The sequence below is a fragment of the Xiphophorus hellerii genome, chromosome 8, assembly GCF_003331165.1.
Source record: "Xiphophorus hellerii strain 12219 chromosome 8, Xiphophorus_hellerii-4.1, whole genome shotgun sequence".
NCBI lineage: Eukaryota > Metazoa > Chordata > Actinopteri > Cyprinodontiformes > Poeciliidae > Xiphophorus > Xiphophorus hellerii.
The window spans coordinates 3,247,229-3,308,176 of NC_045679.1; the positions used below are offsets into that span (position 1 = coordinate 3,247,229).

At 39.6% G+C, this 60,948-nt stretch overlaps 3 protein-coding genes across 3 annotated transcripts in view; all 3 read right to left on the bottom strand.

The window, feature by feature from the left end:
- LOC116724487 (NLR family CARD domain-containing protein 3-like) overlaps positions 1 to 14,224 on the bottom strand; it is a 638,369-nt gene extending 624,145 nt beyond the window's left edge. The window contains exons 1-3 of the mRNA XM_032570221.1: positions 14,183 to 14,224; positions 13,907 to 14,026; positions 430 to 555 (exon numbers count right to left, since the gene is read on the bottom strand). Of these exons, the coding sequence (XP_032426112.1) occupies positions 430 to 479 (50 nt within the window). The 5' untranslated portion in view covers positions 480 to 555; positions 13,907 to 14,026; positions 14,183 to 14,224. The remainder of the gene's footprint in view (positions 1 to 429; positions 556 to 13,906; positions 14,027 to 14,182) is intronic.
- Positions 4,321 to 12,624, bottom strand: LOC116724898 (NLR family CARD domain-containing protein 3-like; the record flags this gene model as incomplete). Its single annotated transcript, XM_032570678.1, has 7 exons — positions 4,321 to 6,399; positions 6,549 to 6,595; positions 8,894 to 9,067; positions 9,353 to 9,526; positions 10,216 to 12,007; positions 12,139 to 12,364; positions 12,526 to 12,624. Coding segments are annotated over 7 exons (3,042 nt in total), but the record flags the coding sequence as incomplete, so codon positions are not given.
- A 13,002-nt stretch (positions 14,225 to 27,226) lies between the features above and the next one.
- On the bottom strand, positions 27,227 to 60,549 carry LOC116724476 (NACHT, LRR and PYD domains-containing protein 12-like). The gene is made up of 9 exons (XM_032570196.1): positions 60,513 to 60,549; positions 59,109 to 59,571; positions 57,175 to 58,966; positions 56,546 to 56,719; positions 55,892 to 56,065; positions 29,965 to 30,138; positions 29,608 to 29,781; positions 28,846 to 29,019; positions 27,227 to 27,284 (listed from the first exon to the last, which is right to left on the bottom strand). The coding sequence occupies exons 2-9, from the start codon at positions 59,482 to 59,484 to the stop codon at positions 27,227 to 27,229; spliced, it is 3,096 nt and encodes a 1,031-aa protein (XP_032426087.1). The 5' UTR covers positions 59,485 to 59,571; positions 60,513 to 60,549.
- Between the last annotated feature and the right edge of the window lie 399 nt (positions 60,550 to 60,948).

Here is a 60,948-nt window from a genome sequence, read left to right on the forward strand (position 1 = left end):
AAACCAGGACAAATCACCTAAAAAACAGTTTTTACCCGATGGCAATCATGGCACTAAATTCAAAGGCATAAGAACTTCTGCTCTTGACACCACTTTGTTATAAATGTAAATTCTGTTGCGACTCCTCCTGTTGCAACCATCTTCTGATGTCTATTATTTCTCATTTTGTACTATTTATTTCTTTATCTTTGTATATTATGTATATACACATAACCTGCATCTTAACTCGAGTAGAGCAAATCTCAATCTCGTTGTAATCTGTTGATTACAATGACAAATAAATCTTATCTTATCTTATCTTAAAAAGAAGATAACATAAAGTTCAGTTAAATGTTCGAATGACAACAGAACCCAACAGAACTTGACATTGTCAGACAGCCACAATGACAGATATAAACAGAACAGTTACAGCAGTTAGAAACAGCTCACCTCTCTGATGGTGGAGATCCAGGAGATTTAAAGTAAATGAATTCACCCATTGACTTGTCACTCTTAAAGGACACACAGCTGGGTTCTGGTTCTGGTTCTGGTTCTGGTTTGCGTCTCTGATGGATCCTGACAGAAACATGATGATTAAAACTTAATCAGCAAAGAGGAGCAGCAGCAGCTTCATCACCACGTCTGTTCTGGCCTGATATAGTGAACGCTGTGTGTAAAGGGCTGTGGACAGTTAGAGATGGTGACCTCACCTCTGACCTTTGCTCTGGCTCTCATCTTCCCCACACAGAGTGGTTTTAGAGGGAGGGATTCCCTCCTCTCTGTCCTCACACTGATCCATGCTGCTGAATTCACATCAGCTCACACACACTTTCTACCTTCACCTGCAGAGGAAACACACATCATTCATCTGCACATCAACTCTGATCATCCTTTACATCATTAGAGCTGGAAAACGATCAGCTGCTCCTCCTCTGATTGGCTCTTCTTCTCTGCTTCATATCAGTGTCAGGTGAATCCAGTCAGACAGCAGAGAGGCAGAGGAAGCTGCCATCAGCTGCTGCACTTCTACTATCAGTCCACTAGATGGAGACATGGAGCAACATTTACATTCACTGATTCAACCTGAACAACAGGAAGTATTTTAGTTAATTATTAATCTCTACAAGTGGTTTATATGCAGCATTGAATATTAACTTTTTAAAGGTCTGAATGAATTGAAGACATTTTAACATCAATATTTTTAAAATAATATAGTTTTTTCTAAAGGAAGAAACAAGACGCTGTTGGTTCTGACTTTAACTTTGAATACCAGAGTTTGATACCAGGAAATGGAAACATGAAGCAGTTTGTTCACAGAAGAAAATAAAGAAACATCAGCTGTTCATCATGTTTGATTCCATATCATCAATAATCTAATAATTCTGTAGATTAACCTTCAAAGAGAAGAAAGATGAAACTTTGAGCTGAAATCAGAAGTGAACATTTTCTCCAAACATCAGAAAGCAGGAAAATCAGGAAATTCTCCTGATGACAAAGTTTAAGTAGGAAAAATATCAAACTTACAGTTTGTTAAAATAATCCAAAGAGTTGATGAAGAATATCTGAACAACAAACGTAGACCCAACAGAACCACAGTAGAACCAGACTGACCTGAACAGGTGAGTTTAAATTGAAAGTGTTATGATGAGAAATGAGCCCAAACTGGTCTGACTGCTCAGACTGACTGGGAGTCAGAGGAAAGTTATTCTGTTGACATCGTTTGGATTTTGAAACAAACTCATGAGTTTCATACTTTCAGATTTTAGTGCGACACAAACATTTTCACTAAACTGATCTCAGAGCAGCTTCTGGTTCAGGAACAACGGATCTGGAACGTTGATTTTTGCTCTTTTCAGCATCTGGAAGATTCCAGCTCCACAGATCAAATGTTTGATCAAAACTGCAGCAGCAGATCAGGAAATTAACAGGGTGTACTTACTTTTGACCATGACTGTCTAGGTGATTCATGGTAAAAAGAATTAACAATATTTTCGTTCATTTAGCAGGTCATAGAGGAAAATATTCATTTTTTTAAAGTGGTAGTTTAACCATAATATTCATACATTCATAAATGTCAGATTTTTAAACTATTTTTTTTCTAACTGAATATTTATTTTCAAAACTAAAGACTTATTTTTGTATGAGAGAATATTCCTTCTCTCTGTATGTCACCAATAAAATGGCTAAAAAACATTTAATGTATCAACTGATTTTCCATAATTTTTAATGTATATAATATACAGTGTTTGTTGTCACCAACTGTGTGTGTAACGTGATTTGTGTGCTGAGGAGCGATCAGAAACAGCAGAGAACAGATTCAAGGTCAGGCAAATTAATAATATCTACATGTCCAAGTTTGATTGAGTTAATGGAATTATTCTACGGCAGCAGTGTGGCTATGCATGACATGTAGAAGATTAGTCTTTTTGCCCCCCATGCGCGAAATTTCCTTATGTAAACAATAACAGACATGGTGTCTATATTTGTAAATCTGCCCCCGAGGGTGCACGCCCCACACTTTGGGAAACACCGCATTAAACTGAGCCATGTCTGCTGTCGTCGTCAGCAGATAAAAGTAGATTCATTTTTGTTATAAAATTTATATTTAAAATTTTGCAGAGACGTTGAAATCAGGCAATTTCTGTCCAACATTGATCTCCAGTTTTCATTCTGGTCTGATTTTCTTCTCCAAGATAAAAAATGTTGTGCAGGTTCTGAGTTTCAGGTAGACGTTCTGAATGAAGCAGAAAATATTAAGATTTTCTCCTTTTGATTCTTCAAAGCATCGTCAGTAGACCTTCATCAACTGGCTTCAAAATGGGAATGTCTTAATGTAAATTAGGAATTTATGAAAGTCAGAGTTGAGATTGAAAAAAAATCTTTTATTGAAATTTAAACAGGAAAAGAACAGAATGAACAGCAAATGAATCAAATGCAGAAGAAAATGTGTTTATTGTTCACTAAAATACATGAAGTATAACTGTAGCAAATATACAAAAGGATCATTTAACATTTGAATCCAAGACGTATTTAAGAAAATAGAAGCTGACAGAAACAGAAAATGTCCAGTGATTAAAATCAAAATCAAATCAAATTTTATTTGTATAGCACATTTCAGCAGCAAGGCATTTCAAAGTGCTTTACATCATATCAAACACAGAAACACAATGCAACATAGAAAATCTTGTAAGATTAAGAAAATCTCCAGTAAAATCAAAGAAATCTAATGGAAGAATGACAGAGAAAAAGATCAAGAAATAAAACACAACATCCTGACATTAATTGTGAATCTTTGACTGGAAAAAGAAAAATATGTTATCCTGGATTAATCCTGGAATAATCTCAGCTTCAATCTTTTTAGGACTGGAAGAAGAAGGAATTTCTTAAGAATCGTGTGTTAGAGTGTCACCAAGAATCAGTTTGGATCCATGAAAACATGTTTCTCAATGAAACAAACAATAGAGAAGTATTTTTAAGCAGTAAGAGAGTTTCTCTAACAAGATAAGACTCCTTAAACAAGACTGGAAATCTCATTTCATTATTTGGGAGGATCATAAACAGGAACATTTCTTAACAGCAATTTTGGAGAAGTCCGCAAAATTACAGGAAAATGTAACGGAAAATGTGGTTTAAATTTTTTTTATTGTGTTCAAGCTGCATGACCAAAAAATAACTAGTAAGTAGCAATGTACTGTATATCAAATGTATTTTTCTCAGTAAACACACTGTTGAGACCCATAGAAGTCAAACTAAGACTCATATGTTTTAGATAAGAGTTTGATTCAGTGTCACTGATCTTGTCTCTTTAAAATACTGTTGTTAGTTTACAAATCACTGAACAGTTTAGCACCACAATACATGAAAGATCTGCTGTTGTTGTATCAACCTTCCAGACCTCTCAGGTCTTCTGGTTCTGGTCTGCTCTGCATCCCCAGAACCAAACGAGGAGAAGCAGCTTTCAGCATCTATGCACCACAAATTTGGAACAAACTTCCAGAAAACTGTAAAACAGCTGAAACACTGACTTCTTTTAAATCTCAACTAAAAACCCACCTGTTTAGGATTGTATTTGAAATGTAATCAATTACAAATTTATTGATGGAACTTCACTTAATGATTGATTCTATGTTGCTTTGTGTTTCTGTGTTTGTAATGATGTAAAGCACTTTGAAATGTCTTGCTGCTGAAATGTGCTATACAAATAAAATTTGATTGATTGATTGATTGATACACCTTTACAAAAATGTAAGGCTCTAAATAAAAACAAGTTTTAATGAGTAACTCCACTTAATAAAATTCCTCATAAATATTGATTTATTGCACTGGCTCTTTTTGGAAATATTAGTTTAATTATGCTAGTTTTAATTATGTTTAACTTTAGCGCATGTTAAAATATTAGACAAATCACGATTGTTTTGAGTAGGCCTCAATTTAGGTTACATTTAAATTCATGTTTTAATCAATACATAAATTAATCTTAGATATAATGATCACAGTTTGATTAAAATTAGTCTAATCAGTAGTTGTTTATATTATATCACATTCTTAAGAGTGTATAAGTCATATTCATCTGAAAAATGTTTTAGTTCATTATAACCAAAGAAGTTGAAAACTAATCGGAAAATATTGAGTGTAACAGATGTTTTGGTATTGAAACTGCTCATGTCGGTTTTATCAGAGTTTGAGGATATTATATGAAATGTGCTAATTTTTAGAGTCAAAATCTGCTGTTTGATGCCCTGTGTCAGAGGAGAGGTCAGCAGAACTCTTTGAAGTTCAGGAACCAGTTTGAAGCAGTTTGAATTGATGAAAAACACGGATAGCTGATAAACTTGGGTCCCGCTGTCTTGAGTAAAATGTTTCTGTATGAAATGAGCACATCTATTGTTTGTACCATGGGAAAGCGCACAGGGAGGATAGCTTAGATAGCAGATAGATTCATCCCTTGGCCTTGGTAACACCTGCATGGTCATTGCTCAAACAGCAACACATCATTACGGACTGTTTGAGACCACCTCTAAACTGTATGTTAGAACATATCAGACAGTAGAAACACACCTTGATATAAAAGTAATTGAGCTAAAACAGCTAGTCAGATCATTGGGGTGGAACTGACTTAACTGCCACACACAGTGCTCCCCGAAGGCGCATCATCGTATTTTGCATTTTTTCTCAGGCAATTCATGTTTCCTTTCTGGCTTGGTATGACTATGTTGAGCTGTTGATGTGATTATATGCATTTGGTTGTTTGAGTAAAATTCTAGTTGATTGTGAAGTTGAACAGTGATTGTTGACTTTGTGGCTTCACTTTTACACATGACATTAACGGACCTGGGGAAACAAGATAACGAGCAACAGGTAGCAAATATCTCGTTTCTCAAGTCTTAATACATATTATTTAAATTATAACTTAAGTTGCTTTAAGCTTTTTGGGGGGTTTGGGCCGTTTCCATGTCCTGGTGGTTTCCACGTGAAAACAAGGTGGTCTCTACATAAAAATATGTAGAAATTAAATGTCTGAAGTATCATAACTTAAACATAAGGTTCAGCTCCACAGTTTTTTTTAGAAAAATATTAAGATTTTATTTTGTGGTTTTAAAGGCTCTACGCTGAAGAGGGTAAGAAATAAAGGCATACTTTATTTTGTATTATTATCAGCTTCAATAGCCCCTCTGCTCTCGGCTCCCATACAGAGCTGTCTGATAGTGGTAACACTCGGCCCCTCTAGTTTCAAACTAGAGGGGCTCTCTAACTCTTACTTATTAAAGTAAGAGTTAGAGAGCTACCTATGATTGAAATATTGGCTACCTTAGACAGACTTCCGGACTTCCCTGAGACCCCTGGGATTTACGCAAATATCCTATAACTCTTTAGACTCTTTAGACTCAACTCAATACAGAAACACTGAGGAACCATACCAGAACCAGAACCCAAATCCAGGAATCAGAGGTTCAGTGAATGTGGTATTGAAGGTGTGGAGGAGGATCCTTGAATCAGAGGAAACTCTGTAGAAGGACAGAATGCCAGCAGGACAGTCCACATACACTGCTACTCTGTTAGAGACAGAGGAGGAGGAGAGACGAGTTCCTCTGTTATTGTGCCAGACACAGTAACCAACATCATCAGAGCATCTCAGACTCCAGGAATTATCATTATATCCAAATAAACAGTCTCTACTGTTTCCTTTCCTTGTGATTCTTCTGTAACTCACTGATATAAAAACTTCCCCACTCCACTCAACCTCCCAGTAACAGCAACCAGTCAGACCAGTTCTACACAGCAGCTGATGGCGGAAATCAAATCTGTCTGGATGATCAGGATATGACTGACGCTCCTCCACATATGTCACTTTCCTGTTGTCTTCAGACAGTTTGAGTTCTCTGTTCACTGTGTTTGTGTCGATGGTGAGTTGACAGGAATCTGATGGAGAGAACAAACACAATCCAGCTGCAGTTATTGATCATTTATTGACACTTTGATGATGACTCCTGAATGAGTGATGTGACAGTTTGAAGATGGTTGAATGTGAGCTGCTTTGTTGTCATGAATCAGATGAAAAACACACTTACACTTCCTCAGACCTGGTGTCAAGAATGGGACTCCAGCAGGCTCCACCCTGAAAGGAGGAGGGGGGTCAGACCATCAGTCTCTTTCAGCAGCAAACATGGACATTACATGTCTCTCAGACACACATTGTCCTCCACTGAGACAGGAAAAGTCCAACATTTGGATTGCAAACTGCAGTGGATGTAGGAAGGACAGTTGGTGCTGCTGCAGCACAACTCATTTCTCCAAACACAGGAAAAGCTCCAACAGAGAGGAGAAAGGAAATCCCTCAGTAACAACCTGAAGAAACTCACTGAAACCTAAAAGGACATCAGGAAACTAAGGAAACATTTCTGGAAGCTCAACCTGATTTAATAATCAGCATTAAAATACAATCAATCTAAACTCTGACACAACACCTGGATACCTGTTCCATCCACACTCCCACACACAGATGAAGGAATGAAACACTAAACAGCCCTGCTGCTGAAAACCTGCTGTGGCCTCACTGTACTATCCAGAAATACAAACATTAAAAAGGAGAAGCTGCATCACATTCAACAAAGAGTTCAACAAGAATCAAAGATTTGATCTCTGAGCTCAGACTCACAAACCAGGGAGAGGCTTCCCTCATCAAACACCTCCAACCTTTCAGCACTTCCTCTACCAACCAATACCACCAGGTGGCGCTGCTGCACACATTTACAATGAGACCAAGAAGAAGCAGCATCCTGAATCCAGCAGCTGCAGTCTTTTTTAAATCTTTCCCAGTAAATGTATCACAAATTTGGATTTGAACAAATTCTTGATCTTTCATTTCTAATTTAAACTATTAAATTCACTGCAGTCTTTCTTTCAGGAAAACAAGAGATTTTCATTCTTTACTGATTCCATTCATATGCGTGATCATTTTCCAGATGTTGCCCCTGGTGGAGATCAATTAACCAAATGGTTAGAATTACTAAATTTTCTAAATTTCTCTCTTTGCCTTAGGAATAGTTTTTTTTCCACTTCTTACATATCTTATACATCATCTTTTAAAAATCTCTCTGACCACCATGGAGCTGGTTTTGTTCTCATTTTTGCTTCTTGGGGCTGATTGGTCTGGATTGATCCATCATTATTTTAAAGTCCTTTCTATCTTCTGTAGATCATCATGAAATCTAATTACTGAACTCCTCAGGCTCCTCAGTGAATAATGTGACAGTTTGAAGACGGTTGAATCTCAATATATTGATAAATATATTCGGAGTTCCTATTTAGGGTCAAAAAAGACCCTCCACTCATTAATTTTCCTTGTGAGCCGTTCTTAGTCAGGAGAATATTTCAGAAAACTGGGTAATGATCTCGGCCTCCAGATGATTCATCAAATAAATCTCATTTCACAATCAGCTGAAATCTTCCTGGACACTAGTGCTAAATCAAGGACTGGTCCATTTCCTGGATCAACATCTGTTTTTGTCTCTTCCATCATCCAAACATGATCAGTTCTTTCCCTCTAAATATTCTTCTGCTGTTTCTCCATTTAAATTTGTTGTGATTCAATCCCATTGTATTCCATAAGCATTAAAGTTAATACATATTGGCGGTTATCGTGACCTTTAATGTGGATTAAATGATTCTAATCTAACTTATCTCGATTAGTTCCAGGACTTGTTACTCTGAATGTAGATTATTTTTTCTAGCTGTTGCTCATCCTGCTCCTGTTCCTTTCTTCCTGTCACTGAAACATTTTCACTTATTCTAAAATCTACATTTGCTCTCAACAATATCTGTTCAGTGCCAGTAATATCTGTTTTATGATGTCAGCCACTTGAATATTTTTAAATTTCCTGTCCATCAGCCAATCAGCTTCTTGTATTTTCTCAGTAGATCCATCAGTGGAAGCCCCGCCCAGCCCATGATGCTCCTGGTTTGTGAAGACAGAGAGACAAACTGAACTCTGATAGGAAACAGTTTCAAACTGATTTTCTCTCTCCAACCTCTTGGTTCCACATGGAGCTATATTTGGCCCCCTGCTGCTCTGACTACCATGTTATTGTGGTTCCAGTAGATGGGTCGGTTTCCCAGGTTTATTCAGCACCATGTGAAAGATTCCTACAGTTTTTCATGAGATGTAGTTTGTAAAGTTACACCTTAAAAATTAACAGCAATAATTTGAGTTATTTAGCCTGTCATAAGAGATAAAAAGGGGTTCAAAATGTCAAGTCATATTTTCACCATGTCATTCAATCATTTATAAATTACAGGGTTCCAATCTAATTACTTAGTTTCAAACTAAATGTTTCCCAGCAGACTGAATAAAGACATTTCTCCCTCTTCCTCCTCTATCAGACCTTCTCTGCTCCTGCAGCAGGTTCCTCCATACCTGAGAGCTTCCAGTCTCCAGTGTGGATCCTTCAGTCCAGCCGACAGCAGCTTCACTCCTGAGTCTCCTGGATGATTGTAGCTCAGGTCCAACTCTTTCAGATGGGAGGGGTTGGAGGTCAGAGCTGAGGCCAGAGAAGCACAGCCTTCCTCTGAGACCAAACAGCCTGATAAGCTGCAGACACACAATTCATCACATGATGAGAACATGAGAACATTGAGGTAGAACCCAAAGTCTGAACTGGTCATTTTCACGTGAGGAAAACACTCAAGAAACTGGGGCTTAATCTGTTAATTAAATAAGATATTAATAAAACTGTATTTCATTCTCTAGGTAATAAAAATCAACATTTATCTTTGTATGATGGATGAGTAAGTTTAACAAGCTATGTCACAGTCAGACATCTATTATTATTATACCTAATACAATCTGGTTTCACCAGGTTTGAGAACATTTTACCTGAGAGTTTCCAGGTTACAGTTTGGACTCTTCAGTCCAGCAGAGAGAAGCTTCACTCCTGAATCCTGCAGGTTGTTGTTACTCAGGTTCAGTTCTCTGAGACTGGAGGACTGGGAGCTGAGAACTGAGGACAGAGCTTCACAGCTTCTCTCTGAGAGGTTACAGTAACTCAATCTGAGGAAGTAGGGAGAAAAACATGTTTTTAAACAATTTATCAAAATTCAAGTTTTTTCCTGTCAACAATCCTCTTTGAGGACATATTGAAGGGACTCTCTTAATGTAAATGTGTTTATGTTCCTCTTTATTATGAACTGGTTTACTCTATAGTTCACAGGTGTCAAACTCCAGCACTGGAGGGCCACTGCCCTGCAACTTTTAGATGTGCCTCTGCTGCACCACACCTGAAAACAATAATTAGGTCATTAGCGAGGCTCTGGGAAACTTACAACACATGATGGAGGTAAATAAGCCATTTCATTCCAGTGTTTTGTACCTGTGGCACATCTCAAAACTGCAGGACAGTGGCCCTTGAGGACTGGAGTTTGACACCCTTGCTGTAGTTGGTTCTCCAAGCTTATAGGACTGAACTACAGGCAGTAAGAAGACTGTAACAATTTTTTAAAAAATGCAACATAAACTGACTTAATCTAGTTTCAGTTTTAAAGATCTGCTTCTTGAATATGTGACAACATGGCTATCTGCTGAAAGAAGCTGGTCTCTCTTCTACTTTTGGACAGCTATTGTGTAATATAGGGGAGACAATTCACCACGAATAAATTGAAACAACCTGGATCAATATCTACCTAAGCATTAGCAGATTTCTCTCCATAAAAAATGAATGCAGTAACAATCTGTGTCCTTACAGAGCTTTGTTGGAGGCTTTAACCACTGGCAGCAGCCTCAGAAGAACCTCCTCTGAAGCAGAGTATTTCTTCAGGTCAAACACATCCAGATCTTTTCCTGATGACAGTAAGATGAAACCCAGAGCTGACCACTGAGCAGGAGACAGTTTATCTGTGGAGAGACTTCCTGAACTCAGAGACTGTTGGATTTCCTCCACTAGAGAACGATCATTCAGTTCATTCAGACAGTGGAACAGATTGATGCTTTTCTCTGCAGACAGATTCTCGTTGATCTTCTCCTTGATGTACTGAACTGTTTTCTGATTTATTTGTGAGCTACTTCCTTTCATTGTCATTAGACCTTTTAGAAGTCTCTGATTGGTCTGCAGTGAAAGTCCCAATAGGAAGCGGAGAAACAAGTCCAGGTGTCCATTTGGACTCAGTAAAGCCTGGTCAACAGCTCTCTGAACGAGAAACTTCATGTTTGATTGGTAAAAAAATGATGAGAAAAATGATGTGTGTGTTTCTTCCATCAGGTTGACTCCAGAGTTGATGAAGCTCAGATGAACATGAAGAGCAGCCAGAAACTCCTGAACACTCAGATGGACGAAGCAGAACACCTTGTCCTGGTACAGACCTCTCTCCTCTTTAAAGATCTGTGTGAACACTCCTGAATACACTGAGGCTGCTCTGATATCGATGCCACACTCTGTCAGGTCTGATTCATAGAAGATCAGGTTTCCTTTCTGCAGCTCATCAAAAGCCAGTTTTCCCAGAGACTCAATCATCTTCCTGCTCTCTGGACTCCAGTGTGGATCTGTTTCAGCTCCTCCATCATACTTGACCTTCTTCACTTTGGTCTGAACAACCAGGAAGTAGATGTACATCTCAGTCAGGGTGCTGGGCAGCTTTTCTCTCTCTCTGGTGTCCAACACATCCTCCAGAACTGAAGCAGTGATCCAGCAGAAGACTGGGATGTGGCACATGATGTGGAGGCTTTGTGATGTCTGTATGTGGGAGATGATCCTGCTGGCCTGCTGCTTATCTCTGAATCTCTTCCTGAAGTACTCCTCCTTCTGTGGATCATTGAACCCTCTGACCTCATTCACCATGCCAACACATTGAGGAGGAATCTGAATGGCTGCTGCAGGTCGTGTGGTTATCCAGAGGAGAGAAGAAGGAAGCAGTTTCCCCCTGATGAGGTTTGTCAGCAGAACGTCCACTGAGGTGGACTCTGTAGCATCAGTCAGGATCTCCTTGTTGTGGAAGTCCAGAGGAAGTCGACTCTCATCCAGGCCATCAAAGATGAACAGAACCTGGAAGTGTTCAAAGCTGCAGATTTCTTTGGTTTCAGTAAAGAAATGATGAACAAGTTCCACCAAGCTGAACTTTTTCTCCTTCAGCACATTCAGCTCTCTGAAGGTGAATGGAAATATGAACTGGATGTTCTGGTGGGCTTTGTCTTCAGCCCAGTTCAGAGTGAACTTCTGTGTTAAAACTGTTTTCCCAATGCCAGCTACTCCTTTTGTCATCACTGTTCTGATTGGTTGATCTCTTCCAGATGGGACTTTAAAGATGTCTTCTTGTCTGATTGTTGTTTCTGGTCTATGTAGTTTCCTGGATGCTGTTTCTATCTGTCTGACCTCGTGTTCATCATTGACCTCTCCAGTCCTTCCCTCTGTGATGTAGAGCTCTGTGTAGATCTGGTTCAGAAGGGTTGGACTTCCTGCTTTAGCAATCCCCTCAAACACAGACTGGAACTTCTTCTTCAGACCAGATTTCAGTTGATGTTGACAAACTGCAGCAAGATGTTCTAAATTAACACAAAAAGTAAAATCAAGAGCCATCTTTTGAAGCTGATTTGAATAGATATGATTCCAACTCTACACATCAGTAAATGTGTGAATTATCTATCAGAAAAAGTTTTTACAAAAATCATATTACTACTCTGCAGATGGTCAGCCAATTCCTCTTGATTCATCTTCATCAGGAAGTACAGTGTGATCTTCATCACTGCCTCTCTGCTGCTCCTCCTCTGCTCTTCATCACCTTCTACCACCCCATCATCTTCTGTCTGACCCTCTGGGCATTCTGTGTAATTTGGACTTAGAACCTTCTGGATGTTCTTCAGCTCATTTTTCACAAAAGTGACAATGTTGTCCTCCAGCAGCTGGAACAGAATAATAGATAAAGGAAACATTAGACTGAAATCATGGAGCCAAACACCAGATGGATGTTGGACAGACTGACAGTCGTCTGATCTACAAAGTGCAGCATGTAGATAACTGTCAGCAGAACCTGTGGAAAAGTAGTTTTCGTTCATGTACAGACCATAAATATGGAATCCAGTTGTATTTTATGCTGCTGGGCAGACGGTCCACTATGAAGCTCTGAGCTCTGCTGGTCCACTCTGTGGAGCAACCAGGAACAATTAGTAAGTCAGAAAATATTCACCCAGGAGTATTCACAGAGGAAATCACCAAGTGCCTCATCTATAAGAGAGTGTACAGTTTTCACACTAAAGCTTGGCAGATGGACAACTTTAGAAATTTTCTTTTGATTTTTACAGCTGTCCATTTACACATACATGGGCACCTTCTTTATACATTCTAATTTGCCTGAAATAGAGCACAGCTGCTCATCCGCCCTATTGCCACCCATTAATACGTACTGTATATAACTTAGTATAAATACCCAGATTTTTGCCAACATGTGGAGCAATAACCAAGACAATGGTCCTTGTCTTTGTTATTGTCTGGTTCTGTAGTATAAGTATTTATAATAATAATTCCATATTTGTTTAATATGTTGAATAGTAGAGCCTCCAGCTGGAATTTAACCCTTGTGCGTATAAGCCTGAAACGATACAGTTGATGCCGCCTCGGGGACCGAGCGTATACCCCTGAAGCGAAAACAACACAGTTGATGCTGATGGTGGTTGCTGGGGGGTCCGAGCAGATCCCGCTGAGGTGGAAACAAAACAGAAGCTTGCACATCAGAAACAACAAAAACAATGTTCTGCATGCTTTGAAACTTTTTATGGGTTGTTGAAGCATAGAGGTCAGCCAAATGAGCATGTCCCTACTAACCAATGTTGATTTTTCACTGAATACAAATCAGAATAGCCAGTAACTGCAAGTCATTTCTACTAATATACATTTTTTTTATATACTTTAACCTAAATGAAAGAAATATGAGAAAAATACATGAATTACTTATAAAATAGCACTTTTTAATCATGATGCTCTAGTTTTTTTCAACCCTGTAACAGCCTGTAACACAAAGCAAACATGCTAGCTACCTAGCGGGTGCAACCTGGCACTGCTACGGTGATGTAGCTCAACACAAAACAAGCTAACGCAAGATGCTGCCATGCAGCCGAGTGAACACAGTTAGCTAGCTCTTCTGTGTTCCTGGCTGGATCCTTGTTGTTATGAATTAACACCACCACCATAACAAATAACAGAATGATATGGAATTTTTGGGTTAAAAATAATCCAGTTGGACTTCATTGTCCATCTGGACATGTTACCAGTTGTTACCATGTTCCTTACCATAAGAAACCACAGAGAAAATCAATGTCACTGATGTAATACATATGAAAAGAAAATAACCTCAAATTCTGTGTAATGTTCCCATGACAACAGAGCCCAACAGAACTTATCGTAACATGGCCACAATGACAGATATAAACAGAACAGTTACAGCTCACCTCTCTGAAGGTGGAGATCCAGGAGATCTAAAGTCAATGGATTGACCCTTTGACCTGTCACTCTTCAAGGACACACAACTGGGTTCTGGTTCTGGTTCTGGTTTGAGTTTCTGATGGATCCTGTCAGAAACATGATGATTAAAACTTAATCTGTTCAGTCTGGATGAAGCAGCAAAGAGGAGCAGCAGCAGCAGCTTCATCACCACGTCTGTTCTGGCCTGATATAGTGAACGCTGTGTGAAAAGGGCTGTGGACAGTTAGAGATGGTGACCTCACCTCTGACCTTTGCTCTGGCTCTCATCTTCCCCACACAGAGTGGTTTTAGAGGGAGGGACTCCCTCCTCTCTGTCCTCACACTGATCCATGCTGCTGAATTCACATCAGCTCACACACACTTTCTACCTTCACCTGCAGAGGAAACACACATCATTCATCTACACATCAACTCTGATCATCCTTTACATCATTAGTGCCAGACATTTACCAAACAGTTTTCCACCAAGCACCCGGTGTGTTCTTAATTACTCAAATTAATGGGAGGGTCTAACAACTAACAATGTAAACTAAACAATTCAAAATATAAAAATTAATTACAAATTTTGGTTCTAAGTTAACTTAAATATATTTTAACTACCCAAAGAACAAAACTAAATTGGTATAAATTACAAACTACAAACATATAGCATAAATGGCCACAACAATAATAATGTCCGCAAAATAGTCCCGTATACTCAAATAACAAAAAGTCCTGGAAGTGTTTCCCCGTTTTAATTCAAAGTCCCAATCAAAACTTAAAAATCCAATGAGACAACACCCCCCCCACCAAAAATGTGGTACCACCAAAAATCCCCAAAGAGAAAAATAAAGTCCGGATCTCACTGGAAGCGACTTTCTTCCGTCTCGGCGGCATCCTCTTCCACCGGGTTCGTTTCCTGGGTGCAAACTCCAATCTTGTTCCTAATTGTACAATCTGCGGTGCTGGAGCAAACTCTGATTGCCATTCTATGTCTTTTCTTGGATTTCTTACTTGTTTTAAGTATTCATCAAGTCAAATCTCTCACACCGCTGCATGATGCGCACACCCCCCTTTTTATTTACTAATTTCAACCACACCTAAAACCAGCATGAATAATTTTAACAATGAAATATCAGAAACTGTTATACAAAACAATTTTTTTTGTTGTTGTTTTTTTACCCCTCCAGGGGATCTTTTTGTGGGCTCTAGTGTCCCTTTTAAGATAGTGGGCTGACAGGAGAGGGGGGAAGACATGCGGCAAATGTCGTCGGGTCAGGGAGTCGAACCCCCTGACGGCCGCATCGAGGACTCAATGCCTCCAAATACGGGTCGTGCTAACCGCTACGCCACCACGGCACACCCTATACAAAACAGTTTGATACATTTACACTTTAATATATTTATTTAAGGTGAATGCAGTCAGACAGCAGAGAGGCAGAGGGAGCTGCCATCAGCTGCTGCACTTCTACTTCCAGTGCACATCTAGTGCACTTCCAGTCCACTAGATGGAGACATGGAGCAACATTTACATTCACTAACGCAGATTCAACCTGAACAACAGGAGAACATGTGGTCCATAAAAGATTAACTACTTAATAATCTGACTGAATCAAATACATTTTTAACAATAATATTTTTTTAAAGGGAAGTATCAGGATGCTGTTCTGTATGATTTTAATGGTGGAGACCTGAGGATTCTTTCACAAAAGGAGGATTCAGAAATCCAGAATAAGATATAAAGCCAGGCTTGACATGTCTCTATCAGTTCATCCTATGCTTTATCCGTTTCACAAAGACCAAACCAAAGTCAAGAGGTGCACTTTAACAGATTTCTTCAAGAGTTAATGAGCTCACTCACCTGTTCATTGATGCCACAATAAATAGCATATGCCTAGGCCTGTCACGATAACAAATTTTGCTGAATGATTAATTGTCTCAAAAATTATTGCGATAAACGATAATATTGTTTAAAGACCTTTTTACACTGATTTAATGGAAATGACATAATAATGCATGCAATTTCTTGCCAAAGATAGATACACTTTATTTTCAAAAGAATATTTAACACTGGAACTGATAAATACAATAAACAAAACAACCAAAAACAAAAATAAAATGGATTCTCAGTCTCCATTAACAAAAAATGCACTTGAAAAAAAACTAAACAACATAAAGCCAAAGTGGAAATAAATACTGCATTCAACCAAAAGAGTGCAGATTATAAAGTCTGTATACTATGTTGCCCTTCATTAATAATTAGATTTAAACAGAGAAGATGGGCACATCGACTACCTGATGCAATAGTTCACTCTACACGATTTTTGCTCCTATTTTTCCTCTTACGACAATCTTAGAACGTTGGTCTTTCTAAGATTGCGTGGTGTGTTACGGTAGATTGTCGTTGCCGCTCCAATCTAAGTCAGGGGTTTTCCCCAACTGGGAGCTTTAACGCAGCCTGTTGAATGTGACAGGCAGCCAATCAGAAAACGCGGATTCCCCTCTACGCTTTCAGAGGGGAAATTACAGAAGGGAATCCCAAACAGCTGACGCGACACAACCCGAAGTCCAGCGGACATTGGAGATGATACGTGGAAACAACATTAATGTTTATTCAACATGCAAAGAATATAGAAATGACAAGGGGAGGAGTTAGAGTGAAATTGCTACCGCAGTTGATAAACCCGGTAACTTTTCAGCTGTTCTTCGTTAACGTGACGTAAATATGTTCTAATGATTTTCATTCAGTCAGGACTTTACTGACATTAGCCACATGCATTGCAGGTAGATTGTAGTAAAGCATTGATTAATGCCTGGTTTTATAATTAGTTCACTGAACATGTAGCCATTATTTTGTGCCCATTGTTGGACACCACACGGCAGGAAAGAACCCGATCAAACAGTTATACCTAGGATTTCTGTCGGCTAATGTGTGATCTGTCAGGTTTTGAAAATGGGCCGACAATCGACTGGCAGCTCTAAGATTGTGTAGTTTGAAATGGGCTTTACACTAAGGAAATGAGGAAGGGAGGAGTCAGTGGAGAGCACCGGAGTTGAGCCTTTTTTCATTTAGTGTCATCAACAGAAAGAGAAAAGGGCCGGAAGAGACGATAATGCCGATAATGAAAATGATGTCGATAGTGTTAATTTATCGTATGATTAATTGATTTATCGTTTATCGCGACAGGCCTACACATGCCATACCTCACACCAAAAGACTAATATCTTTTGATGGAGAATTTAGAGGAACTGAATCAAATCATACTCAAGAAAATGAATTGCTGCTACAATAGTAAATAATTGTGGATTGATTGAATGCGTAATTAGCTCAAAATATACATTTTCAAACCATTCTTAACTAAAAACCATCATAATTTTGCCAGCCATTTGCTCAAATAAACAACTTTAAACTTATAAATTAACAGTGGAAGTGAATATAATGTGTAGACTTGATAGTGGACTTTTTGTCTTTTCCCGTTCTCAGTGAAGGTGGATGCTTTTTATTCTGTAACTACTTCCCTCATCTGATCTGCATTTTGCTCAGTGTCCTGTGCTATCTTTCTTGGAGCCTACCTTTGCATCTCTTCCAAATCAATCAATCACTCAAATTTTATTTGTATAGCACATTTCAGCAGCAAGGCATTTCAAAGTGCTTTACATCATATCAAACACAGAAACACAATGCAACATAGAATCAACAATCAAAACATGACATTAAGTCAGGTTCCATTTCAAATACAATCCTAAACAGGTGGGTTATTAGTTGAGTTTGGATCCATAAAAGGTTTACCGGATACACTCCTACTGTGTTATATGTACATATATGTAAAGCACTTTGAAATGCCTTGCTGCTGAAATGTGCTATACAAATAAAATTTGATTGATTGATTGATATGGAACAAAATACCTATTGCTAATTTTATTCCCACTCATGCTCACAATCACACAGTTTGAAACGATGTAAACAGCCTTTCAATGGGCTTCCGGCACAAGGCACCGTACACGTCTTTCACGCAATCTCGTCCCTCAAAGATTTTTGTGCAATTTCAACGTAGAATCAACAATCAAAACATGACATTAAGTCAGGTTCAATCATTAAATTTGTAATTGATTATATTTCAAATACAATCCTAAACAGGTGGGTTTTTAGTTGAGATTTAAAGGAAGTCAGTGTTTCGGCTGTTTTACAGTTTTCTGGAAGTTTGTTCCAAATTTGTGGTGCATAGATGCTGAAAGCTGCTTCTCCTCGTTTGGTTCTGGTTCTGGGGATGTAGAGCAGACCAGAATAGGAAGACCTGAGAGGTCTGGAAGGTTGATACAACAACAGCAGATCTTTAATGTATTGTGGTGCTAAGCCGTTCAGTGATTTGTAAACTAACAACAGTATTTTAAAGTCTATTCTTTGAGCTACAGGGAGCCAGTGTAGGGACTTTAAAACTGGTGTTATGTGCTCTATCTTCCTGGTTTTAGTGAGAACGCGAGCAGCAGCATTCTGGATCAGCTGCAGCTGTTTGATTGATTTGTTGGACAGACTTGTGAGGACGCTATTGCAATAATCGATAGGACTGAAGATGAACGCATGGATGAGATCCTGTTTTTGTTGAGACATTAGTCCTTTAATCCTGGCAATGTTCTTCAGGTGATAGAAGGCCGACTTTGTAACTGTCTTTATGTGGCTCTGGAGGTTCAGGTCAGAGTCCATCACTACTCCCAGGTTTTGGGCCCGATCGCTGGTTTTAGTTGTAATAACTGAAGCTGTGCATTGACTCTATATCTATATCTCTAGATCTATAACTCTATATCTATAACTCTAGATTGTTCCTCTTTAGGTCCAAAAATAATAACTTCAGTTTTGTTTCTGTTCAGCTGGAGAAAGTTTTGGCACATCCACACATTTATCTGCTCTAAGCATCTGTTCAGTGATTGGATGGGGTCAAAGGTCACCTGGTGACATTGTAATGTAGAGCTGTGTGTCATCTGCATAGTTATGGTAGCTAATATTATTTCCTCTTATAACCTGAGCTAGTGGGAGCATATAAATATTGAATAAAAAGGGTCCTAGGATTGAACCTTGGGGTACCCCACATGTGACCTTTGACCTCTTTGATGAGAAGTTTCCAATTGAAACAAAGAAATCCCTGTTCTTTATGTAGGATTCAAACCAGTTAAGCACTGGACCGGAGAGTCCGACCCAACTCTCCAGTCGATTCAGTAATATGTCATGGTCAACACTGAGGTCCAACAGAGCCAGCACTGTGGTTCTCCCACAGTCCGTATTTATATGGATGTCACTGAACACTTTTATGAGGGCGGTCTCTGTGCTGTGGTGAGCATGAAAACCAGACTGGAAGGAGTCAAAGAGGTTGGTTATAGTTAGGAAGCTAGTTAATTGTTTACACAGCTTTTTCAATAACTTTGCTGATGAATGGGAGGTCAAAGGTCGGCCTGTAATTCTGCATTAGTGATTTGTCCAGATTGTTCTTTTTTATAAGTGGTTTGATTACTGTTGTTTTCAAAACCTGGGGGAAAACGCCTGATGAGAGCGATGAGTTTACTATTTGGATCAGATCAGCAGCAATAACAGGCAGGACTTTCTTAAAGAAATGTTCTAGAGTTATAGATCTAGGACATCCAGACAGCAGGAACTGGAGCTTAGTTGACTTATAATTTCTTGTAGGGTTTTATAATTAAGTAGTTGAAATTGGGTCATTTTTCCTGTATTTGTTTTGTTTGGGCACAGCATTGGTACTGACTTTATAGTGGATGTACAGATTAATCCTCTGATTTTTTTAATTTTCTCTGAAAAGAAGCTGGAAAACTGGTTGCAGGCAGCATTACATTGGAATTCAGGCGGTAACGTCACAGGAGGGTTTGTGATTCTGTCAACTGTTGCAAATAAAGCTCGAGCATTGTTAATGTTTTTGTTTATGACATCTGCAAAGAAAGCCTCTCTTGCATGTTTTAGTGTTAAATGATAGTTACGTAGTCTTTCTTTATAGATGTCATATTGAACGTGAAGTTGTGTGTTACGCCATTTTCGTTCTGCCCTACAGCAGAGTTGTATTGCAGATCTAACTGTTTGTGCATTTCTCCATGGAGATTTCTGTTTACCAGACACAACCTTCATTTTAATTGGGGCAATGGAATCAATAATATCTGAGACTTTAGACTGAAAATCATTTACCAACTTATCTACATCATTACAGCTTAAGGGTGAGGAAGAAGAGTAGATTTGATTAAAAGTTTCTGCTGTGTTTTCAGTGAGAGAACGTTTTGTGATGGTTGCTGTTTGTATAAGTGGGTTAAAAGATAAAGAAGTTTCAAAAATAACAGCGAAGTGATCCGACAGGGCGACATCAGTTACAGTGACATTGGAAATATTCACACCCTTTCTGATAACCAGGTCCAGTGTGTGTCCTTGAGTGTGTGTTGCTTGTTTGACATGTTGTGTTAGACCAAAAGTCTCTAAAATATTAGCGAGCTTTTTTGCCCCTCTGTCTTGGGGGTTGTCAACATGAATGTTGAAATCACCGACAATTATTAAACAATCATAATACATATGAGAGATAGAAGTTCATTCAAGTCAGTAAAGAAATTTTCCACAAAAGTTGGAGTTTTGTATAGAGTTACAGTCAAAGTTCGTTTGTGGCCTTTAACCTCAATTCCAAGATACTCAAAAGAGGTGAAGTGACCCAAAGAGATTTTACTACAATTTACGGTATTCTTAAATATTGAAGCCACGCCTCCTCCTTTTTTGTGTTTTCTATTCTCTCTGAAGAAATTGTAGTTAGGAGGCGCAGATTCAATTAGTACGATCGATTCATTATTATCATTCAACCATGTTTCTGTCAGAAATATAACATCGATATTATGCTCAGTGATGAAATCATTAATTAATAGAGCTTTAGCACAGAGAGATCTTGTATTTAAAAGAGCTAGTTTAAGTGACTTGGAGGCCAAAGGTTCTTCAGTCTGAGGTTCCTTTAGGCAGGAGATCACTCTGAGGCTCGAATTAAGACTGCTGTATTTTGTATTTCTATGTTTTGTAAATTTTCTTGTAGTGATCCGGACAGGTAATGTCCTGTTCTGCAGGGCCCGGGGGGCCAGAGACATTCTGGTGTTAGACGGGTGTAAAGATAAAGTCTGGACCCCGGCCTCAGACCTCAGAAACGCAGAGTGATGGATCCTCTGGGAAGTTAGAGTCAGGTGGCTTAAATGAAGTGAGGTCTGCTACGTGAGCGCTAAGGAGAGATGTCCCAAGTAAAACCTGTTGATTCTTTCCATCTGTAAATTTAAGAAACTCCGGTCCAGACGACAGCTCTTCAAAGATATCTTGTGAATCCTGTGAATAAGTGGGTGAGCAGAGAGGGAGAAGGAAGGGGAGAATGAGGAAGGGAACCAGTCGCTCTGTCTTCAGTCGATGTTGTATCAGCTTGTTTTGGAACGGTTTGCTCCTGATAAGCAGAGGGTTCCATCCTAGTCAGAACTCCTTGAGCCTGTTCTTCTGAAGTGATGATCAAATTGCTGTCCTTGTTGATAAAATGAAAAAGGTTTGCAGGGAGTAGTTTTATCCCATGTTTATTAAGATTGCATCCGCCTTTTTCAAAAAGGTGAAAGTGCTGCCAATAGATCCAGAGGTTATCAATGAAGGTCACTGAGCTGGCAGAGCAGCTTTAAATCAGTCATTTGTTTATCATGTCCAGCCTGGAGTGTTTTTCGTCTCCCCATTGAGGTGATGGAATTGGACCACTGAGAAATAACTTAATTTTTAATTTTCCCATAGTGTTCAGAAGAATATTAAAGTCCTTTTTCAGAATCTCAGATTTCTGCTTTGCCAGATCGTTGGCTCCAACATGCACAACTAAAGTCTCAATATCTGGCTGATCAGTGGTTAGAGAGAGAACTTTGCGTGTTAAATCAGATACAGTGTCAGCAGGAAAAGAAATCACTCTCGTTTTCATAGGATTGCAAACGTGACTGATTCCATTTTACTGCCTCATCTCCAACAATAAGCACTTTTGGCATACCTTTCGTTTTCCTGGTAGCAGCTTTGTCCTTTGGGGCTTTGGGGGGTGGATGTGTTAGACTTGCCTCATTGTTGATGTTTGAAAGCGAGGTTTCACTCAGAGGCTCAGGCTGGAGTACAGAAAATCTGTTTTTCAGTGGGATTCCCACAGAGTCAGAATGTTTTGAGGCCCGGGCTGGTCGCTCTGTCCTTGGGAGCGGGGTCGGTGGAACCGTTTTGGTTGCAGCTGCTTGTTTGCTTTTCTTTGGTGGAGCAGGTGTTGAAGTTGAAGGTGGGTTTTGGCTCAGAGCCGGCCACGCTGATTTCTCCAGGTGAGGGGTTCTCCCTGTCAGTCGCCTCATCGGATCTGCAGTGTGAGACTTTTGCATTGGCTTGGCACCTAGAGCGTTCCAGGGTGGGCTGCTTGATGCGAGGCGTACGATCTCTCCGTTGATTTGGGGAAGAGTTGTCACGTTTCCACAGGTAGCGTTGATCTCAAAGTTCACCTCCAGCAGTTTAATCTTCATTTCTATAGACTGAAGTCATTGTATAATACTGCTAATGTCCCTGGGGTCGGCCGGAGGCATTTTGCCCTGCTTCAACTTGGAGACGAAGAAAAGTAAGGTAAAAATAAAAGTAAGAAAATCCCCCAGTCCTTAGGTTTGAAGTAATTCAGTTATGATGTCGAAAATGTAGATATAACTATAAAAACTGTCACTTTAAAAATAACTCACAGGCAAAGTTATCAGTAAGGATGAGAGAGAGCAGGATAAGCTTTTCCTCCTTCAGCTACCACACACAAAAAAAGGGGAAAAAGCAAACTATGGATCTGGTCTCGAATAGAAGCAGTAGAAATGGAGAGCCCTCTTGCCTCAATGGGACATTTGCAGCTGGACACATGATGAATTCCTGGGAGAAGTGGAAGAATCTTTGCACGTCCACGTTGTGGGTTGAGGATGTTGGAGATGCATATATAATGGAATTTTTGATAACACGATTTCTGCTATTTGGGTTGGCAGATACCTGGCATATTGGGAAATTCGGAAAATGTTGGCAGCTGTTCTGCCCATTGAGATGCTAACGTCTCATATGAAGAAATGTCTTGCTGTGAACACTCAGACTCAGATGCTGTGTGAGCAGAACAAACTGGAAGTGATTCTTGCTCAGAGCCACAGCTCAGTTGCAGTTCCTGAAATTCGCTCGCTGGAAGGAACAGACGTTGGAGAAGCTGAAAGCTCAGCTTGACGGGATTCATAAGTTTGGCTGTCTGGAGTCGCCATTGAAATGTAACAGTGAGAACTTAAGGCAGATGGAAAAATTAATGAAGTCTGCCTGATCCAAAACAATTAATGTCACCTGAATATGACTCCCTCCGTGTCAGTCATGGAAGGCTGGGTATCCCTATTTCTCTTGAATGTTATATGAACAAGATACTCTGCTCCCACTACCCTCTCCTTTTCCCCATCATATCAATGGACCTGAACCAGATCTCTACCGATGTCAATTGGTAAAACACTCCATCATTTTTGGCTGGGGGCTATGAGACAGTGTTCATGGACTAACTTATAATCACACACAGGCACATACACACTTGAGAATAGCTATAAACACACACTTATTCAACTCACCACATTTTCTGGCCCCCCTCCCTCTTCCTCCTACAGTAAGGCAACTTAGACTTAAGAGCTACAATGCACCAAGTAGCTGCGTTGCTAACTTGGACCCCCTACCAACATCACAACCTCCCTCCCCTCTTTCATTTATTCCTCTCCTGTATCACATGTCCTGTTTTTTATGCTGTCAGTGTTTCTTTGCATGTGCAGAAATTTTTTGCAACCTCACACTGTGTCCTTAGACAAACTTAGAACAGCAGTCTTTATAAACAATAAAACAGTAACACAGATTATTTTAAACATGACAATAGTATTTTCTACCATCATAATATTAAAAATACTAATAGTATATGACTGAATACAAAAATGACTTAGCTGCATGTTAATGCAGGGTGAAAAAAATACCAAAACATGTACATAAGTAGGTGGAATCACTGATGAGCATTGGTTTCTGATGGGTGTTAGGAACCAGGCTTAACTACCAGGTCTGGAGCAGGTTAGTTGCTTAGGAAAAATTTCCATAGTAATCTATGTGTTACTGCTTGTGTGAAACCAAATTGAGGCTTGATTAAACCAGGATATCTGAAAAATCCTGTCTTAATCTGCTATTCTTGTTTTGTGAAACAATCAAAATTTGAATCCATTAAATAGGAACATGATGTAGATTGTTCAGAGAAAGAGCAAAGAAATATCAGCTGTTCATTTTGTTTGATTGCAGTCCATCACTAATCTAATAATCCCGTAGAATAACCTTCAAAAGGAAGAGATTAAACTGAAATCCGAAATTAACTTGTTTTCCAAACATCAAAGAGCAGAAACAAAAAGGAATGTTTTTAAAGTCAAAGTTCAAGTAGGGGAAAAAGCAAACTTACAGTTTCTTCAAATGATCCAAAGAGTTGAAGACGAATATCTGAAAAAAAGACTGAATTTCAAACTGAAAGTAAATGTGAGGAACGTTGCGTGACTGATGACATCACAACTCACATGCTTTTTAGTTTGTTCTTTCAGAGCAGCATAAGATCTGTAGTGAAATGAGAGAAAGGTTTATAATGAGGAAGGAGAGAAGATTTCATGAAAATGTTTCATGATGGAGTCATGACGAGAAATGAGTCCAGAGAAAAGAACAGTTGGTTGCTTCCTTCTGCTGTAACCAGTCAGACTATTAATACAAACAGAAAATAATCATAAAAAACTAACTAAACTATAGTTCTTGATATCACCACACCACTGCTGCTGAAACCACACATTGTTCTGATGTAGATTATTCCTAAAGCTCCTATATAATCATTGATCATTATGTTAGTGTGGTGAGCAGAGTGAGGACAGTCTCTGTTTAAAACCAGGATCAGCTGAGGAGGTTCTGCTGATCCAGGTTGAAACCTTGATTTCATTTCAATCATCAACCTGAATTTAAAGTCAGAGTCAGATCAAGCAGCAGAGAGGTGGCAGCTTGTTCCAGACTCATTATTTACACATGCAGCTGTTTTCCAGCTGTTCTCCACAGCTGGAGGGAGGGGGGATGTTTGGGAGGAGAGAACCTGAACATTCAACCTCCAGGTTTCACAGCTGGATTCTGACCTCAGCAGCTGGAACAATGACACAGATGAAACCAGTGACTCCTGAAAAATGGGATGTTTGTATCTGAGCAGGTCTGCAGATTCCACTGACTGGGATTTATTCAGAAAATGTCTTTCAAAACTGGCCTAAAATTAATTTTGGTCCATTTAGAGTGGTAATAATAAATTCAAACAATACTGCTGTTAATTGAGCAAAGTCTGTTTCCACTGTAAAGGAAAATGATTATTTTGGTGTTTAATGCAGTTAATCTTACGACATGTGTAAAGGTATAGCCAACACTCTTATTTGGAACAGTTTTCTGTTGAACATGTGGGAACTGATATAGCAGACAGTTAAACAAGCAGGGCCCTTTTGCCTCCCCCACACACAGAGCAATAAAGTTACATTCCGATGGGGCAGAAGAGACTTTTTGGCGCCAGGGATCTTCCGTATCAGGCAGAGATGACCACGGGGTAGTCCGCCCTTTGCTTAGATAAAAAACAGACACCTTTGTTATAAATCAGGGAGTCCCAACTTTCTCTGGGGGCCTGAGGGAGTTCTAATTGGTCGAAGAGCAGAACGCCTTCTTTGCATATATTAAATAGGGAAACACCTCTTTCATTTAAAAGTACAAGTCAGCAAGCCAACGGAGAGTTTTTTCCATCTTTTCTCCACGTTGGGCGCCCTTTTGTCTGTCTTTGTATTTCGTGTTGTCTGTTTACCCTTGTCTGTATAAAATGTATATCTCTGTATCTCTGCAGCTTTGTTGTCGATTGCTTTTGTCTGAATTAAACTCTGTGATCTGTGACATCATTGTGCCGCGCCGTCTCCTTGCCAGCCGTGACGACATCAGTTCGGGACCCGGCTAACAGGAGGGAAGGAGAGCCATGCTTTTTCCAAAGTTTAAGCTAACCTAATAAGTTTCCTCCTTAACACCACTAAGAAGTGTGAGAGTTTCCTCCAGTCTGTGTCCAGGTTTAATCTCTTGCAGGAAACAAAAGCTCCAGCTGGAGATGCTTCTGAGGCAACAAATTTCCAAATGTTAGGATAGTGGATCGAGACTGCATGAGAGCAGATTAGTTGTTTTTTTAGTGGCAGAGCTTATATCATCCATTCATCATCCCAGATTTCCAATCATGGAATCCTGTCATGTCTGTGTTTAGGGTTCTGACCCACATGCAAAGAAAGACTCAGGAGAGAAGAAATCAGTAAAATGGGGTTTATTTACAAAACAGAATAATGTGCAAAGGTGGTGGTCCTGGGAAGGTAAGCAACATGGAGAACCAGGGCTTCTGGAAGAAATGATAAATTAGTGGAGCAGAACGCACCAAAGGATGTACTCTTAGATAAGCATGTCCTAATCTAAGACATCATATTGGACTATTGTCAGGAGACTGAGATACACAACATCTGGAGATTCATTGTGAATATTTGACTGAAAACAGAAAAAAAACATGTGTATCCTGGAATAATCTCAGCTTCCATATTTTAAGGACTGGAAGAAGAGAAAATTTGTAAAGAATCTCATAGAAGAGTTTCACCAAAGCACAGTTTGGATCCATGAAAACATGTTTCTGAAGGAATAAGACATGTAGAAACTGAACTATCTTTGAAGAAGTCAGAGTTCTTCCATCAAGAGGATGCTATAGACTTTTTAGACTCAAGACAGAAACACTGAGGACCCTGAACTGGACCTCCAGACCCCAAATCCAGGAATCAGAGGTTCAGTGAATGTGGTGTTGAAGGTGTGGAGGAGGATCAGTGAGTCAGAGGAAACTCTGTAGAAGGACAGAATGCCAGCAGGACAGTCCACATACACTGCTACTCTGTTAGAGACAGAGGAGGAGGAGAGACGAGTTTCCCCGTCTTTGTGCCAGACAGAGTAACCATCAACATCAGAGCATCTGAGACTCCAGGAGTGATCATTTCCTCCAAACCAACAGTGTCTAATGTCTCCTTCCCTCCTGATTCTTCTGTAACTCACTGATATATAAACATATCCTCTCCACTCGACCTCCCAGTAACAGCGACCAGTCAGACCAGTTCTACACAGCAGCTGTGGACGATCAAATCTGTCTGGATGATCAGGATATGACTGAAGCTCCTTCACAAATGTCACCTTCCTGTTGTCTTCAGACAGTTTCAGGTTTCTGCTCACTGTGTTTGTGTCGATGGTGAGTTGACAGGAATCTGATGGAGAGAACAAACATAATCCAGCTGCAGTTATTGATCATTTATTGACACTTTGATGATGACTCCTGAATGAGTGATGTGACAGTTTGAAGATGATTGAATGTGAGCTGCTTTGTTGTCATGAATCAGATGAAAAACACACTTACACTTCCTCACACCTGGTGTCAAGAATGGGACTCCAGCAGGCTCCACCCTGAAAGGAGGAGGGGGGTCAGACCATCAGTCTCTTTCAGCAGCAAACATGGACATTACATGTCTCTCAGACACACATTGTCCTCCACTGAGACAGGAACAGTCTGACATTTGGATTGCAAACTGCAGTGGATGTAGGAAGGACAGTTGGTGCTGCTGCAGCACAACTCATTTCTCCAAACACAGGAAAAGCTCCAACAGAGAGGAGAAAGGAAATCCCTCAGTAACAACCTGAAGAAACTCACTGAAGCCTAAAAGGACATCAGGAAACTAAGGAAACATTTCTGGAAGCTCAACCTGATTTAATAATCAGCATTAAAATACAATCAATCTAAACTCTGACACAACACCTGGATACCTGTTCCATCCACACTCCCACACACAGATGAAGGAATGAAACACTAAACAGCCCTGATGCTGAAAACCTGCTGTGGCCTCACTGTAATATCCAGAAATACAAACATTAAAAAGGAGAAGCTGCATCACATTCAACAAAGAGTTCAACAAGAATCAAAGAATATAATGACACTTTTATTGAAGGATGGACAAAGTGTCATTATTTACCGAATGACACCTTATGACAACAGACGTAAACATTCATGAAGACTCTTTCATTTTCATGACAATTAGTTGCTTGACTTCTTTCTCTGAATGTAAATTGTCACTGAATCAATTAAACTTATTCTAAAATCTGCATTTGGTCCAAGCTTATATTTCTTCAATACAAATAATACCTGCTTCATGGTGTAATATATCTGCATATTTTTAACTTCCTGTCCATCAGCCAAACAGCTTCCTGTATTTTCTCAATATTACAAGCCCCACCCAGCCCATGATGCTCCTGGTTTGTGATGAAAGAGAGACAAACAAACTCTGATAGGAAACAGTTTCAATCTGATTTTCTTTCTCCAACCACTTGGTTCCACAAGGAGCTATATTTTTTGCCCTGCTGCGCCCAGGTGATGGGGTCACGGTACCCCAATGATATGGGGTACCATGTCATTGTGGTACCAGTAGATGGTGAACTTGGTTTCCCAACTTGGTTTCCCAAGATCATTCAGCATCATGTGAAAGATTCCTAAAGTTGTACATGGGATGCAGTTTGCAAAGTTAGAGAGAAAATTTGACACCAATAATTTGAGTTATTTAACTGCCATAAGAGATAAAAAGAAGTTCATAATGTCAAGTCATATTTTCACTATGTTATTTGTTAATTTATAAAAGCCATGATTCAAAACAAAATTTTGATTAGCAAACTAAATATTTAGCTTCAAACTAAATGTTTCCCAGCAGACTGACTAAAGACATTTCTCCCTCTTCCTCCTCTATCAGACCTTCTCTGCTCCTGCAGCAGGTTCCTCCATACCTGAGAGCTTCCAGTCTCCAGTGTTGTTCCTTCAGTCCAGTCGACAGCAGCTTCACTCCTGAGTCTCCTGGATGATTGTAGCTCAGGTCCAACTCTTTCAGATGGTAGGGGTTGGTGGTCAGAGCTGAGGCCAGAGAAGCACAGCCTTCCTCTGAGACCAAACAGCCTGATAAGCTGCAGACACACAATTCATCACATGATGAGAATATGAGAACATTGAGGTAGAACCCAAGGTCTGAACTGGTCATTTTCACTGGAGGAAAATACTCAAGGAACTGGTGTGTAGCCTATTAATAAAATAAAATGGCAATAAAACTATTTTATTCTGCAGGTAATAAAAATCAACATTTGTCATTTGTAGAATGGATGGGAAAGTCTAACAACTTCTGCTTGGAAGGTCCTGTAATAATGCTCCTTATTACGCCATTATTATCTGCAATTATTATTGCAGGTATAATATATCTGAAGCATTATTGCTCCAGAAAATAAGGATCAATAATACACAGATTGCTGGCAGGCAGCAATCTGATTTACACTATCAGTTGATATCTGACCCCCACCTTTCTATACATCTCTCCTATTGGTTCATTCAGCCTGGAGTAAATGAAAACCAGCTGTGTTTATGTGTCAAGTCTAGCATAGTTAGCCATGTCAGTCAAGCATCTTTTAATATTATAATCTGCTACTAAAATAATAATTGCATCATTTCTGATTGCTGGTAATGGACAGAAATGTAGTTTCACCAGGCTTAAGAACATTTACCAGAGAGATTGAAGGTTGCAGTTTGGACTCTTCAGTCCAGCAGAGAGAAGCTTCACTCCTGAATCCTGCAGGTTGTTGTTACTCAGGTCCAGTTCTCTGAGACTGGAGGACTGGTAGCTGAGAACTGAGGACAGAGCTTCACAGCTTCTCTCTGAGAGGTTACAGCCACTCAGTCTGAGGAGACAGGGAGAGAAATCTGTTATTAAACAATTTATGAAAATTTGTGTTTTTCTGTTCAGTCAATAATGTTTTTCTTGGAAAGGTAGATTGGTTCTACAACAAAATTAACAACTGAAATAATATTAAAATAATCTAATGGGCATAAATCTGGTTTCACCAAGATTGTGAACACCTTACCTCAGAGTTTCCAGGTTGCAGTTTGGATTCTTCAGTCCAGCAGATAGGAACTTCACTCCTGAATCCTGCAGGTTGTTGTTACTCAGGTCCAGTTCTCTGAGACTGGAGGACTGGGAGATGAGGATTGAGGAAAGAGCTACACAACTTGTCTGTGTGAGGTTACAGACACTCAGTCTGAGGAGACAGGGAGAAAAATCTGTTAAGCACTTAATATTGTTTTTCTTTCCAGTTAACAATATGCTTCATAGAAAGATTGAAGAAAAAATTATATATTTTTTTATGAATTGGTTTATTCTATAATTGGTTCTCCAACCTAAAAGGTCTGAACTACAGGCAGCAAGGAGACTGGTCACTTTATTTGATGGAGTGTGAATAAGGCTTTCATGACACTGTCATAAACATGACATAACACCTTCATGAATATTTATGATTGTTATTATAAAGTGTAATTCGGTAAATAATGACACTTTTAATGCAAAGTTGACATTAATATGTGTATTAACTTAAAATTTTCTTTGAACAAAAAATGTCATCTATGTTTCCCTTTCTTTGTAATATTAGCTATGAGCAATTCAAGTCAATGCTACCTTGTTGTAAGTTAATGTTAGCTAAGGTTATTAAACTTCATTACTGTAAGGTTATCTCTTAATCTTAAAAATACTTTACATAGAGGCAAATAGATTTTTTTCCCTCCAATTTTAATCTAACATCTAAGTGTTGTCAAATATAAATCTGGTGTTTAATCCATTTATTTATTAATAAACGTCTTGCAAACATCCATAAGCCAGAGTATCTGGCTGGAAAACATTTTGAGTGCTCATTAAGTGAACAGATACATTCATGTGCTTAAAACTATACATTAAATTATGCAATCTGAATAACAGTGGCAGGCTGTATGAACTTCTGCCAAACAAATATTTGATCAGAATAATTTTGTTCAGCTCTAGTCATTATGCTACTTGTATTAAGAAACAATTGCATTGCACTTTACAACAACCAGTCATGTTAACTAGACATTTGTCTGACAGTTTACCATTCTGACAGTGTGCAGCAAGAGACATTCTTGTAATGGTAAATAAATGCTGAATAAAGATCATATTGGTTTTTGTTTATTTGTTTTTGTTCGTTTGTTAAGGGACCACAGTGGATTGAGTCATCATCCACTATTAGAAAGACCAGAAGAGATTCACAAAGTTTGAATTCAGGAAAAGGCTTTCACCATGATTAACATTGACCACCACCATTGCAAGACCAGCTATAAGTTCTGAGCTTTTCCAGACACATTCAAAGAGCTGCTTCAAGGAAATTAAGACAAGAAGATCATCATCATCATAAATGCAGTACCAATCTGGGTCCTTACAGAGCTTTGTTGGAGGCTTTAACCACTGGCAGCAGCCTCAGAAGAACCTCTTCTGAAGCAGAGTATTTCTTCAGGTCAAACACATCCAGATCTTTTCCTGATGACACTAAGATGAAGATTAGAGCTGACCACTGAGCAGGAGACAATTTATCTGTGGAGAGACTTCCTGAACTCAGAGACTGTTGGATCTCCTCCACTAGAAAACGATCATTCAGTTCATACAGACAATGGAACAGATTGATGCTTTTCTCTGCAGACACATTCTCACTGATCCTTTTCTTGATATACTGAACTGCTTCCTGATTAGTCTGTGAGCTACTTCCTGTCTGTGTCAACAGACCTTGTAGGAGTCTCTGATTGGTCTGCAGTGAAAGTCCCAGCAGGAAGCGGAGGAACAAGTCCAGATGTCCATTTGGACTCTGTAAAGACTGGTCAACAGCTCTCTGATGAAGAGATTTTAGTTTAGGTTTATTAAGTAATGAAGATGTCTTTGGTATTTGTGTTTCTTTCATCAGGTTGACACCAGAGTTTATGAAGGCCAGATGAACATGAAGAGCAGCCAGAAACTCCTGAACACTCAGATGGATGAAGCAGAACACCTTGTCCTGGTACAGCCCTCTCTCCTCTTTAAAGATCTGTGTGAACACTCCTGAGTACACTGAGGCTGCTTTCATATCGATGCCACACTCTGTCAGGTCTGATTCATAGAAGATCAGGTTTCCTTTCTGCAGCTGATCAAAAGCCAGTTTACCCAGAGCTTTGATCATCTTCCTGCTCTCTGAACTCCAGTGCGGATCAGTTTCAGCTCCTCCATCATACTTGACCTTCTTCACTTTGGTCTGAACCACCAGGAAGTGGATGTACATCTCAGTCAGGGTGCTGGGCAGCTCTTCTCCCACTCTGGTGTCCAACACATCCTCCAAAACTGTAGCAGTGATCCAGCAGAAGACTGGAATGTGGCACATGATGTGGAGGCTTCGTGATGTCTTTATGTGGGAGATGATCATGCTAGCCTGCTCCTCATCTCTGAATCTCTTCCTGAAGTACTCCTCCTTCTGTGGGTCATTGAACCCTCTGACCTCGGTCACCATGCCAACACACTGAGGAGGGATCTGACTGGCTGCTGCAGGTCGTGTGGTTATCCAGAGGAGAGCAGAGGGAAGCAATTTCCCCCTGATGAGGTTTGTCAGCAGAACGTCCACTGAGGTGGACTCTGTAGCATCAGTCAGGATCTCCTTGTTGTGGAAGTCCAGAGGAAGTCGACTCTCATCCAGGCCATCAAAGATGAACAGAACCTGGAAGTGTTCAAAGCTCCAGATTTCTTTGGTTTCACTAAAGAAGTGATGAACAAGTTCCACCAAGCTGAACTTTTTCTTTTTCAGTACATTAAGCTCTCTGAACGTGAATGGAAATATAAACTGGATGTTCTGGTGGGCTTTGTCTTCAGCCCAGTCCAGCGTGAACTTCTGTGTTAGGACTGTTTTCCCAATGCCAGCCACTCCCTTTGTCATCACTGTTCTGATTGGTTGATCTCTTCCATGTGGGACTTTAAATATGTCTTCTTGTCTAACTGATTTTTCTGCTCTGTGTGGTTTCCTGGATGCTATTTCAATCTGTTTGACCTCATGTTCATCATTGACCTCTCCAGTCCCTCCCTCTGTGATGTAGAGCTCTGTGTAGATCTGGTTCAGAAGGGTTGGACTTCCTGCTTTAGCAATTCCCTCAAACACAGACTGGAACTTCTTCTTCAGACCGGATTTAAGTTGATGTTGACAAAATGCAACAAGATGTTCTAAATTAAAGCAAAAAGTAAAATCAGGAAATAAACAAAATCATCTTTTAAAGATGACTATAATAAATATGATTCATTCTCTTCAGATATCAATAAATGTGTGATTTATCTATCAGGTCAAAATTTGTAGAAATCCTCTTACTGCTCATCAGTTGATCAGCCAGCTCCTCCTGCTTCATCCTCCTCAGGAAGTTCAGTGTGATCTTCATAACTGCCTCTCTGCTGCTCCTCCTCTGCTCTTCATTCTCACCTTCCAATACCCCATCATCACCTCTCTGACTCTCTGGGCATTCTTGGTAATTTGGACTAAGAATCTTCTGGATCTTCTTCAGCTCATTCTTCACGAAGGTGACAATGTTGTTCTCCAGCAGCTGTAACATAATAATAGGTGAAGGACACATGAGACTGATATCACGGAGCCAACACCAAATGGATGTTGGACAGCCTAACAGTCCTCTGGTGTACAAAGTGCAGCATGGAGATAACTGTGAACAAAACCCATGGAAAACTAGTTGTTCATGTACAGACCATAAATATGGAGTCCAGCTGTGTTTGATGCTGCTGGGTAGACAGACCTCTATGAACCTCTGAGCACTGCTGGTCCACTCTGTGGAGGAACCAGGAACAATTAAGAAGTCAGGAAATATTCATCTAGCAGTATTCACAGATGGAATCACCAAGAGTTCTATATTAAAATCTTTAAATCAAATCAAAACAAATTTTATTTGTATAGTACATTTCTGCAACAAGGCATTTCAGAGTGCTTTACATCGTAAAAACAAAATCATAAAGTCATTTTGCACATCAGATTATTGATTAATGTTTCATGATTACCTTTCAAAAGTAACTCTAAACAGCTGAGTTTTTAGTGTTGATTTAAGGAAACTCAGTGTTTCAGCTGTTTTACAGTTTTCTGGAAGTTTGTTCCAGATTTGTGATGCATAGAAGTTGAATGCTACTTCTCCATGTATGGTTCTGGTTCTGTAGATGCAGAGCAGACCAGAACCAGAGGACCTGAGAGGTCTGGAAGGTTGGTACAACAGCAGCAGATCTTTAATGTATTGTGGTGCTAAACCGTTAAGTGATTTAAAAACTAACAATATTTCAAAGTCCATTCTATTGAGTTATACCGAGGTAGTGTATGGACTTCAAAACTGGTGTGATGTGCTCCATCTTCCTGGTTTTAGTGAGAATGTAGCAGCACTCTGGATCAGCTGCAGCTGTCTGATTGATTTTTAGGCAGACACATTAAGACACTGTTGCAGTAATCAATACAACTGAAAATAAATGCATGGGTGAGTTTTTCTAGATCTTGCTTAGACAGTCCTCTAATCCTGGAAATATTCTTCAGGTGATAGATGGCTGACTTTGTAACTTTCTCTATGTGGCTCTGAAGGTTTAGGTCAGATTCCATCACTACTCCCAAGTTTCAGGCCTTATTGCTAGTTTGTAGTTGTAATAACTGAAGCTGTGCATTGACTCTAGATTGTTCCTCTTTAGGTTCAAAGATAATAACTTCAGTTTTGTTTCTGTTCAGCAGGAGAAAGTTTGGCACATTCACACATTTATCTGTTCTAAGCATTTATTCAGTGATTGATGGGTTCAGGATTCCCTGGTGACATTGTAATGTAGAGGACATAATCCATGTAGTTATGGTAGCTAATCTTATTTCTTGTTATAACCTGAGCTAGTGGGAGAATGTGGATATTTAATAAGAGAGGTCCTAGAATTGACCGTTGCGGTTCCCGGCCCGTGACTTCTGTCTGCTTCGATAAAAAGTTTCCTATTGAAACAAAGAAATTCCTGTTCTTTATGTAAGATTCAAACCTGTTGAGTCCTGGACCAGAGAATCCATCCCAACTCTCCAGTAAATTCAGTAATATGTCATGCTCTATTTTTAGAAAATATGGGATTTTCATTGTTATGCAGATGACACACAGATATACACTGCCTGGCCAAAAAAAAAGTCGCCACCAAAAAATGGTCACACTCTCTAATATTTTGTTGGACCGCCTTTAGCTTTGATTACAGCCTGCATTCGCTGTGGCATTGTTTCAATAAGCTTCTGCAGTGTCACAAGATTTATTTCCATCCAGTGTTGCATTAATCTTTCACCAAGATCTTGTATTGATGATGGGAGAGTCTGACCACTGCGCAAAGCCTTCTCCAGCACATCCCAAAGATTCTCAATGGGGTTAAGGTCTGGACTCTGTGGTGGCCAATCCATGTGTGAAAAAGATGTCTTATGCTCCCTGAACCACTCTTTCACAATGTGAGCTCGATGAATCCTGGCATTGTCATCTTGGAATATGCCTGTTCCATTTGGGAAGACAAAATCCATTGATGGAATAACCTGGTTATTCAGTATATTCAGGTAGTCAGCTGACCTCATTCTTAGGGCACACAATGTTGCTGAACCTAGACCTGACCAACTGCAGCAACCCCAGATCATAGCACTGCCCCCACAGGCTTGTACAGTAGGCACTAGGCATGATGAGTGCATCACTTCACCTGCCTCTCTTCTTACCCTGATGCGCCAATCACTCTGGAACAGGGTAAATCTGGACTCATCAGACCACATGACCCTCTTCCATTCCTCCAGAGTCCAATCTTTATGCTCCCTGAAGCCTTTTTTTCTGGTTAGCCTTACTGATTAGAGGTTTTCTTACGGCCACACAGCTGTTCAATACCAACCCCTTGAGTTCCCTTCGCATTGTGCATGTGGAAATGCTTTTGCGTTCACAATTAAACATACTCCTGAGTTCTGCTGTTGTTTTTCTTCGATTTGATTTGACCAAACGTTTAAATAATCGCCGATCACGATCATTCAGGATTTTTTTCCGACCACATTTCTTCCTGGAAGATGATGGTTCCCCACCATCCTTCCAGTTTTTAATGATGCGTTGGACAGTTCTTAACCCAATTCTAGTAGTTTCTGCAATCTCCTTAGATGTTTTCTCTGCTTAATGCATGCCAATGATTTGACCCTTCTTAAACAGACTAATGTCTTTTCCACAACCACAGGATGTGTCTTTTGCCATGGTTGTTTAAGAAATGAGGAGTTACTCATTGCATCAGCTGGGGTTAAATAACTTGTTGCCAGCTGAAAGATAATCGCCTATGCAGTACTAATCCAATAGGAGGCTTGTACCTATTTGCTTAGTTAAATCCAGGTGGCGACTTTAATTTTGGCCAGGCAGTGTATTTACCACTAAAGAACGCAGACTCCACCTCTCTTCGGTCTCTGTTTTTATGTCTGGAAGATCTGAAAGCCTGGGTGGGTCTAAATTTCTTGAAACTTAATGAGGATAAGACAGAGGTAGTGATTTTTGGCAGATCCACTTTAGATTCCCTGACCAATTTTGGCTCTTTGACCCAGTATGTCAAGCCGGTTATTACCAATTTAGGGGTCAAGATGGATGCTCGTCTTAAACTGGAAGCACAAATTAAAGCCGTTGTAAAATCCAGCTTTTTCCACTTAAGGCAGCTAGCCAAAGTAAAACCTATTCTTTCCAGACAGCACTTTGAAACAGTGATCCATGCATTTGTGACTACACGGCTAGATTACTGTAATGCACTTTACATAGGACTCAGTGATTTATATATTTCCCAGCTTCAGAGGGTACAAAATGCTGCTGCACATCTTTTAACAGGTACACGAAAATTTTACAATGTTTCCTCTATTTTAGCTTCCTTACACTGGTTACCAGTACATTTTAGGATTCATTTTAAAATCCTTTTATTTGTTTTTAAAGCTCTTAATGGCCTCGCCACTCCCTATCTGTCTGAGCTGTTACATTCTTGCACACCCTCCCGTTCCCTCAGGTCAGCTGATCAGCTGCTTCTGAAGGTACCAACAACAAAGTGCAGCTCAGAGGGGACCGTGCTTTTTCTGTGGCAGCTCCCAAGCTATGCAATGATCTTCCTCTGGGTATAAGACAGGCCTCTTCACTTGTTGTTTTTAAGTCCCTTCTTAAGACTCATCTTTTTTCTTTGGCTTTTGGCACAATCTGAGAGGTTTCACTTTGTTTTATTGTGTCTGTATGTATTTTATATTTCAATCTTTTCTATTTTATAATCGCATTGTATTTTATGATTGTGTATAGCACTTTGGTCCTGTCGGTGTATAAAGTGCTTCATAAATAAAGTTGGTATGGTATGGTATGTTCAACAGTGCCAAAAACTGCACTGAGGTCCACCAGAATCAGCACTGGGGTTCTTGCACAGTCTGTGTTTACATGGATATCATTCAATACTTTTACGTGTGTAGTCTCCATGCTGTGGTGAGATTGGAAACCAGACTGGAAGGAGTCAAAGCAGTTGGTTATCGTTATGAAGCTATTTAACTGTATAAACACAGCTTTTTCAATAACTTTGCTGATGAATGGAAGGTGTTAAAAAGAGGATAATTTAATGTTAACTTTGGACAAAACGTTTGGCTCTTTCCTCTTTAATCTTCCCGGATCCTCAGCGAGTGGCGGCGGCGTGCGCTAAAGTGAAACAACAACAAAGCGCGTTGACGTCACAGATCACAGAGTTTAATCTCATACAAAGCAATCAACAACAAAACTGCAGAGGAACAGAGATATGCATTTTCTCATAAAAATAAAGACAGACAAGGGGAAGACAGACAAACACAAAACAAAGACAAACAAAAAGCAAAGACGCGTCTTTGGAGAGAGCCGATGCAAAAAGGCAAAATGGTGGCCGCTTTCTGTATTTTTTCTCCTGACACGTAATCTTATACTAAAGAGGTGTTTCTCTATTTAATTTATGCACTCAAGGCGTTCCTCCTGTTGACCAACTGGAAACTCCCTTAAGCACTCAGAGAAACTTGTAACTCCCCCTGATCTACGCAAAGATCAAAAGGCCATCTGTCTTCTAGCGAGACAAAGAAGCAAACCGCTGCGCTCTGACCCCCCGTGGCTCCCACGGTCATTCTGAGTACAGAACAACCTGAGATACAATCTCACAGATACCTGTGAAATCTAAAGTCTCTGTCTCCCAAGGAAAATGCTAATTTTATGGCTGCGTGGTTTGGCCTCACAGCAGGGAGACTCCATTGAGTGATCTGCATTTTGGCCCCTGTTTGTCTGAATGCCTGCTCATCTGCTCAATCCCAAATGCTCACCAGAAAACTGTTCCAAATAAGAGTGCTGAATTTACCTTTTACACATGTCGTAAGATTAACTGTATTAAGCACTAAAAATAATCATTTTTCCTTAACAAAGGTCAGATGTTGGCCTGTAATTCTGCAGTAGTGATTTGTTCAGATTGCTTTTTTTCATCCGGGAAACATGCTTTTTGGGAGCTCAAAATAGAAGTGCCCAGCAAAAAGTGACAATCCAGTTTCTTTTTGGAGTTAAGAAAACCCAGTTCAGGTGACTACTGATGATCTATCCTGGTCTTGATGAGATGAGGTCTTTGAAGGAGAGTCTTGTTTCCCATTAGGAACAGACAGAGTGTGTGGGATTGTGGAGTCATCCTAGCCTGGATAAGATGAGGCCTCTAATCCAGTAGGTGCAGCAGGAGTGGGGAGAGGTGTGGAGTCACTGAGGGGGCTGTCCGCAGCTCCATGTCCAGTTGGTGTGCCAGCGGGGTGGGGACCAGGGTGGGGTGCAGAGTAGGGAGGAGGGGGAAGAGTAGTTGCCTCTTCTCCAGTTGATGCTTTTTTGGTTTATTTAGGAACAGCCTGTTCCTGATATGTGGTGGGTCCCATCCTAATCAGATGTCCTTCAGCCGGTTGTTCTGTGGTCACATTGTTGCTCCCATTAATGAAATAAAATACATTTGCAGAAAACAGCTTTTCCCATGTTTATTAAGATGGCGTCCATCAGATCTGAAGAGGTGGAAATGTTCAGAGAAGATCCTGTGGTTATCGATGAAGGTCACTGTGCTGGCAGCACATGCTTTTATCAGCCATGTTTTGTAGAAAACAGTCAAGAGTATTTCAGGTCACCCCATCCTACTGCTAGGACAGGGAAGAAAAATCTTCTGTTTTAGTTTTACAATAGTCTTCACAAGAATGGTAAAGTATTGTTTCAGAATCTCCGATTGTTGTTTTGCCAGATCATTAGCTCCCACATGCACAACTAGAGTTTCAATATTCGGCTGATCCGTGGTTAGAGAGAGTATTTTGTCTGTTATGTCATACACAGTGTATCTGGAAAAGGACGTGACTCTGGTTCTCTTGGCTTTGCATAAATGGCTGATTCCATATACTGTCTCATCTCCGACAATAAGTACTTTTGGCATATTTGTGGTTTTCTTAGGTTCGCTTTAGGGGGTGAATATGCTTTGTACCTGTGGCTAATGTCTGAAGGTGAGGTCTCCCTCACGGGTTCTTGTTGAAGTGCAGCAAATCTGTTTTTCATTGGGATTCCCACAGAGTTGGAGTGCTATTGCTTGGGCTGGTTGTTTAGTCCTGCAAAACAGGGCCGTCTCCTCGTTTGTTTTCCTTCGGTGCAGCAGGTGTTAAAGTCGGATGTGGGTTTCGGCTCAGAGCTTGCCACGCTGATTCGTCCAGGTAAGGTTATTGCCATCAGTCCTTTCGTCAGATCCACAATCTGTTTCGGTTTAGTTCCCAAAACATTCCAGGGTGGACTGTGTGGTGGAGGACATGCAGCCTCTTTGTTGTTTATAGTAATAGTTGTTTTGTTGCCACAAAGATTGTTTAATTCAACTTTCACTTCCAGTAGCTGAATCTGCTCTTCTGCTGTCTCAAATCTATGTGAGATTTTGAGCTGATTTTTGTCTAGAGCCTCAAAATTCATCTGTAGAACAGTAATTCTTAATTCTGCCGTTGTAAGTCTTTGTATAATGCTCCTGATATTGCTCGTGTCAACCAGAGGCATCTTGAGTACAAAATAAAAACTCACAAATATAGATAAAAGTAAAAAAGGATAATCCCACGCTCCTTAGCTTTGTAGTAGTCTAGTTATGACATTGCCAATGTAAAAGTAGTTGTAAAAATTTAAATGTAAGAGTAGTTATAAAATTTTTTAAAAAGGCAACATTATAAAAGCTATAAAATTATAAAAACTGGATATATGAAATAACTTTAGCAGTAAGTTCTATCGGTGAGGATAAGAGACCAGGATAAGTTGTTCCTCCTTCAGCCTTCAGCACAGAACTCGGAATAAATAAAGCAGAATAACAGAACGTCTCATGAAAATAGTACAATGTATTTAGAAAGAAGAAGATGAACTACAAGGATGAAGACCAGTAACACCAGAATCACCCATTGGACATATCAAAAATGTTGGTGCTGAACTCGGACTCCAAACAGTCCACACTGTCAGCAGATCTGATGCTGGTGGAGACAGTTTCCCAGAGCTTGGGGACAGTGGAAGTGAAGACCCTGTCTACACAGGTCTTCAGGACAGTGTGGAACATCCATCAGGTTCTGATAACTAGATCTTAGGTGATGTGGACATGAAGGAGGTCTAAGAAATGTGGGTGTGTCCATGTGGGGTCCTCTCCTGGATGTTAGTGCGAATTTTAAAATGGATCCTGTAGATCCCTGGTAGCCAGTGAGCTCACATTATATCTGTCTACACAGAAACAATCAGAAGGTAAAGGTCCATGAAGTAATATCTGGATGTGAGCAGTGAACCAGGTGATCTGAACAGTTGTAAAGATTTAATGTTCCTGCTGATCCCACTAAGAACCAGCAGAACATCTGATGGTCCAGTTTGGTTGAGTTCCAGCAGATCTCAACAACCACATCACGAAGCTTTTCTTCCCTGCTGAATTGCTCTCATGATGCACAGAAAAAACAATTTCTGATGGACCAGACTGGCTTTACCATGTGGGTTGTGGAAATGTGTCTTACATGGAGCAAGGAATCACAACATTATCATCAACAACCCAGAGATGATGATATGAAGGTGTTTTCATTAGAACAAATCAGCTGATTTCTGTAGATAATGTATCAAACCTCTTTGTAAATATAACGGGAAACATCTGAATTCTTACTGGTTCAGTTTCCATAGCTACAGCAATTAGTTACAGCTCAACTCTCTGATGGTGGAGGTCCATGAGATTTAAAGTCAAGAAGACTACCCTTTGACCTGTCACTCTTAAAGGACACACAGCTGGGTTCTGGTGCTGGTTTGAGTCTCTGATGGATCCTGATAAAAAAAAATCATCAAAAACTTTATCCAACTGGACTTGATACCGTTCCAAAAGCAGGATGGTAGCAACAGTCCAGGACATTCTGGTCAATATATTACTCTCTGTTCTGCGGGTTAACAAAGATGTTGTGTCGGTTGTCATGGCAATTGATCTGTGTGCCGGAACAACAAAGTGAGGGAAAGTGAATAAAATTTATAAAGTTTAAAGTTGCTTTACACCTGTTTATCAACTTATTTTCCCATTGCTGTGGCACACTGCAGCTGCTGTAATTTTTAAACCTTTAATAAATGACAAAAACAGGACTAATTGCCTCATTTGTTTGAACATAACAATCATGCAGGGTGACATATTTCATATGTCTCATATATATAAAATATACGAGTCATGGTTTGTTACATTTTGACAAACTAATAAAATTTACAGCGGCAATTATGTAATTACTCAGCAATATAAAAGAGCAATTTGCTTAGTCCTCTCTTGAATCTTGATAGAAACCAAACTGCTTATACATTTATATCAAGAATCCTTACAAACATCTGCAATTTTATCAGCTTTAATTTAAACCATATTTATAGAAATCTGGTAAGAAATAAAGGCGCTGTGATTTTTTTTGTGACAGATTCCTGCTCATCCCGCATTGGAACAGTATGGTTTTGTGGACAGACTCACCACATAGTAACGATGCCTATGGGAGGGTCACTAGCATTAGTGGCTAATAGGAAATGTCCAGGCTAGTCATGTATATCAATCAAGAAATCCTACAACCACTAAAATCTGACACCGCTCCGTTTTTGTTTACTTTTTGTGAAGAAGGAAGTTGCGCTGGTATTCTTCAGAGGTTTTGTGTCAATTTCTTCAGTAGTTCATGGTGCAGCGCCCCAACAGGCGATGGGGGGAACAGATTTTTCAGTTAGTTTGGGTCGTTTGACACAGTGCAGTGTGAATGTGAACTACAGTTCTGAAAATGTAACAAATGCTACAATATTTAGTCCCCAATCAAACCGAGTCTATTGGACTATCTGGTGTGAAAACACCATAAAGTTTCTGTATAGTTTTGCTTTAAGGATGATTTTTAATGTGATTCATTGTAAAATAAAGAACTGTGAGACACAATAGAACCAGACAGATCATCAACTTGATGACTTAAATTATTCCCATCAGGACCGGTCCAATCCTCCAACATGTTCCTCATCATTGATCGTCTTGAATAATGTTCAGCCTTTTTAAAGAGCAGAAAGATCTGTTTCTGAGTCAAACACGTTGGTTTGAAATGACTGAGAGAAATGTTTGGTGATTTTAGTGTTGAGCTCTGACATGAAGAAGAACCAGGAATCTTTCCACTCTGACCATCCAAGGAGGATCTGATGGAGCTTCATTCAGAACCAGATGGTCAGTAAGGCTAGGTTCACACTGCAGCCTGAAGTGACCCAATTCTAACTTTTTGTTTCCTCCCATTGCTAAATCATATCCACATGATATATTATTTAGATTAACTGTAGAAATGGTTGATAATCAATCAAGTTGGATGAAGTTTAAACCTCAGATATGTAACTGAAATAAAAAATTGATTCATCAAAACTTTTTCTTTTGGCATTAATCTGTCTGTCGTCCGATTTAGAGACCGATCCAAATATCAACCTAGAAATAAATTTTACTTCTCTCTTCTTTTTTGTGTGTTAATTTAATTAATGGATTAAATAAATGTTTCTGTTTTAGTTAGAAAACATAAGTTGATGCAAAACAAAATGACTTGCAGGTAAATGTTTGTGGTTCAAAGGTCATGTCAACATAATAATTTAGGTGTCCTGCTTGTTGATTTTCTTTTTTCTTTATGTCTTAAATATTAGAGGTGACAGTAGAAAAGTGAGTTGATTCTGGTTAAATATTTTGTTTCCTGTTATACATTAGTAGTCATTTGTTACTGATGGTGTCAATAACTGACCAGTAGGGGGCAGCATCACAACACTAATGATGGTTAAATGGATCTCAGGGAAAAATCAGATTAGTTTTTGAGACTTCTGATAACAAGATGGATGTGGAGAAGCTCTGGTCAGAGACTGTGGATCTAACCTGGCCTATATTATTCAGGGAAGATCTTTCATTAATTTTTACGGTACCAACAATACAGTTGGTCTCCAAAGAAGTCCACCTTCATTGGAGTCCAATGAAGTCCAGGCTAGCATGCTCCTTATTGGAACATGTTACCATCGAGACTTAAATGTCATTAATGTAATACATTTGAAAAGAAGATAACATAAAATTCAGTCTAATGTTCGAATGACAAAAGAACCCAAGAGAACTTGGTATCGTCACATAGCCACAATGACAGATATAGACAGAACAGTAACAAGAGTTAGGAACAGCTCACCTCCATGATGGTGGAGTTTCAGGAGATTTGAAGTTAATGGGATCGTGCTTTGACCTGTCACTCCTGAAGGACACACAGCTGGGTTCTGGTTCTGGTTTGCGTCTCTGATGTATCCTGATAGAAAAACATTCATTAAAACTTCGTGTAGAGTTTTGCTTTAAAGATTATTTTTAATCTGGCTCATTGTAAAATAAATAATTGTGAGACACAATATAATCAGAGAGGTCATTGATGATTTAAATGATTCCCGTCAGGACCGGTCCAATCCTCCAACATGTTCCTCACCATTGATCCTCCTGAATAATGTTCAGCCTTGATTAAAGAGATCTGTTTCTGAGACAAACATGTTGGTTTGAAGTGACTGAGAGAACAGTTTGGTGATTTCACTGTTGATCTCTGACATTTAGAAGAACCTGTAGACCTTTCCACTCTGAACATCCAAGGAGAACCTGACAGAGCTTCATATAGGCTAGGTTCACATTGAAGCCTGAAGTGACCCAATTTTGACTTTTTGTTAAATCTGATATTTTTGGCGTGGTCATTGATACTTCCAAATATATGCAACTTGTATGTGATCTCCAGTGCGCAGTAAAGGGTGCAATAATGTCATCTTGCTCAGTGTTTTGCCAATCACAATAAAAAAGAAGTGCCTAGTGTTTGCAGACATAAACATAAATGCTAATCATGGAGAATTACTTTCACACTTGAAGTTGTTGTCCCAGTAGAGGCATCACATTAACAACATATTCCTGTTTGTTATGTTTGTTGTTTTTCTTCCGGCTTGGGCATTTCTGGTTAGAGAGTGTGGATCTAACATGGCCTATATTATTCAGGGAAAAACTTTCATAAATGTTTGCAATACCAACAATCCAGTTGGTCTCCAAAGAAGTCCAACTTCAATGGAGTCATTGGAGTCCAATGAAGTCCCTGTTAGCATGTTTCTTATTGGAACATGTTACCATGGAGACTTAAATGTCATTAATGTAAAACATATTAAAAGAATTACAACATTATTACAACATATTTGAATGACAACAGAACCCAAAAGAACTTGACATTGTCTGATGGCCACAGTGACAGATATTAACAGAACAGTTACAGCAATTAGAAACAACTCACCTCCATGATGGTGGTGGAGTTCCAAGAGATTTAAAGTTAACAGGATCATGCTTTGACCTGTCGCTCCTGAAGGACACACAGCTGGGTTCTGGTTTGAGTCTCTGATGGATCCTGATAGAAAAACTCTCATTAAAACTTTGTATAGAGTTTTGCTTTAAAGATTATTACAGTTACAGTAGTAAGAAACAGCTCACCTCTCTGATGGTGGAGATACAGGAGATTTAAAATTAACAGGATCATGCTTTGACCTGTCGCTCTTCAAGGACACACAGCTGGGTTCTGGTTCTGGTTCTGGTTTGAGTCTCTGATGGATCCTGACAGAAACATGATGATTAAAACTTAATCAGCAAAGAGGAGCAGCAGCAGCTTCATCACCACATCTGTTCTGGCCTGATATAGTGAACGCTGTGTGAAAAGGGCTGTGGACAGTTAGAGATGGTGACCTCACCTCTGACCTTTGCTCTGGCTCTCATCTTCCCCACACAGAGTGGTTTTAGAGGGAGGGACTCCCTCCTCTCTGTCCTCACACTGATCCATGCTGCTGAATTCACATCAGCTCACACACACTTTCTACCTTCACCTGCAGAGGAAACACACATCATTCATCTGCACATCAACTCTGATCATCCTTTACATCATTAGAGCTGGAAAAAGATCAGCTGCTCCTCCTCTGATTGGCTCTTCTTCTCTGCTTCATATCAGTGTCAGGTGAATGCAGTCAGACAGCAGAGAGGCAGAGGAAGCTGCCATCAGCTGCTGCACTTCTACTATCAATCCACTAGATGGAGACATGAAGCAACATTTACATTCACTGATTCAACCTGAACAACAGGAAGTATTTTAGTTAATTATTGATCTCTACAATTGGATTATCTGATGCATCAAAGATTAACTATTTAATAAATTGACTGAACCAAATACATTTTAAAACATAATACAATTCCATCTTGAAAAGAAATTGCATAAAACTGTTGTGTTTGATTTTAATGGTGGAGACGAGAATTTGACTACAAGTAATAGCATTTTGTTCAGAGAAGGCAATAAAGAAACATCAGCTGTTCATGTTTTTTTTGGTTCCAGTTTATAAATAATGTAATAGTAATGTAGATTAACCTTCTAACAGCAGAGAGATTAAACTTTGAGCTGAAATCAAAAGTGAACCTGTTCTCCAAACATCAGAGAGCAGAAGCCAACAGAAAAGTTCCTGAAGACGAAGCTCAAGTCGGAAAAAAATCAAACTTACAGTTTGTGCAAACGGTCCAAAGCGTCGATGAAGAACATCGGAACAATAAACTGAGACTCAAGTGAACCACAGCAGAACCAGACTGGTGCCACACCTGTAAATGAGATGTGAGGGAACAGAACTGGACTTTTACCTGATCTGAATAACTCAACAGTTCAAAGTCAAGGTGTGATAAATGTTGCATAACTGATTATGTGACAGCTCACCTGGTTTGTAGTTTCTTCTTTCAGAGAAGCAGCAGATCTTCAGTGAAATCAGAGATGGGTTGATAAAGTCTTCATAAGGAAAGAGAGAAGTTTTGATGAAAATATTTCAGAATTTCTACATGAGGATGAATTAACCTAGAGAACAGAATAGCTGGTTGCTTCTTGCTGCAATAACTGATCAGACTATAAATACAAACAGGAAATAAACAAAAATAATCAAACAACCTAATCTGTAGTTCTTAACCCTCTGATGCATAAGTGGGTCCCTTTGGACCTGGTGAGGTCATCTCTTTGCAATATTTTTGTAATTAAAAGTTTTCATCACTTCATATTCCATGTTTTCCTAAAAAAAATTATTGAAATCATGCAATAATTTTTTTTATTTACCTTTAACAAATTTTATGAAATCACATTTTTTATGTTACTACCCCATTCTTTCATAAGTGGGTCCAAAATGACCCGCATTCATTTCCTATGGAATTTAATGGGAATCTTTGTTTCTTACCAATTGTGACTCATATGTTTTAAAAACGTGTGAGTTGGTGGCTGAGGCATATCGGCAAAGATTTAGGAATTGTAGGAAAACCTGGGCAGTCATTTGGAATTTGCCTGAGATTTTAAGATCCATTTTACACTCTGGACTGGGCTCTGGTGCGCAGAGGCAAGTGTTAAAACTTTTGAGCAGCTGTGTGAACTCATTTTGGAGCAACTTAAAAACTCACTTCCTGAGGTTGTTGCTACTTGTGAGCAGAAGGCTCAGGCTGCAGCTGCAGCCATGGTGCTTGCAGATGACCACTTTTTAACCCACAAATCCCAGTTTCCAACAGGGAATGGTTTCAGGGGGACACTGAGTGAAGCGACAATTTTTGCCATCCTAGTGGAGTGCGTAATGTAGAAGTTAACCAGTTTGCTGTCTAGGGATGCTAAGTTTGACTAGTCTCCTTCTTGTCAGCATGCATTTGAGCAGGTGAAACAGCTCATCTGCTGTGCTCCTGTTTTGGCTGTGCCATGCCTGAATTGTTCTTTTCAGCTCCATGTTCATGCCAGCAATGTGGGTGAATGTGCAGTTTTGACACAATTGAATGAACAGGGCAATTGCAAGCCAGTCAGTTACATTAAAAAAAATATCAACGAAATTTTTCTGTGATTGAAAAGGAAACATTTGCTTTAATCTTGGCTTTGCAGCACTTTGATTTGTACCTCAGTTGTGGTCCTGCTGTTGTGTACACGGATCATAATCCGATTACATTTTTGACGACGCTAAAATGTCCTAACCTGGTTCATTGGTTGCTCTTTTTGCAGTCCTTTTTTTTGGACATACGGTATGTAAAAGGGCAAGATAATGTGGTATGGAGGAATTTAAAGGTGCCTAAATGCATGGAATATATATAATTATATCGTCAAGATGGTGCCGGCGCAGCTGGCTGCCTGCAGAAGCAAATCCTGTCGTGTGTGTTTGTCTGTGTATATTTGCTGTAACCGATTAAGGATCCGTGCTTGAAGAACCCATGGATCATCAGTTGGGCTTTCCACAATGGCTGGATGTGGTTCTGTCGATGTTCTCCGCGTTCTTCTGCTACTTTTTATACTCTTGGTTGCGGAGAACCTCGCCGAGCGGAGTAGCAGCATTGTTTGCTCGCGTGAACAGCTGATTGCGCTGTGTAAGCCTCTGCTGCTGCCCGGAGACGGGCCTGTGGTCCCGGAGGAGTTACGGAGGAGACGACGGGGCTGCGGGGCTGGAGTTAAACGGAGGTAGAAGAAGAGACGGCACAAACCAGCGGTACCGGCGATTATTGTGGGGAACGTGAGGTCTTTGGGAAATAGGACAGACGAACTCACGGCGCTGGTTAGGACCCAGAAGGAGTACTGGGAGTGCAGTATCTTCTGCTTCACGGAAACCTGGCTGCACTCGCTTATTCCGGAATACAGCGTGGAGGTTCCTGGATTTTCCTTGGTGTGCGGGGACAGGGACTTTTCCAAGAGTTGGAAGAAGAGGGGCGGCGGGATTGCACTTTATGTGAGTGAGAGGTGGTGTAATCCTGGTCATGTTAACGTGAAGGAACAGATTTGTAGCCCAGATACTGAACTTCTGGCTGTGGGAATGCGGCCATGTTATTTACCGAGGGAGTTTACGTCCGCCATTTTGATTGCTGTTTACATTCCCCCATCAGCTGATGCAGTGGTGGCCTGTGACGTCATCAGCTCTACCAGAGCCAAACTCCAGACTCAACACCCGGACATTGTTATTGTGTCTTGTCTCTTGTCTTGTCTTGTCTCTATGCTGTAACTGCGAAGTAATTTCCCTGCTGGGATGAAGTACTTCTATTCTATTCTATTCTAATTAAGAAATGATACACAGGACTCATATTCCTTCTGCTCATAGCCAAAAATGGGAAGAGATTTAATGCACATCTGTGGAACCAAAATGCCATATTTACATTGTTACAAAAATCCAAAATCTCTTGACTTCTGCTTCTGACATCAGTTTTTTATAGAGTCCCAGCTCTACTGGTGTGTTTTGGGAAGCTTCGACCAATGGTGCTACTGCCCTTCATTGGCGTAGCACTTCTGGCTCTGTTTTACACTGGATGTGTATTTGGAAGCTACAAGAATTAGGAGTTGACCACCTGAAATCAAATCTGCTCCATCAGAAGAACTATTAGACAAGTTGTTTGTTCCATATCTGTACAAACAGAGGTTATTTCGCAAGTCTTGGGCTCCGGCCCGGTTCCTTTACAGGAAAGCAGGGAAAAGTCAGGTGCCAGAACTTTCTTGCACAGCAGCTTAAAACTAACATATTTCCTCTCTTTAGTGATTGTTATTCCATATCTCTCTAAATCTGAATTCCTTCATGACTTCTAGGTCAGATTGACCCAGTCCATTTGACACAGTATGTTTATTTTAGGTTAAAACATAACTTAGTGTGAACCAGCCAAACAACATAATTTTTAACTATTAATATAATTATATTCCTCTACAAAGTACTCCTTCTGTGCATCATTGAACCCTCTGACCTCTGTCACCATGCCAACACACTGAGGAGGGATCTGATTGGCTGCTGCAGGTCTTGTGGTTATCCAGAGGAGAGCAGAGGGAAGCAATTTCCCTCTGATGAGGTTTGTCAGCAGAACATCCATTGAGGTGGACTCTGTAGCATCAGTCAGGATCTCCTTGTTGTGGAAGTCCAGTCAAAGTCGACTCTCTTCCAGGCCATCAAAGATGAACAGAACCTGGAAGTGTTCAAAGCTGCAGATTCTGTAGGCTGTAAACCGACACCAAACACATTAATCTAATTGGCAATTTTAGCACACAAACTTAATTTTCCATGACAACTATGGTGGCAATTCTGAAAAAAATAAAAACTATCACTAAATATAATTTCTATAAGTCCAATTAGCTATGATTTTAAACCAAAAGTGTTTATATGATAAATTGATAAATTTATTGCAAAAATAAATTGTTCTTGATGATCCTCTTGAAAAATGGCCGCCATCTTGGATCAGTTTTTTTTTCAAAAAGGCTACACCATGGTAACATCTATCATCTTATAGATTAATTGAATTAGATTTATTACACCTTTTATTTCTGATTACTAGTAGAAGTAGATTCTGGTTTGTAACTTTTGCATCTTTGTCAGTAAAATTTATTTAATTATTGGGGGACAATAAAAAAAATGTCAAGGAATAAACTAAAAATTTGTTTTTTGGAGGTAAAATAATTAATTGTTTAATGGAAATGAAAAATTTAAAATGTAGGATTAATGTTATTACTTAATTGTTAAATTTGAAACTGTTTGAAATTATTTTAAAGAATATCTTTATAAAATCAACAAGAAACTGAATTTAATTTGGTAATTTAAGAAACAAAACTCTTATTTTCAGAGGAATTACACAATAAGAGACTGGTATTTTTTAGAATTTGTTATATTTATTTGGTGATTATTGGGTATAGCTAGTGAAAACCAATAATTTATTTAACATTTTTATAGTACATAAAACTGGGACACAAGTTTAATTGCAATAATCTAAAGATGATTGGTCTTAGGAATTAATAATGATTAACTGATAAGTGGCAACTTTCTTAAAAATAAGTTTCTCTTGTATCAAGAGAGCTAAACATCTTTACATAAAATGTAGGGCTAAATATTTCATATGTTGATTTTAGAAAAAGAAACACATTAAATGTGTACTTACATTTTGTGTAAAAAGTATTAAATACATATTGAATTAATATAAAACATGTAGTTTTTTCACGTTATTAAACGTCAACAGCATTCAAAATCAACGGTACTTATTTTTCTGTTATGCCTCCATTCTTCCGTCATTGTCAATCCTCGATTTTTTTATCAGCCATTTTTGGTTCAGACGTTGATGCTGCTCCATCAACCATCTTATCAAGTCTTTATATGTTGAAAGACTCTGTTTTGACCAGAGACTTAAGAGTAGAACCTGCATTAGCTGCTCAGGTGCAGCCTGCAGTCAGCAGCAGATAAAATTAGATTCAGTTTTGTTATCAAATGTAAATTTAAAATATAGCAGAGATGCAGCGATCAGACCTTTTCTGTCCAACACTGATCTCCAGTTTTCATTCTGCTCTGATCTTCCAGTTCCTGGGATTTTTCCTCCAAAGAGAAAAATGTTCTGCAGGTTCTGAGTTTCAGGTAGAAGTTCTGAATGAAATAGAAAATATGAAGATTTTCCCACTTTATGCTTCAAAGCATTGACCTCTGACCTTCATGGGATGTAAATGATTTACTTTAAATCAGGACTTTCTGAAAGGCAGAGTTGATGAAAAAATCTTTTTAATACAAATATTTAAATTTGAACAAGAACAGAATGAGCAGCAAATGAACCAAATGCAGAAGAGAAATGTTTTTATTTAAAACACATGAAGAAAAACTGCAGCAAATTTACAAAAGGAAGATTTAATATTAATTAATATTTAATAAGATTAATATTAATATTAAAAACAGAAAATGATCAGTGATTAAGAAAAACTTTTCAACATTTCAATGAAATCTGATGAATGAAAGGAAAAAATCAGAGAAAGAACATCTTGATATTCAGTGTGAAGCTTTGACTGGAAACAAACAGAAAAACATGGATTACGCATTTGATTGGAGAAACAACTGAAAGCAATCATCAAAGAAAGGATGAGAAGATAGAAGAGTTGGAAAAAAGAGTGGAGGACTTGGAACAGTTTGCAAGAAAGGAGGACATGGTGATATCTGGACTCAAAACAACACTTCGCACATATGCAAGGACAAATTCAGAAGACAATAATGGGGAAGATGCACCACCAGATGAACTACTTTCTCTTGAGCAGCAAGTTATCAAGTTCTTCAGCAGTATAGGGATTTTGCTGGACAGTAAAACTATTGCTGCTTGTTATACAATGCCTCAAACACCAAATACAAATTTGGATAAAAGAAAAAAAGAAACTAAATATCATCCTTCAATTCGTGAGTACAAAACACAAAACTGAACTGCTAAAAGTTGTTTAAAAAAAACCTAAAGGGAACAGATGTGTTTGTGAATGAACATCTCACAAAGAATGCAGAGATTGCTTGCCAAGCTAGGATATTGAAGAAGGAGAAAACAATACAGGCAACATGGACTAGGAATTGTAAGACACTGATAAACTTAATGGTTCTCCTGAGCAAGCTGAGGTTCTAACCATTAAAAATGTTGTTGAGTTGGAGAAATATAGGTGAACAGAACAATATTAACTTGGTACTGCTGGGGTTGCAGTTTTCTATGCTTTGTTGTCTTGTATTTCTGTTTTGTTTTTGTTTTTTCTTTTGTTTTTGAACATACTGATGGGAGTGAAGAATATACCATTTAGTCATGAGTCAAAGAATTTAATTTAAAATGTTTTGCTCATACGGATCATAAATTTTATGATATAGAAACTGATATAGACCCAGAGACCAATTTAAGTCATAATACCATACAGCATTGTGAATATTATTCTGAAAACAGTATCAATGTGGGGTCAGGAGGCTTTTCAATATTTCATTTTAATAGCAGGAGTATTCATAGCAACTTTTCTCAGATAAAAAGCTACCTTGGAAAATTTTATGAGAAATTTAGTGTGGTAGCAATTTCAGAAACCTGGATAACTGAGGGAAACAATCTGATGGATGGTCTGGACCATCCAAATGTACAAAAGGAAGATTTAATATTCAAATCTGATGTGTTTAGAAAAATAGGAGCCGAAGAAACAGAAAATGATCAGTGATTGAGAAAAACTGATTAACATTTCAATGAAATCTGATGAATGAAAGGAAAAAATAAGAGAAACAACATCTTGATATTTAGTGTGAAGCTTTGACTGGAAACAGACAGGAAAACATGAGGATCCTGGAATAATCCTGGAATAATCCTGGAATAATTCCAGCTTCCTTCTGTAAAGGATAGGAAGAAAAGAAAAAGTTTCCAAGGACTCAATCAGAATTGTTTCACCAAGAAATAGATTGTAGAGACTGAACTATTTGTTCAACAGTGAGAGAGTTTCTCTGACAGGAGGAAAATCTTTAGACTCTTTAGACTCAACTCAGCACAGAAACACTGAGGAACAAGAACTGGTCCAGAACCCAAATCCCGGAATCAGAGGTTCAGTGAATGTGGTGTTGAAGGTGTGGAGGAGGATCAGTGAGTCAGAGGAAACTCTGTAGAAGGACAGAATGCCAGCAGGACAGTCCACATACACTGCTACTCTGTTAGAGACAGAGGAGGAAGAGAGACGAGTTTCTATGTTATTGTGACTGACAGAGTAACCATCATGATCAGAGCAGTTCAGACTCCAGGAATGATCATTATATCCAAACACACAGTCTCCACTGTCTCCTTTCCTCCTGATTCTTCTGTAACTCACTGATATATTAACATCTCCTCTCCACTCGACCTCCCAGTAACAGCGACCAGTCAGACCAGTTCTACACAGCAGCTGAGGATCATAAAATCTGTCTGGATGATCAGGATATGACTGGAGCTCCTCCACAAATGTCACCTTCCTGTTGTCTTCAGACAGTTTCAGGTTTCTGCTCACTGTGTTTGTGTCGATGGTGAGTTGACAGGAATCTGATGGAGAGAACAACCACAATCCAGCTGCAGTTATTGATCATTTATTGACACTTTGATGATGACTCCTGAATGAGTGATGTGACAGTTTGAAGATGGTTGAATGTGAGCTGCTTTGTTGTCATGAATCAGATGAAAAACACACTTACACTTCCTCAGACCTGGTGTCAAGAATGGGACTCCAGCAGGCTCCACCCTGAAAGGAGGAGGGGGGTCAGACCATCAGTCTCTTTCAGCAGCAAACATGGACATTACATGTCTCTCAGACACACATTGTCCTTCACTGAGATAGGAACAGTCCAACATTTGGATTGCAAACTGCAGTGGATGTAGGAAGGACAGTTGGTGCTGCTGCAGCACAACTCATTTCTCCAAACACAGGAAAAGCTCCAACAGAGAGGAGAAAGGAAATCCCTCAGTAACAACCTGAAGAAACTCACTGAAGCCTAAAAGGACATCAGGAAACTAAGGAAACATTTCTGGAAGCTCAACCTGATTTAATAATCAGCATTAAAATACAATCAATCTAAACTCTGACACAACACCTGCATACCTGTTCCATCCACACTCCCACACACAGATGAAGGAATGAAACACTAAACAGCCCTGCTGCTGAAAACCTGCTGTGGCCTCACTGTAATATCCAGAAATACAAACATTAAAAAGGAGAAGCTGCATCACATTCAACAAAGAGTTCAACAAGAATCAAAGATTTGATCTCTGAGCTCAGACTCACAAACCAGGGAGAGGCTTCCATCATCACACACCTCTGACAAACACCTCCAACCTTTCAGCACTTCCTCTACCAACCAACACCACCAGGTGGCGCTGCTGCACACATTTACAATGAGACCAAGAAGAACAAGCAGCATCCTGAATCCAGCAGTAATGGGTTGTAAAAGTAATCCTCCCTCCATTGCAGAAGTTCTGGATGAGCTGATCTTGTCTTTTTTATCTTTCTCAGTAAATTTATCAGAACTTTGGATCTGAACAAGTTTCTGCTCTCATTTCTACTTTTTCCTCATTGTTCACTGGATTTCTTCCCTCCTTCAGGAAATCAAGGGATTTACTTTCTTTCCTGATTCCATTTATACTGTTGATTATTTTCCAGATGTCATTTCCTGGTGGAGGTCAAAATAGCAAATAGATAGAACTACTATACTATTAAATTTCCATTTTTTCCTTATGAATGTTTGTTTTTCTAGATGCTGCTTCATGTGTTTTATATTTTAACTCAACTTTATCAAATTTGTGAGTTTTGCTTAAAATCCAGAGTTAGTTATTTCTCTATCTGAGAACTTTTAAACATCCATCTGACCATCATGAAGCTCCTTTTCTTCTCATCTTTGCTTCTTGGGGCTGATTGGTCAGGAGCTCCATCCAACATTGTTTTAAAGTTCTTTCTATCCTCCGTAGATCATCATGGAAATCTAACTGCTGAACTCCTCCGACTCTCTGATGAATGATGTGACAGTTTGAAGATGAATCTGAATATTTTCATTAATATATTCTGAGTTCCTATTTTTCTCCATTAAAGACCCTCCACTCTTTAATTTTCCTTGTGAGCTGTTCTTAGTCAGGAGAATATTCCAGAAAACTGGTTAATGATTTCTGCCTCCAGATAATAAATCTCATTTCACAATCAGCTGAAATCTTCCTGGACACTAGAGTTAAATTAAGGATTGATCAATTTCCTGGATCAACATCTGATCTTGTCTCTCTTAAACCATCCAAACATCATCAGTTTGTACCCTCAAAGTATTCTTTTGCTATTTGTTCACTCACTTGTTCACTCACTTTGTTTTCTGTTTTCATCCCATTGTATTCTGCATTGGGATTATCTAGACCTTTAATCTGGATTAACTGATTCCAATCTAACTTTCATAATTAGTATCTCTAGTTCATTTCAGCTCATTTATTATTGAGTCTATAGCTACATATTCTAGATCAGTTCCTCTACCTGATTCTCTAAACATAAATAATCTTTTCTAGATGTTGCTCATTTTCATGTTCCTTTCATTCTGTCTCTGAAACATTTCAACATATTTTAAAATCTACATTTGTTTCAGTACAAATAATATCTGCTTTAAGATAACATTTCTCGTCATATATTTAACTTCTTGTCCATCAGCCAATCAGCTTCTTGTATTTTCTCAGTAGATCCATCAGTGGAAGCCCCGCCCAGCCCATGATGCTCCTGGTTTGTGAAGACATAGAAACAAACTGAACTCTGATAGGAAACAGTTTCAAACTGATTTTCTCTCTCCAATCTCCTGGAGCTATATTTGCCCCCCTGCTGCTCTGACTACCAGTAGATGGGTTGGTTTCCCAGGTTCATACAGCACCATGTGACAGACTCTTATAGTTTAAATGGGTGGCTGTTTGAAAAGTTACACAACCAAAATTACCAGAGATAATTTGAGTTTTTAAAGTGTCATGAGAGACAAAAGGGGGTTCAAAATGTTATCAATGTAAATGACATGGATGTAAACCAAATATTTAATTATCAAATTAAATATTTAGCTTCAAACTAAATGTTTTCCAGCAGACTGACTAAAGACATTTCTCCCTCTTCCTCCTCTATCAGACCTTCTCTGCTCCTGCAGCAGGTTCCTCCATACCTGAGAGCTTCCAGTCTCCAGTGTGGATCCTTCAGTCCAGCCAACAGCAGCTTCACTCCTGAGTCTCCTGGATGATTGTAGCTCAGGTCCAACTCTTTCAGATGGGAGGGGTTGGAGGTCAGAGCTGAGGCCAGAGAAGCACAGCCTTCCTCTGAGACCAAACAGCCTGATAAGCTGCAAACACACAATTCATCACATGATGAGAATATGAGAACATTGAGATAGAACCCAAGGTCTGAACTGGTCACTTTCATGAGAGGAAAACACACAACAAACTGGTGCTTAACCTATTAATAATATGAAATATTAATAAAACTGTATTTCCTTTTGTAGGTAATGAAAATCATCATTTTCTGCACGATGGTTGAGAAAGTTTGACAAGCGCTGGTTGAAAAGATCTGCAATAATGATCCTTTGTTCAACTAGGATGCAACAATCTGTCAAGTACCAGAGTTACACCATCAGTCGAAGCTTGATCTCCACTTTTCTTAATAACTCTCTTTGTGGTTCTTTCAGCCTGGATTAAATGAAAATTTGCCAATATTATGTGTTGAGATTTAGCATGGTTAACCATGTCACAGTCAGACATCTATTATTATAACAAATAATAACTACAACAGAAATCTGGTTTCACCAGCATTGAGAACATTTTACCTGAGAGTTTCCAGGTTGCAGTTTGGACCCTTCAGTCCAGCAGAGAGAAGCTTCACTCCTGAATCCTGCAGGTTGTTGTTACTCAGGTCCAGTTCTCTGAGACTGGATGACTGGGAGCTGAGAACTGAGGACAGAGCTTCACAGCTTCTCTCTGAGAGGTTACAGCCACTCAGTCTGAGGAGATACAGAGGAAAATATTAATAATTCTTCAAAATTTCTGCTTTTCCTTCCAGTCAACAATATTCTTTGTTTGAAAATAATTATCATATTTTCCACATCTTTATGATACATGTTTTGTGAACTGGTTTATTCTATAGTTGGGCCTCCAGCCTTGAAAGACTGCAATACAGCGGCCAGTAAAGAGGCTGGCAAGAGAAACAATTTCTATAATGAACTGCATTAATCCATTGTCAGCTTCAATAGAAAAAAGTTATTTCTGCTCCTTCAACATGTAACATTATGAATAGTCACCTATGATAGCAGGTCTCTCTTTTACTCATCATCTGCTAGTGGCCAACATTGAGGAGACAATGCACGAGTAAACAAACTGATAAAACATGACTCAATATTTATCTAATCATTGACAGATTTTTATCAAAAATAAATGCAGTAACAATCTGTGTCCTTACAGAGCTTTGTTGGAGGCTTTAACCACTGGCAGCAGCCTCAGTAGAACCTCCTCTGAAGCAGAGTATTTCTTCAGATCAAACACATTCAGATCTTTTCCTGATGACACTAAGATGAAACCCAGAGCTGACCACTGAGCAGGAGACAGTTTATCTGTGGAGAGACTTCCTGAACTCAGAGACTGTTGGATCTCTTTAACTAGAGAACGATCATTCAGTTCATTCAGACAGTGGAACAGATTGATGCTTTTCTCTGCAGACACATTCTCACTTATCTTCTCCTTGATGTACTGAACTGTTTCCTGATTGGTCTGTGAACGACTTCGCATCTCCGTCAGTAGACCAAGTAAGAGTCTCTGATTGGTCTGTAGTGAAAGTCCCAGGAGGAAGCGGAGGAACAAGTCCAGGTGTCCATTTGGACTCTGTAAGGCCTGGTCAACAGCTCTCTGATGGAGAACCTTTAGTTTAGATTTATTAATTAATAAAGAATTTTTAGATGTTTGCACTTCATCAATCAGGTTGACCCCAGAGTTGATGAAGGTCAGATGAACATAAAGAGCAGCCAGAAACTCCTGAACACTGAGATGGATGAAGCAGAACACCTTGTCCTGGTACAGACCTCTCTCCTCTTTAAAGATCTGTGTGAACACTCCTGAGTACACTGAGGCTGTTCTGATATTAATGCCACACTCTGTCAGGTCTGATTCATAGAAGATCAGGTTTCCTTTCTGCAGCTGATCAAAAGCCAGTTTTCCCAGAGACTCAATCATCTTCCTGCTCTCTGGACTCCAGTGTGGATCTGTTTCAGCTCCTCCATCATACTTGACCTTCTTCACTTTGGTCTGAACCACCAGGAAGTGGATGTACATCTCAGTCAGGGTTCTGGGAAGCTCTCCTCCCTCTCTGGTCTCCAACACATCCTCCAGAACTGTAGCAGTGATCCAGCAGAAGACTGGGATGTGGCACATGATGTGGAGGCTTCGTGATCTCTTTATGTGGGAGATTATCATGCTGGCCTGCTCCTCATTTCTGAATCTCTTCCTGAAGTACTCCTCCTTCTGTGGGTCATTGAACCCTCTGACCTCTGTTACCATGTCAACACACTGAGGAGGAATCTGATTGGCTGCTGCAGGTCGTGTGGTTATCCAGAGGAGAGCAGAGGGAAGCAGTTTCCCCCTGATGAGGTTTGTCAGCACAACGTCCACTGAGGTGGACTCTGTAACATCAGTCAGGATCTCCTTGTTGTGGAAGTCCAGAGGAAGTCGACTCTCATCCAGGCCATCAAAGATGAACAGAACCTGGAAGTGTTCAAAGCTGCAGATTTCTTTGGTTTCACTAAAGAAGTGATGAACAAGTTCCACCAAGTTGAACTTTTTCTCCTTCAGCACATTCAGCTCTCTGAAGGTGAATGGAAATATGAACTGGATGTTCTGGTGTGTTTTACCTTCAGCCCAGTCCAGAGTGAACTTCTGTGTTAAGACTGTTTTCCCAATGCCAGCCACTCCCTTTGTCATCACTGTTCTGATTGGTTGATCTCTTCCAGGTGGGACTTTAAAGATGTCTTCTTGTCTGATTATTGTTTCTGGTCTGTGTGGTTTCCTGGCTGCTGTTTCAATCTGTCTGACCTCATGTTCATCATTGACCTCTCCAGTCCCTCCCTCTGTGATGTAGAGCTCTGTGTAGATCTGGTTCAGAAGGGTTGGACTTCCTGCTTTAGCAATCCCCTCAAACACAGACTGAAACTTTTTCTTCTGACCAGATTTAAGTTGATGTTGACAAACAGCAGCAAGATGATCTAAATAAACATAAAAAGTAAAATCAGGAACAAATCAAAATTATATTCTGAAGAGGCTTGAATAAATGTGATCCCATCTCTTCAGACATCAGTAAATGTCTGATTTATCCATCAGGTTAAATCTTAGTAGAAATCTTCTTACTGCTCTGCAGACGGTCAGCCAGCTCCTCCTGCTTCAACCTCCTCAGGAAGTTCAGTGTGATGTTCATCAGTGCCTGTCTGCTACTCTTTGTCTGCTCTTCTTCCTCACCTTCCAACACCTCATCATCTCTCTGACTCTCTGAGCATTCTGGGTAATCTGGACTCAGAACCTCCTGGATCTTCTTCAGCTCATTCTTCACAAAAGTGACAATGTTGTCCTCCAGCAGCTGGAACAGAATAATAGGTGAAGGACACATGAGACTAAAATCATGGAGCCAAACACCAAATGGATGTTGGACAGACTGACAGTCCTCTAATTTACAAAGTCCAGCATGGAGATGAATCTGAACAGAACCCATAGAAAAGTAGTTGTACATTTACAGACCATAAATATGGAGTCCAGCTGTGTTTGATGCTGCTGGACAGACAGACCACTGGGAACCGCTGAGCTCTGCTGGTCCACTCTGGAGGAACCAGGAACAATTAGGAAGTCAGAAAATATTCATCCAGGAGTATTCACAGAGGAAATCACCAAGAGTTTCACTCTAAAAATACTTGAAGCAGAACAACAGAGCATCACATGAACACAATACAAAGGAGTTAGAAAGAGGAAGATGAATTACAGTAACACCAGAATCACTCAGTATATGTAAAAAAAGATGATGTTGCACTTCAAACAGTTCACAATGTCAGCAGATCTGATGCTGTGGAGACAGTGTCCCAGAGCTTGGGGACAGTAGAAGTGAAGGCTCTGTCCACACAGATCTTCAGGACAGTGTGGGACATCCAACAGTTTCTGATGATTAGATCTGAGATGATGTGGACCTGAAGGAGGACTGAGCACTTTGAGCTGCTTTTAATATGAAGGGTGCTTTATAAATTAAATTGATTGATTGATTTATTTATTGAAATATGTGGGTGTGGGGCATGCTGTGGTGGCGTAGGGGATAGCGCGACCCACATTTGGAGGCCTCAAGTCCTTGACGTGGCCGTCGCAGGTTCGATTCCCGGCCGCATGTCTTCCCCCCTCTCCTGGCCCCTTTCTTGTCAGCCTACTGTCAAATAAGGGACAATAGAACCCTCAAAGACCCTCTGGAGGGGAAAAAAACGAAATATGTGGGTGTGTGTCCATGTGCGGTCCTCTCCTGGGTGTTATAATGAGAATTTTTAAAATGTATCCTGGAAATCTTGTTGAGAATAAATAATTCTGTGTTTTCCTGTATCTCTTTTAGCTATTTTCATGCTTGTATATACATAAATGCACACACATAGAGTACATGCATGCAAAGCTAAGGTTAAAGGAAATGACATACTAGGGGAGGGAGGGATTGAAGGAGGGAGGGATGGAACATCTGAGTTCATACTGGTTCAGTTTCCACACTTACAGCAATTAGAATCAGCTCACCTCTCTGATTGTGGAGTTCCAGGAGATTTAAAGTTAATGATCTCATCCCTTGACCTGTCGCTCTTAAAGGACACACAGCTGGGTTCTGGTTCTGCTTCTGGTTTGAGTCTCTGATGGATCCTGACAGAAACATGATGATTAAAACTTAATCTGTTCTTTCTGGATGAATCAGCAAAGAGGAGCAGCAGCAGCTTCATCACCACGTCTGTTCTGGCCTGATATAGTGAACGCTGCGTGAAAAGGGCTGTGGACAGTTAGAGATGGTGACCTCACCTCTGACCTTTGCTCTGGCTCTCATCTTCCCCACACAGAGTGGTTTTAGAGGGAGGGACTCCCTCCTCTCTGTCCTCACACTGATCCATGCTGCTGAATTCACATCAGCACACTTTCTCATACACACTTTCTACCTTCACCTGCAGAGGAAACACACATCATT

Bases quoted from the DNA above. Each gene is read 5' to 3' on its own strand.
- LOC116724476 (XM_032570196.1), bottom strand. From the start codon at position 59,484: ATGTACAACTACTTTTCTATGGGTTCTGTTCAGATTCATCTCCATGCT. The intron at 58,967-59,108 runs GTAAGAAGATTT...ATGTTTATTTAG, and splicing joins GGCTGACCGTCTGCAGAGCA to ATCATCTTGCTGCTGTTTGT. The intron at 56,720-57,174 runs GTAAGGACACAG...GTATCTCCTCAG, and splicing joins AAAGCCTCCAACAAAGCTCT to ACTGAGTGGCTGTAACCTCT.